This window comes from Sorex araneus, chromosome 4, assembly GCF_027595985.1.
Source record: "Sorex araneus isolate mSorAra2 chromosome 4, mSorAra2.pri, whole genome shotgun sequence".
NCBI classification, from domain to species: Eukaryota; Metazoa; Chordata; class Mammalia; order Eulipotyphla; family Soricidae; genus Sorex; species Sorex araneus.
Window position 1 is genome coordinate 160346657 of NC_073305.1, and position 72089 is coordinate 160418745.

At 48.7% G+C, this 72089-nt stretch overlaps 2 pseudogenes; both read right to left on the minus strand.

The window, feature by feature from the left end:
* Nucleotides 1–16420: 16420 nt before the first annotated feature.
* LOC129404373 (aldehyde dehydrogenase, dimeric NADP-preferring-like) lies at nt 16421–23377 on the minus strand (annotated as a pseudogene).
* Nucleotides 23378–32964: 9587 nt separating this feature from the next.
* Nucleotides 32965–37394, minus strand: LOC101549638 (aldehyde dehydrogenase, dimeric NADP-preferring-like; annotated as a pseudogene).
* Nucleotides 37395–72089: the final 34695 nt, after the last annotated feature.

Consider the following 72089-nt stretch of genomic DNA (forward strand, 5'->3'; position numbering starts at 1 on the left):
CAGGAGATGACTCAGTGGCAGTGGCTAAAGTACTTGCTTTGCGAGCACGAAGTCAAGAGTTTGCTCCTTGAGTCCACTGCCTGCATGAAGCACAGTGCTAGCCGCTCTACTCTGTAGTCCTGAGTACCACATATGATTTTTCAACTACCCTGCTGCTCTTCAGAACTAAAGAGTGGGATGCCCTGGTGAGCACCACAAATAAAAAATTATGTGAGCTATATGACCAGGAGTGAATCCCCCAGAAAACACTGTGTGACTAAACCCCTAGCAAATCCCTAGTGAGAACTACAACCAAAATGTGTACAAGCACCATAACATACAGGAGTGCAACCCTAATGATCACTTTTGCTCATCAATGATCACATTTTGATCATCCACAAAAATGGAGTGATGCTCTCACACACACACACACACACATACACACACACACACACACACACACACACTCACTCCCGTAGTGCCAGAGCCCCAGCAACCACACCCACATCCTATAGCTGTGCCATGTAAACAATGACCAGGTCCACAGATTCATAACTAATCTCAGGAGAGATGCCAAGTGAAGCTGATAAAACTCACAGGTACACCAGTGTTCAGGCTGAAAACTCTGAGGGTCCCTCCAGAGTGGGGTAGGCTGAGAAACATCCTGGTTTATAGATCCTGGAACTTCTGGAGTGTGCTGCTGCGATATTTCCAAATGGCACAATACTGACAACCCAGTAGGAGCACAGTGAATTAGGTGGGAAAATATCATAGGAGAAGTCAGCTGAGCTAAATAAACAAAAACAGTAACACAGATGCATAGCTAGCAGCAAATAGCTCAGGAAATTCTGACAATGACTTTAATAAGTGTGTGATATCACCCAATGTGTGATCCATTTTCACAAGTTTTCTTTTACTGAACTATGTTTTTTATAATTGCATTAGACATTTTGTTGTAACAAGCGATATAAAATGAATATTTTGTGCCTGACAAGGAGGCAGGCTTAGGGGTGGGGGAGGAAACGGGGACAATAGTGGAGGGAATGTCACACTAGTGCTGGGATTGGTATTGGAACATCAAATGCCCAAAACAACTGTATCATGAACAACTTTGTAAGCAACTATGTTTAAATAAAGTTTTGAAAAGTGAAAACTAGGACGTTCTGCTTGCTTCTTCACCATCCCAGTTGAGGCTTACCTCCAGCTGATATCACAGGGCCTAGTCTGAATGGAGGCAGAGCTCCAGTGGGAGGCAGAACCTCTCTCTCCCGGGGCGGGGTGGGGGGGGGGGGGTTCCAGAAGCCTTCATGCCCAGCCTCAGATATATATTAAGGGCCTACACCACAGCTCCTTCCTGACCTTCTGCTTGCCGCTCCACCATCCCAGGCAGAGAAGACAGAGAGCAACTTTTTTCCCCTAGCACAGCAAGAACACAAAAAACCAATGGGAAAAACACATAGAAACCCATCAAACTTAATAAGGAAAACAACAACAGTAAATCTTCAGACAGTGTCTTTAATGATGCTATAAAGAGGGTGGCACAGAAGAGCCTGGTAAGCTCCTCGTGGCATTTTCAATATGCCAAATACAGTAACAATAACAGGTCTCATTTCCTCACCCTGAAAAGAGCCTCCAAACGTTGGGAAAAATGAGTAAGGAGAGGCTGCTAAAATCTCAGGGCTGGGACAAATGGAGACGTTACTGGCACCTGCTCAAATAAATCAATGAACAATGGGATGACAGTGATACAGTGATGAGGATGTTCAATGAGTTCAAAGAAATGATACACAGGTAGCCAACAAAACACAGAAAGCATGAGAATCAAAATGAAAACACTAGTCAGAAATGAAGAATATGGTAAGTGATGTAAAAAGTCAACAGAAGCTCTGAACGGCAGAATAACAAAAGCTAGCAAAAGATCAAAGAGCTCCAAGGTAAGAAGGAGGAAACCACTAGGAAACAGCAGAAAGTAGGGAAAAAGTCTAAGAAAAATGAACAGCATGCCAGAGAACTATGGAATGATTTGAGAAGAACAATAGTAGTGTCATCGGAGTCCCTGAAGAACAGGATGGCAAATGTGATGAAGAAACAATAGTTAAATCATCTATAAGAATTTCCAGGAGTCGACCCTCTGCGCCTAAAGACTCTGAGGACCCTCTGCGCCTAAAGACTTTGATTCTAGAGACCTAACACTTTCGGGCATCCAGCGCAGCTTCTAATAACAATGCACTGGGACTGCGAACTGGGCTTCAACTCTGTGCTGCCCGGGGGGTGGATTTTTTTCCTCCCCACCCTGTCTTCCTGCACAGAAAACGGGGGCGGCGGCAACCGCATGGCAGGCGCCATCCTGAAGAATCGTAACCCAGAGGTACTCAATTTCTACACTTGGGGCTCCCAGGGACTCACGGGAAGGGGGTGTAACCGGCATGCCCCCGGCCCAGATAAATTAGGAGCTGCTGAGTGGGAAGCAAGCGGACCCTCTGCGCCTAAAGACTTTGATTCCAGAGACCTAACACTTCCGGGCATCCAGCGCAGCTTCTAATAACAATGCACTGGGACAGCAAACTGGGCTATGCAATTTCTGGTAGAATTTTCCCTGGACTTTATACAGAAATCCAAAACCGCGAGGACGCTGCCGAGTGCGCGCGACTTAACATCTATTATTGTCAGCTATGTGAAACGGTTCCTTTTGAACAGGTCTGACTTGGGGGGGAAACTCCAAATAATAACAGTAAGTTTTTGTTGAAATATTGAAGGTTATTAATGTAGCAGCCACCTCTCTGGACTGTGAACTAAGCAAAAGCCCCACGCCGGCCGTTGCGGTGTGGTGTACACCATACTATGAGGCGCGGGATGGGGGGTGAGGATGGAAAAAAAAAGGGAAAAGGAAAAAGAAAAAAAAAAGAATTATGTACTTGTAGCAGTGGGGCTCCATATCTCTTCATTCCCAGCAATGGAAAACTAATTATCAAATGCTTCCTTGGTAGTAGATCTGTCTCTCTTGGGTGGAAACTCCAACAACTATAGTGAGTTGTGTGTTGAAATATGGAATGTAATCAAGGTAAAGAGAAAATGAAGTGAAATTCGTTAGTTATACAGTAGAGGGTAGGGGGTGGGGGTGGGGGGTATACTGGGGTTTTTGGTGGTGGAATATGGGCACTGGTGAAGGGATGGGTGTTTGAATATTGTATAACTGAGACATAAACCTGAGAACTTTGTAACTTTCCACATGGTGATTTAATAAAAAGTTTAAAAAAAAAAAGAATTTCCCGGAGTTGAGAATTATAGGCACTGAGATCAAGAAACCCAAAGGGTCCCAGTAAAAATGTACCAAATTAGGAAAAGTTTAGAAAAGTATACTCTAAGAAATAATGTACTCAAAATGACTAAATTCAAAGATAAGACAGAATACTGAAAGCAGCAAGATCCAAAGAAAGGAACTTATGTACAACTGAAAGTCCATATAGCAGATCTATCAAATGAAACTCTACGTGCCAGGAGAACATGGATGGACATAGTACAAAAAGCTCAATGAAAACATCTTACCAATAATATTGTATACAGCTAGATTATTATTATTCACATTTGAAGGATCGATATAGAGCTTTATGGACAGGCAACAGCTTAGGGAATTCATAACCTTGAAACCAACTTTTTTTAAGTTTTTGTATTGAATCACTGTGAGACAGACCATTACAAGGCTATTCATGATTGGGCTTTAGTCATACAGTGTTCCAGCACCCATCCCTCCACCATGAACAGCCCATGAACAGCATACCAGAGAACTATGGGATGAGTTGAGAAGAACAATATTAGTGTGCTCAGAGTCCCTTTAAGAACAGGAAGCCAAGGAACTGGAGCGATAGCACAGCGGGTAGGGCGTTTGCCTTGCACGCGGCCGACAAGAGTTCGAATCCCAGCATCCCATATGGTCCCCTGAGCACCGAGAGTAGTAATTCCTGAGTGAAGAGCCAGGAGTAACCTCTGTGCATCGCTGGGTGTGACCCAAAAAGCAAAAACTAAAAAAAAAAGAGAACAGGAAGCCAAAAGTGATGAAGAAACAATAGACATTTGCCAGTACCAGTGTCCCCAGTTTCCTTCCCACCAACTCCACCTGCCTGTATGGCAGGCACTTTCTCTACCTCCTCACCTCTCTCTCGCCCTCCCCTCTCTCCTTTTGGGCATTGTGGTTTGCAGTACAGATACTGAAAGGTTATCATGTATATCCCTTTTTCTACTTTCAACACTCAGCTTTTGTCCAGCATGGTCATTTCCCACTATTATTATTGGAAATGCTCTTGTAAGACGCATTTAAAAACCTCCTTTAAAGGACAGGAGAAACTTCCCATCATGTGAAATTGGGTATGGCACTCACTAATGAGTGCATATGGTTGTCCTCTACTAGATTAAGAAAGGTCAAAACATGTATTTTTAACAATGATATGATATGAGATAAATGTTTTATATGCCTACCAAGAGGGCAGGTTAGGGGGTGAGAGAAAACTTGGGGATATTTGTAGAGAGAAGGGGACATTGGTGGTGGGATTGTTGTTGGAATGTTACATACTTGAAACAATTCTATTATAAACAACTTTGTAAGTCATGGCATTTAAGTAAACATTCCTGGGAGAACAACAAATTAAAGTGCAAGCCCTGTTTGTTTTAATTTGCCTTTCTTTAATCATAAGTGAACAAAATATCTCTCATGTGCCTATAGATTATGCATTTTGTCAGTTAAGATGAAATATACCTCTGAGAAGCTGAGATAGAAAATTAATTTTTTTTGCTTAAAAATGAAACTGTTTTTTATTAAATTCCATATTTATAGCTATAACTTTATTATAATAAAATATTTATCCAGCATTCCTACTTAAGATTGTAATTTTTATCAAGATTAAAACAAAAAATGAATTCTTTGTTGAATCCTGTTTCAAAAGAACACATCCTATTAGAGAAAATATTGTCTCATGTTACCTTATGTAATAAAAATTCATTGCTACTAATCTCTGCCCTTTGGGGGCGTGGGTGAGTTTGGGACAGGACCTAGCGCCCAACAGCCCCCTACCGAGGTCAGGGCACACCCACCCAGTGAATTCAGCAGGGGTCATGGGTTCCTGCTCACTGTGGGCGCACCCACCAGACACAAGTACCTTGAGTGCTGGAATGCACAGGGTCCCCGGGGCACCAGGCCTGCTTAGAGAGGCCCAGGGGGGTTGGCAGGGCTGACCCCCAGTCCCGGTGCCTGGGGAAAGGCCTGAGCCAGCTCCTCCCCCCAGGGAACAGTGGCATGGGCTCCTACCAGGGCAAGAAGAGCTTCGAGATCTTCTCCCACCGCCGCTCCTGCCTGGTGAGGCCCCTGAAGGACGACGAGGCCATTAGGGCCAGATACCCACCCAGGGCCACCAAGGTGAGAAGGGGGAGCAGGGCTGTGGGGGCTAGGCTCGGGGGCACCCGCGGCCTCACTATCTGGGACCAACCTGCAGAAGACTCGCCACTGAAATGTTCTGGCCGCCTCAGCTCACCACGTCTCCCCAAGAGCTGTGCCTGCTTCTCCTGGTCCACCCCGCAGGCGCCCCATCCCACACCAGCCGCCCGCCCCACGCAGAGCCAATAAAGGTTCCAATGTTGTTTTCAACCCTGCTGTGCAAATATGTGTGTGTTTGTGTTTCTGTCGTGGCTAAGCCCCTTCAGCTTGGTTAGGGCCCCATTGCCCCTCCTGACCAGCGGGAATGGCCCCCGAAGCCTTTCCGAGTTGGAGCCCCACTATGAGGGGGGGGCGGTGCCAGGGGCAGTGTACTTTCACTGGGGCTTGTGGTTCCATTTGGAAGTAGACAGAAGACCCAGGCTGTGGCTTTGGCTGTATTTCCGCAAGCTTCAGAATAATACAAGAAAATCTGTGTTATTCCAACAAAACTTATATCCAAATCTGAAGATGAACAGGAAGAGAGCACAGTGGGCTGAGCATGTGCTCTGACAGGTGCCAGGTTCTAGTCCATCTCCACATGGTCCACCAAGCATCACCAGGAACCAGGAACCATCCTCAGGAGCAAGTTAGGAGAGGCACCCAAGGATCATATCAAATGAACACACCACTCAAATGAACCAGGCACTTCAAGTTTAGCTTTTTAAAGGCACACACACACAAAATGGGATGTTTCTTATCGATCAAAAGAAACCACCTCTAGCCAGCAAACCTAAAATTCTCCTCAATTCCTTTTTCTTCCACATATCCCCATCAATTCGTTTTTTGGTGCCACTGTTGAACCCAGGTGACATGCATGTAAGGCACTTGAAGATACTACCTACATTGGGAGACAGCCAAGGGGGTGGAGGCCATTCTTCATGGGACCTCCAGGTCAGAATAGTCAGGGGGAGGCGGTGGTAGGACTGACAAATACACAGTGTGTTGTGTGGGGTAGGGGGGGTGGGGGGAGAAGCCTCTGTGAGCATCTTTCTGCGCTGGGGCCCAGGTGGGACATGTCAAGATTGAGTTACCAGAGAGTATCTTGAATTTGAGGTTCTGTGGATAATTTGAGGGTCTGTAGTGTTTGAGGCCTGTGTGAGTGTGTGTGTGTGTGGGGGGGTATCTGCACATGTGAGCATGTATGTTGTACACATCTGTATGACTGACAGTGTGTGTGAGCATATATGTGTGTACATGTGTATGCGCATGCATGTGGGTGTGCACATGTGTGTAATAGAAGGTTGTGTGCGTGTGTGTGCAAGTGTGTGCATGCGTGTGGCAGGGTTGGGGGTACTGTCGGGAACACCAATTATAGAATAAAATGAGACTGAGCCCATGATGGACCCCTAAGGCCCCCTGAAGAAGTGGGTAGAGAGGAGAAGAGGAGCGAATGCAGACCCTCAGCGCAGGGGGGACAGAACAGGGGGGGATGGGGAGGGGGGAGTGCAGAGCACAGGCATGACAGAGCTGCTGGTGGGCTCAGAGAAGCCAGCTGGAAGCCTTGAGACAACAGAGAGGGCTTTTCCCTGGTCTGTGTTTTGATTGAAGGTGAGCAAACACAAGGGGAGATGGCTCAAAGCACTGGAGTGCGTGATTTGCACCTGGAGCCCCGGGTTTATCTCTGGCATCACAGCCTCACATGGTCCCCTGAGCACTGGCACGTGGGATCCCCCCAAACTGAAAAGAAAAATTTAAAGAGCAGTCCCAAGAGACATTAAACAAAAAAAAAAACAGCAAAGGATGGCAAAGGATGGCTTCCACTGCCGCTCTGCTCACCCCCAGGGCAGCAAGGGTCAGGGACAGGGCCAGAGGACATGGGGAGGTAAGAAGGGAGGGAGAAGCTGGTTTTGCTTAGGGCCAGGAACAGACAGTGGGGGATAGGAAACCTGCAGAGTCCCAACCGGGCTCACTGTGCCCCACCCACAGAGGAGAAACCAGGACCCCTGACATTCGGGGTGTCGGGGGCACGGATAGTTGAGCAGTGCGGAGAGAGCGGGGAAGAAAGGCAGACTGGAGAAGGGGGCTCAGCCCTTGCTGCTCACGGTTCCCCACGCTGGCGGCCCGGCGGGGCTTCCCGTTCTGTGCCATGGGGAAGGGGAACGGGCGCCACAGACGGGAGGCGAGCACACAGCCACTGCTCTGTCCCCTCGCGTTCCTCGCACGGACGCGAACCCGCGGGGCACCTTGTTCAGGTCCACGCGCAGAGCGTCCTCAATGTCCTTCTCCCACTCCCTGATCATGCGCGCCAGCGCCTCCAGCGGCTGGATGCGGAACTGTAGGGGGCGTGTCTTGCCCAAGTTGAAGGCGTCCCAGACAAAAGCTCTACCGGCTATACTATGGCTCCGTAGCCAACCTTTCCTTCTATCTCCTGAGTCCTAATAATGGATCCTCTTCCAAACAATTCCAGTCTTCTCATTCAAACTCAGAGAAAATACTAACCACTGAATGTTTTCTGCAAGTACTAACTGGAACATGAAATTATTGTAGTTGGTATATGTGTATGTCTTTACATTCTTTGCACCAAGCTGTGCTACCAAGCAACTTCTGAATGTCAGTTTTAGTTCAGGGCCTCATGTAGATGTGTGTGACATAAATGTTTGCTTTATATCCAATGAGTTAGGACAGAAGCAGGCATAAGAATCTAGTCATCTTTATCAAAGTATTCTCTTACCAAATAAATGATTTAGACTCCAGTATGCTCAATCACAAGACTCTGATAAGTGCTCCTACTGAAATAAATTCAGTCTAGCGTAATATTTCGTTCTTCTACCATCAAATTCCACAAGTCTGTTCCTCAGGATATTCTTTGGGTCTAGCTTACAGGATTGTCAAGGAAAGGTGGGAAGTGGCTCAGGGCACAGCAGGACCCCTGCTGCCCCACACTTCCCATTGTTGGGGTGTGGGGTTTGATGGGCATGGTATTGTGGTGTTGTGTGCATGGGAAGGATGATCTGCTGCATTGTACCTCTGGTAACTCAATAAACATGGTGACAATAAAGAGAGAATGAAGAGGGATATTTTGGTCAAGATTAATTATCTTTGTTTGGCTACAAAGATCTCAAGTGGCAGAAAACACAGTGAGCGCATGCAGGCCTGAGTGTGATCCCAGGAACGGCTGACCGTCAGACACCCTGTGTGTGGCCTCCAAGCCCTCACACCCAAGCACCTCTGGATATGAAGAGGACCTGGGTCCTGGTTTAGGGAGCAGCCATCCCTAGTCATCAAAATTCGAAAGCAAACTTTGGAAAAATGGGAGGAAGTCTTTTGTTTTGGAACTGGAGCTGATGTATTTGCTAAAGAAACTCTCTCTCTCACTCACTCTCTCCTTCCGTGTGTGTGTGTGTGTGTGTGTGTGTGTGTGTGTGTGTGTGTGTGTATCTGGTAGAGTGTGACCTGAAAGTTTGAGTTTTAAGCATCAGTCCATTTGAGAAAAGAGAGCAACTGATATCCTCCAAGGCAAGGAGAAGCTTACTTACATTTATTTTCTATGTTAAATTTGAAAATACTAAGTAATGCTTTGGCCATTCATTTGACAGCACTAGTGCTTGAAGGTGGACTGAAACCAAAATCTAAAATGGTCTTTGCCATTCACACACCTAAGTGTAGAACACCAGGTGTGACTTGGCTTCATGTCAGCCAAAATGCATTCCGGAGGAAACAAGAATGTGAAGTAAAACACAGTTGGAGTGTCAAGTCCAACATTTCTGGTGGAGAGAATCTCAACAGTCAAGATCCAGAGACTCACTGTCCTTCTCTCTCCAAAGAGAGCATAAAACAGCTTGCCATAGCCGTGCTGCGGGAACCCCGTGCCAGGCTGTTTCATTCGCAGCACCTGGAGGGGGCAGGGGAGGCCCCTCCCTGCCCCAAGGGACCCAGGCCCAGCAGCCAAAAACCTCCAGAACTCAACCACCACCATGCTCAGGGCTGCTCTCCCCACACTCGGGCCAAACCCCACCAACGCGTGAGCCTACCCCTGGACCTCACCATACCTCACACCACTCGTACTCCAAGAGTCCCGCACCAGGGGGCTTAATGAAGAAGGCAAGCCACCTTAGAGGGAAATATATTTTTATGGATATCTAGAAAAGCGCACAAGTCTCCACCCTTAACAACATTATTGTAATCTCTTTGAGAAGGGCTTAATGGCAGGCTCCTGGATGAACTAAAACAATCTTCGACACTCTCCTCTAGGAAAGGTTTTTGGAGCATTTTCAGCGGTTTATTCATAACAAATAATACCAAATAAGTTATTATGGTTCTGCTTTGGGGAGCGGTTGGGGTGCAGGATGGAAACATCCAAAATAAGGTGGTGCGGAGGTGTAATTGTGGTGGATTTGGTCTCCGAATATTCTATGTAATCAAATATTGTGAAGTACTTCGTAAAAACTTAAAAAATATTTTGATATTGTTAAAATGAAATAAATTAGCTAGATTTGAAAAAAGAAATCTGTGGTAGGATTTCAGATGAGAAATGAGTTGTCAAGAGCAAAGTCAAGGTTATTCCCAGAGAGTCAAGATGACCCAGTGAAGAGCAGGGTTCCAGAGAGAACAAGCAGGACCCTTCCTGGGAATAAAGCACATGGTGGGATGAAGGCGGGGCTGGGGGTTGGAAAATAGGAAGGCATTCAGAGAGAGGGACCCAGAGAAAGGGTCGAGGAAGGGTAGGCCAAGTGGGTAGGAAGGGTGGGGGAGGGTATGGTGGACACATAGGGCTTCGCACCCCTCTGGAACCCTATTGGACTCTTCCCCCTTTGTGATGCAGGCGACACTATATAAGGCAGAGCCGTGCTCTCACGCTCAGTTGCCATAGGCAGCTTTTGGTCAGGATGATCAAGTCCAGTATATGGATTATGATCGTTCTGATGATCGTTCTGGTGACAACCCGGTATGAGTCTTTATTGCGCTTAGGCTCCAAGCTGACGAGTAGTGATCCCACAACCGTCTTCCTGGCGTTGCTTGAGGTGCTCTTCTTTTTTGCTGTTTGCTTCACAATACCGACTCTCATGGTCTTCTGTAAGAGAAAGATTGACCAAAAGGTAGGAGCCGGGGCCATTGCGTGAACAATTTGGTGTGTGGTGGTGATTTCTCTTTCTGCTCACACATTGAAACATGAATTTGTTTGGTTTAGAGAATCAGCAGATTCGGTCATCTAGGAGAGCATAGGGCCTCAGTTGTCAAGGAGGACTGACTGGGTGGGAAAGGGGTTCATGGACGAGAGAATTCCCTGAACTTCACAGACTATGTGGGTGGGGTGGCAGGTTCCCATCACAAAATCCCAACTAGTGCAGTCACACTAGAATCTACTTCCACTGGAGGGGTTAAGGTCCCTTCAAACAGAAAAGTCCCACCAAGAATTCCCTCTCTGGGCGGGAGACATCAAGCCATCCTCCTGGTCAGTCCTTCAGGAGAGTGGAGTGGGTTGGGGCCCCGCCCCAGGGAGCACTCTGCGGGGGAGCCTGATGTCAACACTGAGATCCTTGTGTCGTTCAGAGGAGAAAACTGGGAACGCAAAATCAATACACAAACCCAAACATTTCACAACATCTTAGTTGGACTCGAGGCAGAAACTCACCTCTCTGTCCCTGTGGGACTCTTACGGGTCTAGTGTGTGGACATCAGAGCTCCTGAGAGGGGAGTGCAAAGCGGATCCCAAATGATCACCGATTCTTTCTCTCCTCAGAGGCAGAACAGAACTAGGAAAGGAACGAGGGCCTCAATCCTGAGAGGTGAGTGCTGCCTTTAGCAGCTGAGCTCTCACCGAGTGACCACTCCCTCCTTTACTGCAGTCCTGGGCCCACGGTCCCTCCTGGGTGACCGGGTGACCGAGGCTTCGGCAGAGCCTCCCTGGAAGCAGGTCCCTCAGAGGAGCCGCTGAGAAGGCTGCCACAGTTGAGACATTGTCCTCTCTTGCTCTGCCAGGCTTGGCAATGAAGCAGGGAGGGGTCAGACAACGGGCACTTGCACTTCTCACTGTGGGAGACAGTGAGAGACAGGGCTGGTGGGGATCAGAATCCCCGGGGAGGGAACTGCGGCCTTGGAGCCTCCAGGCCGACGATGGCTCTGAAAGGATCTGAAGGAAGCAACAGGCCTCAGAGCATCTTTGGCCGTTTGCTGCTCCTTGTTGGCTGCTGAGGGTCCCAGAGAAGAGCATGCCCAGCTGCCCTCCATGGGCCCTGTGTCCGTGCCAGTGTGTGACCTTCACTCATAGAAGCTGCTCTCCCGGGTCCCTAGGTGCGAGGTACCACTACAGCTTGGCGGACCTGCAGCAAATACAAACTATCCGGGATTTGCAAAGGTATGTGTGTGACATCCTTGGAGACCCGGTGTCACAGGGCGGCTTCAGGGCTGTCTGGGGAGGGGAGCCAGAGGAACAGGGGTGAGAGGAAGGCCTTGAGAGGGGTGTAGAGAGAGCTGGGAGCCATGGGAGTGAAACCAGGGTAGGGACAGGCTACAGAGCCTTCCCCAGGTTACTGACTCCAGACCTTCCTCTGCCCGCTCCTGGCCCTCTCTTCCCTTCCCTGCCCTCAGCAACCCCTTGGATGCATACAAGAATGACCCGCTTCGGGACCACCTGCTGTGCATCAGCCCATCCTGCAGGGTCTGCAGGAAGAAGGCCATCCCATCTCCTCCGGACCATGCTGCTCCTTCTGGTTCTCCCCCACCGTCCACGTTCCCGATGACCCGTCCAGGCACTGTTGCCCTTGCGGCCCATCCAGGCAAGCCAGCGTGTGCTCCCCTGCAGTGCACTGTCCCCTCTGCTCGCTCCGGGAGGCCAGCGGTGACCCCACATAGTGCTGGAGTGGACACGCTGAAGGAGCCCGGTGTCTCACAGGGACGGAGGCAGCAGGGCAGGGGCGGGGAGCCAGGCAAGTCCATGGCCATGGCTGCAGAGACCTCCCAGACCAAGGCCCCTCCCTTGGGTGCCCTCCGCGCTCCATGTCTGCCCTCTCCCTGCCACTCAGAGGCCAGGCCCATCAACTGCAAGCCGCATCTGAAGCCTCAGACCCTCAGCCAGTCTCCCAAAGCAGTGGACACCCAGCACACTCAGTCTGGCCCCCGCCGCCGCCGCCTTTTCCTAAACTTCCGTTGGAAGATCAGGAGGCCCTGGTGCTTAGTCCAAAGGGGACAGGTGCCCAAAGGGCGCCCAGGCTGTCTCCTGAGAGCCCTGAGCTGCTGTGTGCCCTGCCTACGTGGAGAGAACGACTCGTGAAAAGGGGCTGACAGTGAATGCTTCCAAGGACAAGCCCCCTGCCTCCAGGGGAGCCACCCCTCCCCCTCCACCATCCTCATGGGGAGCCAGGGTCCTCCCAGACACCGCCTGCTGACATCAGCTCCTCCCCACTCGAGGCATGAAGGCAGACCCTCAGCCCCACACTTCCCTGACTCTCACCATTAAATTCTTTGGAATCCCAAAGTGATGTCTGTCTGCTGTGTTGGAGCTTGAGCTGAGGGGCTGAAGGGGTTTGTTCAGCTCTGAGCAAGGTGCCCTGGAGCTTGTGGGAACAGGAGGAACCACGTGCCACGTGCCCAGGTGTTCGCTGAGAGCAGCTGCAGGCCTTAGTGTTCCCGAGAATCAGAGCAGCCGACTCTCCCTCTCTGGAGGCTCGCTGGCCTTTCCAGGTATGGGGCTGAGGTCCCTGAAAGAATCGAGGACTAAGGGCTCTCCTAAAAGCAACCGCAAGAAGGAGAGTCATCCTCAGTACTTAGAGACCAGTGATTAGGGGGTCCCACCCGGGTGAAGCCTAAATGCAAGAGTGGGAACATCTGGCACCTTCCTGGGACCCTCACCTTGTTGGGGAAGGGACCATGATGTGTTTGGGTCGGGGACCCAGACCTGCTTTGTAGGGACCCTCACATGGTTCGGGAGGGAACCTGACCCGGTTTGGAGGGACCCTGACTTGGCTTGGAGGACCCTGACCTGGTTGGGGACGGACCCTGACCTGTTGTGGAGGACTGTGACCTGGTATGGATGACCCTGACCTGGAGGAACCCTGACCTGGGGAGACCTCGCCGGCTTCTCATTGCGGACCCTCACCTAGCTGGAGCAGAGCCAAGCATCAGCTGAGCTGCCACCTCGACACTCGCAACGTCCTTTAAACTTGACCCTGAGATCGCCCCACTGGAAATGCCCCTAGCAATTGGTTTTCTTCTACATATCTGGTTCCCAGGTTTCTTGGGGGTTGGTTATTTTCAGGACAGAAGCATTTAGCTGAGCAGTAGGAGAGGTGACAGGGCAGCCGCCTCTCCTGGGGTGAGATCAGCTGGGAGAAAGGGCATGCTTCCAGGGGTGCATGGGACAGTGAGAAAACTGGGCAGGGGGAAAGAAGGGCCTTGTGGTGGGACAGAAGTTTTTAGAAACACGGAGGGTAGGCCCGGAGCGTCAGCCTAGCAGTCTCTTATACAAGGACTTCATGGCTCCATGGTGAGATCAACCTTCACTAACTTTCTTCTCCGGAAACATTCTGGGATCAATCTATTACAAGTGCTCAATAACAAAGTATTAAGTTATTGTGTGCCTATGAGCAGGGCAAGCTTAGGGGATTGTTGGGAAAATTGGGAAGGTGAGAAGGTTGTGGGATTGGTGTTGGAATACTGGATGTGTAACAAATCATCCTGAACTACTTTGTAAACCACGGTGTTTATACAAAATGAAGGGGAGATTAAGATCAATGAAAATGATTTTTATAAAGGAAAAGGTTTCTACCTGCTCCCTCCCCCTCCCGTGGTGCCTACAGGCCCACCAGTCGCTGCCACGCTGAGGCTCAAGGGAGCTCTGCACAGCCCCTGCTGTCCTGGGTCTGAGGGGGTGTGAGCACGAAGCCAGAACTGCGGGGATGCTGTTAGGCTCGGCCTTCGCCTCTGTGCAATTTATCTAGGTCCTTTCTCTGAGTCCACACCTGCTGCACAACATTCTTTCTCTTTTGTTCGTATTTTTGAAAATTGTTTTCTATGTACTTCCTATATTTCGTGGGGGATAGTTGATGTACTTATGTGTGTACACATACGTGTTGATCTTTCAGTTTCTCTCTTTGGGCAAAAGATTTTATGAGTGGGTAATGAGGAATGAGCTAAGCATTTTATTTTTCATTAATTTAAAAAAAAATTGTATGCCTCACCTGGCTGTCCCTATGACATGCTTGGTTCTGTGCTAAAAACGACTCCTCTGGACCATAAGTGGTGCCAAGACAGAACCCGGGCTCACCATGTGCTGCCCTAGGCCCTTTATCTGAATTATTTCTCAGGTCCCTAGTACTTTCTAGTTTTCAGCGGGGCTAAGGGACACAAAAAAAGAATCTTGAACCTGAGCAGCTTGCTGCAGAGATTCTCCAGACGCTAATTATCTAAAATTTTAGAATTCCAGGAGCACTGAGAGTGAGTGTGGCCACACAACATCTTATGCTATTCATAACAAGCAGTACAAAATAAATTGTTTAGCATTGCCTTTGCCTTTTCAGCAGGCTTGAGTGGTGGCAGGAAAATTTGAAATAATGATGGTGGGACTGGTGTCAAAATACTGAATGTAACCAAAGTAGAGAGTATTGTGGAAATTGTCTGCCATACAGGCAAAGATAGTGTTGGTATGCGGGGGGGGGGGGGGGGGGGGCGGGGGGTTAGGGGGGTTGGGGTGGTGAGGGGGAGGTGGGGCGGGGATACTGGGGACATTGGTGGTGGAGAATGTGCACCGGTGAAGAGGTGGGTGTTTGATCATTGTATGACCGAAACTCAAACATGAAAGCTTTGTTTGTAACTATCTCATGGTGAATCAGTTAAAAAAAAAAAAAAAGCTGTACTAACAGATATTGAGGTGAACCTGACTTTATGATAAAAACCGTTTTTCACGTTATTTCAAAACCTTTCTGCTAGGCACTACCCACAGGCCTGAGAATCCACCATGGCCATCACAGGGGTTCCTGCCAGCGACAGAAAAGACAATTGAGAAAATTCAAAATGAGGGAAGTCTGAAGGAGAATCCTCAATACTGGATTTCCAGTCTCTCAACATTCCACTGACTGATGCTCATTTCTGAGACCCTTAGAAGTGTGTGCCCAAATAGATTCCACAGGTTAGAAGATGATTACAGCGTTTCCTAGGCTCTTTCGTCAACAGGTGTCTTGAAAAGAATGTGCTGTCTCCCAATGTAGGTAGTACCTTCAAGTGCCTTACATGCATGTCACCTGGGTTCAGCAGTGGCACCAGAAAATTAATTGATGGGGATATGTGGAAGAAAAAGGAATTGAGGAGAATTTTAGGTTTGCTGGCAAGAGGTGGTTTCTTTTGATCGATAAGAAACATCCCATTTGGTTTGTGTGTGTGTGCCTTTAAAAAGCTAAACTTGAAGTGCCTGGTTCATTTGAGTGGTGTGGGCTAGACGTGATCCTTGGGTGCCTCTCCTAACTTGCTGCTGAGGATGGTTCCTTTTTCCTGGTGATGCTTGGTGGACCATGTGGTGATGGACTAGAACCTGGCACCTGTCAGAGCACATGCTCAGCCCACTGTGCTCTGTTCTTATTCATCTTCATATTTGGATATAAGTTTTGTTGGAATAGCACAGATTTTCTTGTATTATTCTGAAGCTTGCGAAAATACAGCCAAAGCCACAGCCTGGGTCTTCTGTCTACTTCCGGAGGCTCAGTCACCAAGGACACCCCAAATGGAGCCACCAGCCCTAGGGAAAGCACACTGCCCCTGGCACCGCCCCCCCCCTCACAGTGGGGCTCCAACTCGGAAAGGCTTCGGGGGCCATTCCCGCTGGTCAGGAGGGGCAATGTGGCCCTAAGCCAAGCTGAAGGGGCTTAGCCACGACATAACCACAAACACACACATATTTGCACAGCAGGGTGGAAAACACCATTGGAACCTTTATTGGCCCTGGGTGGGGCGGGCGGCTGGTGTGGGAGTGGGGCGCCTGCGGGGTGGACCAGGAGAAGCAGGCACAGCTCTTGGGGAGACGTGGTGAGCTGAGGCAGACAGAACATTTCAGTGGCGAGTCTTCTGCAGGGAGGTCACAGATAGTGAGGCCACGGTTGCCCCCGAGCGAGCCCCCACAGCCCTGCTCCCCTTTGTCACCTTGGTGGCCCTGGGTGGGTATCTGGCCCTAATGGCCTCATCATCCTTCAGGGGCCTCACCAGGCAGGAGCAGTGGTGGGAGAAGGTCTCGAAGCTCTTCTTGCCGTGGTAGGAGCCCATGCCACTGTTCCCTGTGGGGAGGAGCCGGCTCAGGCCCGTCCCCAGGCCCCGGGACTGAGGGTCAGCCCTGCCAACCCCCCTGGGCCTCTCTAAGCAGGCCTGGTGCCGTGGGGACCCTGTGCATTCCAGCACTCAAGGGACTTGTGTCTGGTGGGTGTGCCCACAGTGATTGGGAACACATGACCCCTGCTGAATTCACTGAGTGGGTGTGCCCTGACCTCGGTAGGGGGCTGTTGAGCGCTAGGTCCTGCCCCAAACTAACCCACGCCCCCAAAGGGCACAGAGTGCACAGTCATGTGGACGATGACATCATCGGCTGTTGTTGGATATCATTGGTTTGTCCTTTCCCCCTTGCCACTAGGAGCTTAGGTTTATCAGTCACACCCATCAAAGTGCTCTGGAGTCGCTCCCATTCCTTTGTTTATCTGTAACCACTTCTACCAGCTTATTTGCTCTTCCTCTAATCAAACTCTGTTAATTGGTAAGGTCAGAACTTCCTAAGACACTGAATTGCTTTTCTCTCCTCTTTATGCCTTTTGAATAATTTACTTTAAAGCTATGTCTTTTTTATATAGACACAAGAAGACAATATTAGGTTTTTATAACTTAAGACTTAATTGGCCTCGAATATTATTCCCTCCCAGGCATATGCTTTCTCCACTTAAGCCTCAGTTGCCCTCAGTTCCTAGCACCCCAAAAGCAGGGTCCCGATGAGGGACAGGAAGGATCCAGTGCAAGCGCAGAGTTATATGCTACCCTGGCATCGAGATGGGCCTGGCCAAAGTGCCTAATTCTTAACTATAAGTTAAGAGCTTGATCATAGACAAATGCTGTCATGATCCAAAAGTAATGATGAGACTAGGATCCTGCCAGGGATACGAAAGACTCTTCTGGCCTGAGCACTGTAGTCTGAGATTGAGATGGCCCCAGGAGAGCAATTCTATAAGCTTTAATGCATCTCTTATTGTGTCCATACAAAATGATTAATATTATGAATTCTTATATGTTTGCTGGCTGAGGAGAAGAAAAACACATTCATGGGACTCTGCCCTTGGGTGGATCCTCCTGCTGAAAGAGAATTAAGTCCTAGGAGAAGCATCCCCAGAGGGAAAAGAACTTTACCCTATTGCTGACCACACCTATGTGTATGCCCCAACCCCCTCATGCTGTGGAGATTTAACTAGGCTGTAAGAGTGGGTTGGGGGGCCAGATCCACAGGGGCCAGATCCACGGGGTCAGATCCACGGGGGCCAGATCCACGGGGTCCAGATCCACAGATTGAGAGAGAGACCGAGAGCCGGGAGAGAAGCAGAGAGAGAGAGAATGAAGTAGGATGGGGGAGGAAGAAGAGGAGGAGAATCGAAGGAGAATGGAGATGGACATGAAATAAACCGATCGAGCAACCATCTTGGCTCCGTCCCTCCCTTCGCCCGCCACATCACAGACATCAACCTCCCCGGGGTGGGGAAGTAGCCGGAGACTACCGAACTCGAACTCGGGTGGCAGGAGAGACAGTGCTGCTGCCCTAGGCCCTGTGCCTGGCTCAGTGGGGTGAGGCGTTCTTTCCGTCGCCCGCGCCTTTCTTTTTATTTTTGTGTTTTACACAGGCTGTCATCCACCACTTGAAGTTTCTGCAATCATCTTCTAAATCACCTGCAATAGCAAACCAGCCCCAGCCTCAGCCCAGTCCCGGGCACAGGGAGGCGCCTGCAGAGACGCAGAGAAAGGGGCTCAGGAAAATGAAGTGACCTGGCCAGGTCGCCTGGCGTGCCGGAATCCTTGCATGCAGCCCCGGGCTCAGCTCTGCGCTTGCGCTGCGCTACCTGGTCCTTGTTGGAGAAAACGTGGAGTGCAAGGGGCTTCTCGAGCTGCTTGATGAACTGGATGACTTTGTCCAGGCTGCGCACGTGCACGATGGGCAGCAGGGGCCCGAAGATTTCCTCCTGCATCACCGGGGACTGCGGGTCCACGTTGGAGAGGATGGTGGGCGCCGAGGCAGGAAACAGTCAGAGCCCATGGGCACGGGAGCCCTGCCCGCCAGGCCCCTCCAGCTCTTTCATAGGTGCTTTGGGGACCGTCAGCCTACTGGGGGCTGTGGGGAGCCCAGGAGCCTTATCAATTTTTATTTCATTTTTTTGTTTTGATTTGGGGTCACTCCAGGCAATGCTCAGGGCTTCCTCTTAGCTCTGCACTTAGGAATCACTCCTGGCGCTGCTCTGGGGACCACATGGGATGCCTGGGATGAAACCCAATTCGGTCGTGTGCAAGGCCAGCATCCTACCCGATGTGCTATGGCTTCAGCCAGGGATCCTTATCTTGGGGATAGACACTCCCCTGAGGGCCACCAGAGCAACTGCCAGCGTGCCTCATTCACATCAGTACTTCGAGGCCCCGTGGGGTGCGGGGAGTGATCCTCAGGCCTGACACTGAGCCACACCTTCTGCTCTCACAGCTGGACTGTGCCACTGTGCAGAGGAGGTGGGTTTGATTTGGCTTGTGTTTGGGGAGACTGTGGAGGTCGGGGTCATTCCTTGGTAGCACTGACTGGGTGGGGAGATGCTGCTGGTCTCTCTGCTTTGAGGAGGGGTCTGCTTAGGGGTTGGCAGGGCACTTAACTGAGTTCAGCCCCGCCCACAGGTAGCCCCAGAAGAAGATTTCTCCCTGTCACCATGCCTGCTGGCCACCACTCTGGGAGTGGGCGAGACCTGCTGAAGGGCGCTGCACGTACCTATGTACCGGGTGGCCGGGTCGCCAGTGCTCCTGTGGACGACCTTCTGGCCCTGCAGCAACCCCATCACCCTCTGGAAGTGCCGGGAACTGACGATTTGTCCGTAGTCACGGGACTTCTGGGGTCTTCCCTGTAGAACTCCTGCGGGAGAGGAGTGGCCTCAGGAGCGCTTGCAGGTCCGGCGGTGGCCCCAGCGTAGGGCCCAGTGCAGGAAGCTTGGCGCCACGGGGACCTGACGACTTGGCCTGTGGGCTGTGGTGCGAGGGGGCACTTTTGTGTGGCCGAAACATCAGGTTCAAACGTCCGGTTCACAATGGACTCAGTTTTGCAGAAATGGGAGGGAGATGGCGGTGTGTTAGCTGAGCCTTTCTTGGGGGTGGGAGTCCCCAGGTCTCTGCTCTTGGTTTTTGAATCCTTCTGCAGAGCCCTACAACAGACTTGCATTCCTTCTCTGATCAGAAACATGAGCCAACGTTTGCTGAAGTCCCGAGCTCTGCATAAAGCCACCCTGCTTCCTCTCTGCAGCCCCTCTCTTCCCACCGGGGACCCACGTGCACCTTCAGGAACTTTTTGATCTTCTCCACAATCTGGCTCTCGATGGAAGGGTCACAGAGGATGTAGTCAGGGGCCACGCAGGTCTGGCCTCTGTTCATGTACTTCCCCCAGGCAATGCGTCTGAGAAGAGCCCAGTGTGGATTTTTACCTGGCAGACCCCCAGGGCCGCGTGCTGCAGGGGGCGCCTGGGAAGTGGAAGACAGCAGCTGGGCACTCTCTGACAGCAGCTCCCCAGATGTTCCATTCAGATCCATACCAGATCCAGGCCCCAAACGTGTGATCAGGGGAGGGGTCAGCGGGCCTATTGCCCCAACTTCATCCATGACTTTGGGGATTTGGGGAGACTGAAGGGGTTGCCTGGCTTGACCAGTTTCTGGCCTCTCTGTTCAAGCCCTTGACTTTGAAGGCTCAGCACCGCCTCGGTGGGGAAGGCGAGTACTTGGTAGGGGGGAGGCAGGGGGGGAGATCTATGAGATGCTGCTCTGGGGGCAGAGAGGTGATAGTGGGTAGGGCACTTGGCTTGCAAGGTGCTGAGCCAGGTTTGAGCCCCAGCACCCCGAATGGCCCCCTGAGCACTCCAGCCGTGATCCCTGAGTGCAGAACCAGGAGTACACCCTGAGCACAGCCGGGCGTCGCCCCAAAATAAAACCAAGAAGAAATGCTCTGAGCTGCCTGGACCTCGACTATGAACACGGCCGCACTCTCCGAGCACAGCCGCCGCCCTCTGACCTGCAGGCCACATCCAGGTCGCAGTCCTTGTCCACGTAGCAGGGACTCTTGGCCCCCAGCTCCAGCGCGACAAGGGTCAGGTGCTTCGCCGCAGTGGTCATGACGATCTTCCACACACCGGTGCTCCCCGTGTAGAAAATGTGGTGGAATCTCTCCTTGAGAATCTCCGTGGTCTCATGGCGCCGCCGTTGAGCACTGGGTACAGATCCTTCCCAGCCAAGGAGGAAGTGGGACTCAGAGAAGCGTGCAGCCCCCTGAGACCCCTGTCTGGGCAGCCCAGCTCAAGTCTAAGCCTGGGCTCTCTGGCAGGACAGAGCCACTGTCCCCACCGCAGCGCTGCTGGCCCTGGCTGGAAGAATCCCTGTTGTGCAGCCCTCCCCTCCCGGGGCTCAGAGACTCACCTTGTCCAGGTACTGAGGAATGATGGTGGCTATCAGCTGTGCCATGTTCTCACTCAGCTCTGAGGGCTTGAGGACCACCGCATTCCCTGCAGAGCACACAGACTCGGGTGACACCAGGGCAGTGGACACAGAAGGCATAAAGAGCCGTGTGCACACTAGTCCAGAGGTGGGGGAAGAGGGGAGGAAATATAGGGAAGACCACGGGCCTGGCTGGGGGCGGAACTCGGCCCAGCTGCTAAGGAAGCAGGATCCCTCTTAGCCCAATGCAGCCCAGTCCCAAGGGCAGAGGGCTCAGGGGCCTCAGTCACGGCTCTGACGCACAAGCTCCCTGAGCCTCCTGCACCAGGAGACCTGGCTGTGCAGATTGGATATGAGGCTGCTGCAGAGATGGGCTCCGTGCCCCTTTCCTTGCAGGCCGAGCCCCACGGCTCTCCTCCACCGAGGGCCACGGAGCCTGTTACCTGCAGCAAGGGCGCCCACCATGGGCTTGAGGAGGAGGTTGAAGGGGTAGTTCCAGGTGCCAATGATGAGAGCCATGCCCAGGGGCTCTGAGTGGATGTAGGATTCATCCTTCTGAGTCTGGGGGGTCTTCTCCACAGGTTCCTCAGCCGCCCACTCAGGGAGCTTCTTGATCATGTACTCGGTCTCCTCCAGCACGTACAGCACCTCCTCATACTAGGCCGTCCACTCATTCTGGGCGGGAGAGCAGGTGAGGGGGTCCCTTCTCCAGCCCTGACCCCAACTGGGCTGCTCGCCTCTCCTAGCCTCGCCCTCCCATCTACAAAATGAGAGCCTGGCCCTTGGCTCACAGGGCTGCTCTGTGGTTGAGAGGGACAAAACCCAACATGCTCGCCAAGGGAGTGGAGGCCATTCTTCATGGGACCTCCAGGTCAGAGGAGGCAGGGGGAGGCGCTGGTAGGACTGACAAATATACAGTGTGTTGGGTGGGGGTGGGGGTGTGGGGAGAAGCCTCTGAGAGCGCCTTTGTGTGCTGGGGGCCCAGGTGGGACATGTCAGTTTGAGTTACCAGAGAGTATCTTGAATTTGAGGGTCTGTGAATAATTTGAGGGTGTGTAGTGTTTGAGGCCTTTGTGAGTGTGTGTGTGGGGGAGGGTGTCTGCACATGTGAGCATCTATGTTGTACACATGTGTATGACTGAGAGTGTGTGTGAGCATATATGTCTGTACATGTGTGTGCGCATGCATGTGGGTGAGTGTGCACATGTGTGTAATAGAAGGTTGTGTGCGTGTGTGTGCATGTGTGTACATAGGTGTGGCAATTTGGGGGTAAAGTCAGGAACACCAATTATAGAATAAAATGAGACTGAGCCCATGATGGACCCCTAAGGCCCCCTGAAGAAGTGGGTAGAGAGGAGAAGAGGAGCGAATGCAGACCCTCAGCCCAGGGGGGAGAGAACGGGGAGGGCTGGGGAGGGGGGAGTGCAGAGCGCAGGTACGAAAGAGCTGCTGGTGGGCTCAGAGAAGCCAGCTGGAAGCCTTGAGACAACAGAGAGGGCTTTTACCTGGTCTGTATTTTGATTGAAGGTGAGCAAACACAAGGGGAGATGGCTCAAAGCGCTGGAGTGCGAGATTTGCACCTGGAGCCCCGGGTTTATCTCTGGCATCACAGCCTCACATGGTCCCCTGAGCACTGCCACGTGGGATCCCCCCAAACTGAAAAGAAAAATTTAAAGAGCAGTCCAAAGAGACATTTAAAAAAAAAAAAACAGCAAAGGATGGCAAAGGATGGCTTCCACTGCCCCTCTGCTCACCCCCAGGGCAGCAAGGGTCGGGGACAGGGCCAGAGGACATGGGGAGGTAAGAAGGGAGGGAGAAGCTGGTTTTGCTTAGGGCCAGGGAAGGGACAGACAGTGGGGGATAGGAAACCTGCAGAGTCCCAACCGGGCTCACTGTGCCCCACCCACAGAGGAGAAACAAGGACCCCTGACATTTGGGGTTTCGGGGGCACGGATAGTTGAGCAGTGCGGAGAGAGCGGGGAAGAAAGGCAGACTGGAGAAGGGGGCTCAGCCCTTGCTGCTCACGGTTCCCCACGCTGGCGGCCCGGCGGGGCTTCCCGCTCTGTGCCATGGGGAAGGGGAACGGGCGCCGCAGACGGGAGGCGAACACACAGCCCCTGCTCTGTCCCCTCGCGTTCCTCGCACGGACGCGAACCCGCGGGGCACCTTGTTCAGGTCCACGTGCAGCGCGTCCACCATGTCCTTCTCCTGCTCCCTGATCATGCGCGCCAGCGCCTCCAGCTGCTGGGTGCGGAACTGCAGGGGGCGTGTCTTGACCGAGTTGAAGGCGGCCCAGGGCCCGCTGCACCACTGCATTGCTGATGCTGGTCAAGGTTCCTGGGGAGAGAGGGGAGCACCTGGGAGCCAGGGGCGCGGGCACGGGGACACATCCTCAGTGCTCTGGGCCACTCATCGCATCGAGAGAGGAAGGTCTGGGAGCTCTAGGAGATCTAGGAAATGCGACTTTGTTTTGTTTCTCATGTTTTGAACAGAGGCGTCCTTACTCCTCTGGCAGTCTATATGCCCAACGAGCAGATGACGATCAGGTTTGCAGAGAGGACCAGGAAGTGGCCCTGTCTGTCATCTGAAGAAGAATCACTGCAGTGTGTTTAAGGAAAGCTAGAAAGAGCCCCTCATGGACCACTCCTGGCAGCGCTAAGGGACCATGTGAGATGCCGAGTGCAAGGCAAACGCCCAACCCGCTATACTATGGCTCCATAGCCAGCCTTTCCTTGTATCTCCGGAGTCCTAATAATGGATCCTCTTCCAAACAATTCCAGTCTGCTCATTCAAACTCAGAGAAAATACTAACCACTGAAAGTTTTCTGCAAGAACTAACTGGAACATGAAATTATTGTAGTTGGTATATGTGAATGTCTTTACATTCTTTGCACCAAGCTGTGCTACCAAGCAACTTCTAAATGTCAGTTTTAGTTCAGGGCCTCATGTAGATGTGTGTGACATAAATGTTTGCTTTATATCCAATGAGTTAGGACAGAAGCAGGCATAAGAATCTAGTCATCTTTATCAAAGTATTCTCTTACCAAATAAATGATTTAGACTCCAGTATGCTCAATCACAAGACTCTGGTAAGTGCTCCTACTGAAATAAATTCAGTCTAGCGTAATATTTCGTTCTTCTACCATCAAATTCCACAAGTCTGTTCCTCAGGATATTCTTTGGGTCTAGCTTACAGGATTGTCAAGGAAAGGTGGGAAGTGGCTCAGGGCACAGCAGGACCCCTGCTGCCCCACACTTCCCATTGTTGGGGTGTGGGGTTTGATGGGCATGGTATTGTGGTGTTGTGTGCATGGAAAGGATGATCTGCTGCATTGTACCTCTGGTAACTGAATACACACGGTGACAATAAAGAGAGAATGAAGAGGGATATTTTGGTAAAGATGATCTTTGTTGGGCTACAAAGAAACTCAAGTGGCAGAAAACACAGTTAGCGCATGCAGGCCTGAGTGTGATCCCAGGAACGGCTGACCGTCAGACACCCTGTGTGTGGCCTCCAAGCCCTCACACCCCACACCACTCGTACTCCAAGAGTCGCGCACCAGGGGGCTTAATGAAGAAGGCAAGCCAACTTAGAGGTAAATATATTTTTATGGATATCTAGAAAAGCGCACAAGTCTCCACCCTTAACAACATAATTGTAATCTCTTTGAGAAGGGCTTAATGGCAGGCTCCTGGATGAACTACAACAATCTTCGACACTCTCCTCTAGGAAAGGTTTTTGGAGCATTTTCAGCGGTTTATTCATAACAAATAATACCAAATAAGTTATTCTGGTTCTGCATGGGGAGGGGTTGGGGTGCAGGATGGAAACATGCAAAATGAGGTGGTGCGGAGGTGTCATGGTGGTGGGATTGGTGTCCGAATATTCTATGTAATCAAATATTGTGAAGTACTTCGTAAAAACTTAGAAAGTATTTTGATATTGTTAAAACGAAATAAATTAGCTAGATTTGAAAAAAGAAATCTATGGTAGGATTTCAGATGAGAAATGAGTTGTCAAGAGCAAAATCAAGGTTATTCCCAGAGAGTCAAGAGGACCCAGGGAAGAGCAAGGTTCCGGGCAGAAAAAGCAGGACCCTTCCTGGGGATACAGCACATGGTGGGATGAAGGCGGGGCTGGGGGTTGGAAAATACGAAGGCGTTCAGAGCAGAGGGCCCCATAGAAAGGGTCCAGGAAGGGTAGGCCAAGTGGGTAGGAAGGGTGGGGGAGGGTATGGTGGACACACAGGGCTTCGCACACCTCTGGAACCCTATTGGACTCTTCCCCCTTTGTGATGCAGGCGGCCCTATATAAGGCAGAGCCGCGCTCTCACGCTCAGTTGCCATAGGCAGCTTGTGGTCAGGATGATCAAGTCCAGTATATGGATTATGATCGTTCCGATGATCGTTCTGGTGACACCCCGGTATGAGTCTTTATTGCGCTTAGGCTCCAAGCTGACGAGTAGTGATCCCACAACCGTCTTCCTGGCGTTGCTTGAGGTGCTCTTCTTTTTTGCTGTTTGCTTCACAATACCGACTCTCATGGTCTTCTGTAAGAGAAAGATTGACCAAAAGGTAAGAGCCGGGGCCATTGCGGGAACATTTGGTGGGTGGTGGTGGTTTCTCTTTCTGCTCACACATTGAAACATGAATTTGTTTGGTTTAGAGAATCAGCAGATTCGGTCATCTAGGAGAGCATAGGACCTCAGTTGTCAAGGAGGACTGACTGGGTGGGAAAGGGGTTCATGGACGAGAGAATTCCCTGAACTTCACAGACTATGTGGGTGGGGTGGCAGGTTCCCATCACAAAATCCCAACTAGTGCCGTCACACTAGAGTCTGCTTCCACTGGAGGGGTTAAGGTCCCTTCAAACAGAAAAGTCCCACCACGACTTCCCTGGCTGGGCGGGAGACATCAAACCATCCTCCGGGTCAGCCCTTTAGGAGAGTGGAGTGGGGTTGGGGCCCCGCCCCAGGGAGCACATCCCTGCCTGGTGTCCCAGAACGGGCGCCTGATGTCAACACCGAGATCCTTGTGTCGTTCAGAGGAGAAAACTGGGAACGCAAAATCAAAACCCAAACCCAAACATTTCACAACATTAGGTGGACTCGAGGCAGAAACTCACCTCTCTGTCCCTGTGGGACTCTTATGGGTCTCGTGTGTGGACGTCAGAGCTTCTGAGAGGGGAGTGCAAAGCGGATCCCAAATGATCACCGATTCTTTCTCTCCTCAGAGGCAGAACAGAGCTGGGAAAGGAACGAGGGCCTCAATCCTGAGAGGTGAGTGCTGCCTTTAGCAGCTGAGCTCTCCCTGAGTGACCACTCCCTCCTTTCCCTGCATCCTGGGCCCACGGTCCCTCCGGGGGGGCGGGGGACCGAGGCTTCGGCAGAGCCTCCCTGGAAGCAGGTCCCTCAGAGGAGCCCCCGAGAAGGCTGCCACAGTTGAGACATTGTCCTCTCTTGCTCTGCCAGGCTTGGCAATGAAGCAGGGAGGGGTCAGACAACGGGCGCTTGCACTTCTCACTGTGGGAGACAGTGAGAGACAGGGCTGTTGGGGATCAGAATCCCCGGGGAGGGAACTGGGGCCTTGGAGCCTCCTGGGAGATGATGGCTCTGAAAGGCTCTGAAGGAAGCAACAGGCCTCAGAGCGTCTTTGGCCGTTTGCTGCTCCTTGTTGGCTGCTGAGGGTCCCAGATAAGAGCATGCCCAGCTGCCCTCCATGGGCCCTGTGTCCGTGCCAGTGTGTGACCTTCACTCATAAAAGCTGCTCTTCCGGGTCCCTAGGTGAGAGGTACCAGTACAGCTTGGCGGACCTGCAGCAAATACAAACTATCCAGGATTTGCAAAGGTACGTGTGCGCCCTACTTGGAGACCCGGTGTCACAGGGCGGCTTCAGGGCTGTCTGGGGAGGGGAGCCAGAGGAACAGGGGTGAGAGGAAGGCCTTGAGGGGGGTGTAGAGAGAGCTGGGAGCCATGGGAGTGAAACCAGTGTAGGGACTGGCTACAGAGCCTTCCCCAGGATACTGACTCCAGACCCTCCTCTGCCCGCTCCTGGCCCTCTCTTCCCTTCCCTGCCCTCAGCAACCCCTTGGATGCATACAAGAATGACCCGCTTCGGGACCACCTGCTGTGCATCAGCCCATCCTGCAGGGTCTGCAGGAAGAAGGCCATCCTGTCTCCTCTGGACCGTGCTGCTCCCTCCGGTTCTCCCCCACCATCCACGTTCCCAACGACCCGTCCAGGCACTGTCGCCCGTGCGGCCCATCCAGGCAAGCCAGCGTGTGCTCCCCTGCAGTGCACTGTCCCCTCCGCTCGGCCCGGGAGGCCAGCGGTGGCCCCACACATTGCTGGAGTGGACACGGAGAAGGAGCCCGGTGTCTCACAGGGACGGAGGCAGCAGGGCAGGGGCGGGGAGCCGGGCAAGTCCATGGCCATGGCTGCAGAGACCTCCCAGACCAAGGCCCCTCCCTTGGGTGCCCTCCGCGCTCCATGTCTGCCCTCTCCCTGCCACTCAGAGGCCAGGCCCATCAACTGCAAGCCTGATCTGAAGCCTCAGACCCTCAGCCAGTCTCCCAAAGCAGTGGACACCCAGCACACTCAGTCTGGCCCCCGCCGCCGCCGCCTTTTCCTAAACTTCCGTTGGAAGATCAGGAGGCCCCGGTGCTTAGTCCAAAGGGGACAGGCGCCAAGAGGGCGCCCAGGCTGTCTCCTGAGAGCCCTGAGCTGCTGTGTGCCCTGCCTACGTGGAGAGAACGACTCGTGAAAAGGGGCTGACAGTGAATGCTTCCAAGGACAAGCCCCCTGCCTCCAGGGGAGCCACCCCTCCCCCTCCACCATCCTCATGGGAAGCCAGGGTCCCCCCAGACACCACCCGCTGACACCAGCTCCTCCCCACTCGAGGCATGAAGGCAGACCCTCAGCCCACACTTCCCTGACTCTCACCATTAAATTCTTTGGAATCCCAAAGTGATGTCTGTCTGCTGTGTTGGAGCTTGAGCTGAGGGGCTGAGGGGGTTTGTTCAGCTCTGAGCAAGGTGCCCCGGAGCATGTGGGAACAGGAAGAACCACGTGCCACGTGCCCAGGTGTTCGCTGAGAGCAGCTGCAGGTCTTAGTGTTCCCGAGAATCAGAGCAGCCGACTCTCCCTCCATGGAGGCTCGCTGGCCTTTCCAGGTATGGGGCTGAGGTCCCTGAAAGAATCGAGGACCCAACGGCTTTCCTAAAAGCAACCGAAAGAAGGAGAATGGTCCTCGGTACTTAGAGACCAGTGATTAGGGGGTCCCACCAGGGTGAAACCTAAATGCAAGAGTGGGAACATCTGGCACCTTCCTGGGACACTCACCTGGTTGGTGAAGGGACCATGACGTGTTTGGGTCGGGGACCCAGACCTGCTTTGGAGGGACCCTGACCTGGGTTGCAGGGACCCTGACCCAGTTTGGAGGGACCCTGACTTGGCTTGGAGGACCCTGACCTGGTTGGGGAGGGATCCTGACCTGTTGTGGAGGACTATGACCTGGTCTGGATGACCCTGACCTGGAGGGACCCTGACCTGGGGAGACCTCGCCGGCTTCTCATTGCGGACCCTCACCTTGCTGGAGCAGAGCAAGCATCAGCTGAGCTGCCACCTCGACACTGGCAATGTCCTTTCAACTTGACCCTGAGATCGCCCCACTGGAAATGCCCCTAGCAATTGGTTTCCTTCTCCACATCTGGTTCCCAGGTTTCTTGGGGGTTGGTTATTTTCAGGACAGAAGCATTTAGCTAAGCAGTAGGAGAGGTAACCGGGCAGCCACCTCTCCTGGGGTGAGATCAGCTGGGAGAAAGGGCATGCTTACAGGGGTGCATGGGACAGTGAGAAAATTGGGCAGGGGGAAAGAAGGGCCTTGTGGTGGGACAGAAGTTTCTAGAAACACGGAGGGTTTGGCCCGGAGTGTCAGCCTAGAAGTCTCTTATACAAGGACTTCATGGCTCCATGGTGAGATGCAACCTTCACTAACTTTCTTCTCCGGAAATATTCTGGGATCAATCTATTAGCAAGGGTTCAATAACAAACTATTAAGTTATTGTGGGCCTACGAGGGGGGCAAGCTTAGGGGATTGTTGGGAAAACTGGGAAGGTGTGATGGTTGTGGGATTGGTGTTGGGATATTGGATGTGTAACAAATCATCCTGAACTACTTTGTAAACCACGGTGTTTATACAAAGTGAAGGGGAGATTAAGATCAATGAAAATGGAAAATGATTTTTATAAAAGGAAAAGGTTTCTACCTGCTCCTGCCCCTCCCGTGGTGCCCACAGGCCCACCAGGCGCTGCCACGCTGAGGCTCAAGGGAGCTCTGCACACCCCCTGCTGTCCTAGGTCTGAGGGTGTGAGCAGGAAGCCAGAACTGCGGGGATGCTGTCAGGCTCGGCTTTTGCGTCTCTGTGCAATTTTTCTAGGTCCTTTCTCTGAGTCCACACCTGCTGCACAGCATTCTTTCTCTTTTTTTTTTTTTTTTTTTTTTTTTTTGCTTTTTGGGTCACACCCGGCGATGCACCGGGGTCACTCCTGGCTCATGCACTCAGGAAACACCCCTGGCGGTGTTCAGGGGACCATATGGGATGCTGGGATTCGAACCCGGGTCGGCCGCGTGCAAGGCAAATGCCCTACCCGCTGTGATATCACTCCAGCCCCCATTCTTTCTCTTTTGTTCGTATTTTTGAAAATTGTTTTCTATGTACTTCCTATATTTCGTGGGGGATAATTGTTGTACTTATGTGTGTACACATACCTGTTGATCTTTCAGTTTCTCTACTTTTTTAAAAATTTTTTTATTGAGTCACCATGTGGAAAGATACAAAGTTTTCAGGTTTAAATCTCAGTTATACAATGCTCGAATAAGCATCCCTTCACCAGTGCACATATTCCACCACCAAGAATCCCAGTATAGCTCCACCCCAACCCCCACACCACTAACTCCCCCACGCCCCTAGCCCCCCCATCCTCAGTCCCCCCGCCTGTGTAACTAATACATTTCACTTTACTTTCACTTTGATTGCATTCAATATTTCGACAAAACTCACTATTATTTTTGGAGAGTCTCTCCTCTAAAGTCAGACCTGCTGAAATGGAAGCATTAGATAATTTGTTTTCCATTGCTGAGGATGAAGAGGTATGAGGTCGAGTGACCACACTTAGCGGCCTCTAGGCTTTGGGTTTCTGTATTTTATTATTTTAGTAACTAAGTCCAGAGAGATATCTGCCAGAAGTTGCATCGTTGCCAACTTGTACTTCTCAGTTACATTATATTCCACATATGAGTGCAATCTTTCTATGTCTGCCTCTTTCTTTCTGACTCATTTCACGCAACATGATACTTTCCATGTTGGTCCATTCATATGCAAATTTCATGACTTCCTGTTTTCTGACGGCTACATAGTATTCCATTATGTAGATGTACCAGAGTTTCTTTAACCAGTCATCTGTTTTGGGGCACTCTGTTTTTTTCCAGATTCTGGCTATTGTAAACAATGCTGCAATGAACACAGAAATACATATGCCATCTCTACTATACCGTTTTGCCACTCCGGGATATATTTCCAGGAGTGGTATTGCTGGGTCAAATGGAAGCTCAATTTCTAATTTTTGTTTCCTTTTTTTTTTTCAATTTCTAATTTTTTGAGAATCGTCCATATTGTTTTCCAAAAGGGCTGATCCAATTGGCATTCCCACCAGCAGTGAAGAAGAGTCCCTTTGTCCCCGCATCCGCGCCATCACCGGTTGCTTTTGTTTTTTGGGATGTGGGCCAGTCTCTGTGGTGTGAGATGATATTAAGGGCATTCAGGTAGGAAAGGAAGAAATCAAGCTCTCACTATTTGCTGATGATATGATATTATATTTAGAAAACCCTAAAACCTCTACCAAGAAACTCCTAGAAACAATAGACTTGTATAGTAAAGTTGCAGGCTATAAAATCAATACCCAAAAGTCCACGGCTTTCTTATATGCAAATAGTGAGAGAGAAAAAAGCGACATGATAAAAGCTATCCCATTCACAATTGTGCCTCAAAAAATCAAATACCTCGGAATCAGCTTAACTAAGGAGGTAAAGGACTTGTATAATGAAAACTACAAAACGCTCCTTCAGGAAATAAAAGAAGACATGAGGAAATGGAAAAATATCCCCTGCTCATGGATTGGAAGAATTAATATTGTCAAAATGGCAATTCTCCCCAAAGCATTGTACAAATTCAATGCGATCCCTATAGGGATACCCTTGTCATTCTTCAAAGAAATGGAGCAAGTGCTCCTGACATTCATATGGAACAATAAGCCCCCACGAATAGCTAAAGCAATTCTTGGGAAAAAGAAAACGGGAGGAATCAATCTCCCCAAATTCCAACTCTACTACAAAGCGGTAGTCATTAAAACAGCTTGGTACTGGAACAAAGGCAGAGCGGCAGACCAATGGAACAGGGTTGAATACTCTGACACATCCCCCCAAATATATGACCATCTAATCTTTGATAAGGGAGCAAAAAAGGCAAAGTGGAGCAAGGAAAGCATGTTTAACAAATTGTGCTGGCAAAACTGGACAGCTACGTGCAAAAAAAAATGGGCTTAGACCTCCACCTATCACCATGTACAAAAGTCAGATCAAAATGGATTAAGGACCTCAACATCAGACCAGAATCCCTAAGGTACATTGAAGACAAGGTCGGCAAAACCCTCCACGACATAGAAGCCAAAGATATCTTCAAAGCTGACACGCCACTGGCCATGCAAGTGAAAACAGAGATAAATAAATGGACTATCTCAAAGTAAGAAGCTTCTGCACCTCAAGAGAAACAGTGACCAAAGTACAAAGACAATCTACAGAATGGGAAAGGATATTTATGCAGTACCCATCCGATAAAGGGTTGATAACAAGGATATACAATGCACTGGTTGAACTCCACAAGAAGAAAACTGCCAACCCGATCAAAAAATGGGGTGATGAAATGAACAGAAGCTTTCCTAAAGAAGAAATCCGAATGGCTCAGAGGCACATGAGAAAATGTTCCACATCACTAATCATCAGGGAAATGCAGATCAAAACAACCATCAGTTTCTCTCTTTTGGCAAAAGATTTTATGAGTGGGTAATGAGGAATGAGCTAAGCATTTTATTTTTCATTAATTTAAAAAAAATTGTATGCCTCACCTGGCTGTCCTCATGACATGCTTGGTTCTGTGCTAACAATGACTCCTCGGGACCATAAGTGGTGCCAAGACTGAACCCGGGCTCACCATGTGCTGCCCTAGGCCCTTTTTCTGCGTGATTTCTCAGGTGCCTAGTACTTTCTAGTTTGAAGCGGGGCTAAGGGACACAAAGAAAGAATCTCGAACCTGAGCAGCTTGCTGCAGAGACTCTCCAGACGCTAATTATCTAAAATTTTAGAATTCCAGGAGCACTGAGAGTGAGTGTGGCCACACAACATTTTATGCTATTCATAACAAGCAGTACAAAATAAATTGTTTAGCATTGCCTTTGCCTTTTCAGCAGGCTTGAGTGGTGGCGGGAAAATTCCAAATAATGATGGTGGGACTGGTGTCGAAATACTGAATGTAACCAAAGTAGAGAGTATTGTGGAAATTGTCTGCCACACAGGCAAAGAAAGTGTTGGTATGCGGCGTGGGGGGGGGGGAGTGGCAAGGGGGACGTGGGGCCGGGATACTGGATCATTGGTGGTGGAGAATGTGCACTGGTGAAGAGGTGGGTGTTTGATCACTGTATGACCAAAACTCAAACATGAAAGCTTTGTTTGTAACTATCTCATGGTGAATCAATTAAAAAAAAAAAAGAGCTGTACTAACAGGTATTGAGGTGCACCTGACTTTATGATAAAAACCATTTATCTCATATTTCAAAACCTTTGTGCTAGGCACTACCCACAGGCCTGAGAATCCACCATGGCCATCACAGGGGCTCCTGCCAGAGGACTGAAAAGACAATTGAGAAAATTCAAAATGAGGGAAGTCTGAAGGAGAATCCTCAATACTGGATTTCCAGTCTCTCAACATTCCACTGACTGATGCTCGTGTCTGTGACCCTTAGAAGTGTGTGCCCAAATAGATTCCACAGGTTAGAAGATGATTACCGCATTTCCTAGGCTGTGTCGTAAACAGGTCTCTTGAAAAGAATGTGCTGTCTCCCAATGTAGGTAGTACCTTCAAGTGCCTTACGTGCATGTCACCTGGGTTCAACAGTGGCACCAAAAAACGAATTGATGGGGATATGTGGAAGAAAAAGGAATTGAGGAGAATTTTAGTTTTGCTGGCTAGAGGTGGTTTCTTTTGATCGATAAGAAACATCCCATTTTGTGTGTGTGTGTGTGTGTGTGTGTGTGTGTGTGTGTGTGTGTGCCTTTAAAAAGCTAAACTTGAAGTGCCTGGTTCATTTGAGTGGTGTGGGCTAGACGTGATCCTTGGGTGCTTCTCCAAACTTGCTGCTGAGGTTGGTTCCTGGTTCCTGGTGATGCTTGGTGGACCATGTGGTGATGGACTAGAACCTGGCACCTGTCAGAGCACATGCTCAGCCCACTGTGCTCTCTTCCTGTTCATCTTCATATTTGGATATAAGCTTTGTTGGAACAACACAGATTTTCTTGTATTATTCTGAAGCTTCCGGGTATACAGCCAAAGCCACAGCCTGGGTCTTCTGTCTACTTCCGGAGGCTCAGTCACCAAGGACACCCCAAATGGAGCCACCAGCCCCAGGGAAAGCACACTGCCCCTGGCACCCCCCCCTCACAGTGGGGCTCCAACTCGGAAAGGCTTCGGGGGCCATTCCCGCTGGTCAGGAGGGGCAATGGGGCCCTAAGCCAAGCTGAAGGGGCTTAGCCACGACAAAAACACAAACACACACATATTTGCACAACAGGGTGGAAAACACCATTGGAACCTTTATTGGCCCTGGGTGGGGCGGGCGGCTGGTGTGGGATGGGGCGCCTGCGGGGTGGACCAGGAGAAGCAGGCACAGCTCTTGGGGAGACATGGTGAGCTGAGGCAGCCAGAACATTTCAGTGGCGAGTCTTCTGCAGGGAGGTCACAGATAGTGAGGCTGCGGGTGCCCCCGAGCCTAGCCCCCACAGCCCTGCTCCTCCTTCTCAACTTGGTGGCGCTGGGTGGGTATGTGGCCCTAATGGCCTCGTCGTCCTTCAGGGGTATCACCAGGCAGGAGCGGTGGTGGGAGAAGATCTCAAAGCTCTTCTTGCCCTGGTAGGAGCCCATGCCACTGTTCCCTGGGGGGAGGAGCCGGCTCAGGCCCGTCCCCAGGTGCCGGGAGTGGGGGTCTGCCCTGCCAACCCCCCTGGGCCTCTCTAAGCAGGCCTGGTGCCCCGGGGACCCTGTGCATTCCAGCACTCTAGGGACTTGTGTCTGGTGGGTGTGCCCACAGTGAGTGGGAACCCATGACCCCTGCTGAATTCACTGGGTGGGTGTGCCCTGACCTCGGTACGGGGCTGTTGGGCCATAGATCCTGCCCCAAACTCACCCACGGCCCCAAAAAGGCAGAGAGTGCACAGGCATGGGGACGATGATGACGTCATTGGCTGTCACCCCACCACTTGAAGTTTCTGCAATCATCTTCTTAATCACCTGCAACAGCAAACCAGCCCCAGCCTCAGCCCAGCTCAGGGATCCTCCAGCCTCCCCCCTCCCCAGGCGCCTCCTTCAGCCACCAGAACCCCCACTCTCCCCACAGGGCACATATTGGCAGGAACCCATAAGAGCAAAGCTATCTCGGCTGACCCTGATCCCAGTATCACCGGTCCCCTGCTCAGGGAGGCGCCTGCAGAGACGCAGAGAAAGGGGCTCAGGAAAATGAAGTGACCTGGCCAGGTCGCCTGGCCTGCCGGAATCCCTGCATGCAGCCCCGGGCTCAGCTCTCCGCGTGCATGCGCTACCTGGTGCTTGTTGGAGAACACGTGGAGTGCCAGGGGCTTCTTGCGCTGCTTGATGAACTGGATGGCTTCGTCCAGGCTGTGCACGTGCACGATGGGCAGCAGGGGTCCAAAGATTTCATCCTGCATCACCGGGGACTTCGGGTCCACGTTGGAGAGGATGGTGGGCGCCGAGGCAGGAAACAGTCAGAGCCCATGGGCACGGGAGCCCTGCTGCCAGGCCCCTCCAGCTCCTTCACAGGTGCTTTGGGGACCGTCAGCCTACTGGGGACTGCGGGGAGCCCAGGAGCTTTATCCATTTTTTATTTCACATTTTTGTTTTGATTTGGGGTCACTCCAGCTGATGCTCAGGGCTTCCTCCTAGCTCTGCACTTAGGAATCACTCCAGGCGGTGCTCTGGGGACCACATGGGATGCCTGGGATGGAACCCCATTCGGTCGTGTGCAAGGCCAGCATCCTACCCGCTGTGCTATGGCTTCACCCCGGGATCCTTATCTTGGGGATAGACACTCCCCTGAGGGCCACCTGAGCCCCCGCCAGCGTGCCTCATTCACATCAGTACTTCGAGGCCCCGTGGGGTGCGGGGAGTGATCCTCAGGCCTGACACTGAGCCACACTTTCTGCTCTCACAGCTGGACTATGCCACTGTGCAGAGGAGGTGGGTTTGATTTGGCTTCTGTTTGGGGAGACTGTGGAGGTCAGGAGTCATTCCTTGGTAGCACTGACTGGGTGGGGAGATGCTGCTGGTCTCTCTGCTTTGAGGAGGGGTCTGCTTAGGGGTTGGCAGGGCACTTAGCTGAGTTCAGCCCTGCCCACAGGTAGCCCCAGAAGAAGATTTCTCCCTGTCACCATGCCCGCTGGCCACCACTCTGGGAGTGGGCGAGACCTGCTGAAGGGCGTGGCACGTACCTATGTACCGGGTGGCCGAGTCGCCAGTGCCCCCCTAGACGACCTTCTGGCCCTGCAGCAACCCCATCACCCTCTGGAAGTGCCGGGAACTGACGATTTGTCCGTAGTCACGGGACTTCTGGGGTCTTCCCTGTAGAACTCCTGCGGGAGAGGAGTGGCCTCAGGAGCGCTTGCAGGTCCGGCGGTGGCCCCAGCGTAGGGCCCAGTGCAGGAAGCTTGGCGCCACGGGGACCTGACGACTTGGCCTGTGGGCTGTGGTGCGAGGGGGCACTTTTGTGTGGCCGAAACATCAGGTTCAAACGTCCGGTTCACAATGGACTCAGTTTTGCAGAAATGGGAGGGAGATGGCGGTGTGTTAGCTGAGCCTTTCTTGGGGGTGGGAGTCCCCAGGTCTCTGCTTTTGGTTTTTGAATCCTTCTGCAGAGCCCTACAACAGACTTGCATTCCTTCTCTGATCAGAAACATGAACCAATATTTGCTGAAGTCCCGAGCTCAGCATAAAGCCACCCTGCTTCCTCTCTGCAGCCCCTCTCTTCTCACCAGGGACCCATGTGGGCCTTCAGGGACTTTTTGATCTTCTCCACAATTTGGCTCTCGATGGAAGGGTCACAGAGGATGTAGTCAGGGGCCACGCAAGTCTGGCCGCTGTTCATGTACTTCCCCCAGGCAATGTGTCTGAGAAGAGCCCAGGGTGGATATTTACCTGGCAGACCCCCGGGGCCGCGTGCTGCAGGGGGCGCCGGGGAAGTGGAAGACAGCAGCTGGGCACTTTCTGACAGCAGCTCCCTAGATGTTCCATTCAGATCCAGACCAGATTCATGCCCCGAAGGTGTGATCGGGGGAGGGGTCAGCGGGCCCAGTGCCCCTATTTCATCCATGACTGGGGGGATTTGGTGGGACTGAAGGGGTTGCCTGGCGTGAGCAGTCTCTGGCCTCTCTGTTCAAGCCCTTGACTCTGCAGGCCCAGCACCGCCTCGGTGGGGAAGGCGGCCCTGCCCCTCAGGCATGTACTTGGTAGGGGGGACGCAGGGGGGAGATCTATGAGATGCTGCTCTGGGGGCAGAGAGGTGATAGTGGGTAGGGCACTTGGCTTGCTGGGGCTGACCCAGGTTTGAGCCCCAGCACCCCGTATGGCCCCCTGAGCACTCCAGCCATGATCCCTGAGTGCAGAACCAGGAGTACGCCCTGAGCACAGCCGGGTGTCGCCCCAAAATAAAACCAAGAAGAAATGCTCTGAGCTGCCTGGACCTCGACTATGAACACGGCCGCACTCTCCGAGCAAAGCCCCCGCCCGCTCACCTGCAGGCCACGTCCAGGTCGCAGTCCTTGTCCACGTAGCAGGGACTCTTACCCCCCATCTCCAGTGAGACGGGGGTCAGGTGCTTAGCCGCAGCGGTCATGACGATCTTCCCCACACCCGTGCTCCCCGTGTAGAAAATGTGGTGGAATCTCTCCTTAAGAACCTCCATGGTCTCGGGGACGCCGCCGTTGAGAACTGGGTACAGATCTTTCCCGGCCAAGGAGGAAGTGGGACTCAGAGAAGCGTGCAGCCCCCTGAGACCCCTGTCTGGGCAGCCCAGGTCAAGTCTAAGCCTGGCAGGACAGAGCCACTGTCCCCACCCCAGCGCTGCTGGCCCTGGCTGGATGTGGGTGAGTGTGCACATGTGTGTAATAGAAGGTTGTGTGCGTGTGTGTGCACAAGTGTCCATGCCTGTGGCAGGGTTGGGGGTACTGTCGAGAACACCAATTAGAGACTAATATGAGACTGAGCCCATGATGGGCCCCTAAGACCCCTGAAGAAGTGGGTAGAGTGGAGAAGAGGAGCAAATGCAGACCCTCAGCCCAGGGGGGACAGAGCAGGTGGGGCTTGGGAGGGTGGAGTGTAGAGCGCAGGCCCAACAGAGCTGCTGGTGGGCTCAGAGAAGCCAGCTGGAAGCCGTGAGACAACAGAGAGGGCTTTTTCCTGGTCTGTGTTTTGATTGAAGGTGAGCAAACACAAGGGGAGATGGCTCAAAGCGCTGGAGTGCGAGATTTGTACCTGGAGCCCCGGGTTTATCTCTGGCATCACAGCCTCACATGGTCCCCTCAGCAGTGGCACGTGAGATCCCCCAAACTAAAAAGAAAAATTTAAAGAGCAGTCCTGAGAGACATTAAAAAAAAAAAAACAGCAAAGGATGGCAAAGGATGGCTTCCACTGCCGCTCTGCTCACCCCCAGGGCAGCAAGGGTCGGGGACAGGGCCGGAGAACTTGGGGAGGTAAGAAGGGAGGGAGAAGCTGGTTTTGCTTAGGGCCAGGAACAGACAGAGGGGGATAGGAAACCTGCAGAGTCCCAACCGTGCTCACTGTGCCCCACCCACAGAGGAGAAACCAGGACCACTGACATTTGGGTGTCGGGGCACGGATAGTTGAGCAGTGCGGAGAGAGCGGGGAAGAAAGGCAGACTGGAGAAGGGGGCTCAGCCCTTGCTGCTCACGGTTCCCCACGCTGGCGGCCCGGCGGGGCTTCCCGCTCTGTGCCATGGGGAAGGGGAACGGGCGCCGCAGCCGGGAGGCGAGCACACAGCCCCTGCTCTGTCCCCTCGCGTTCCTCGCACGGACGCGAACCCGCGGGGCACCTTGTTGAGGTCCGCGTGCAGCGCGTCCACCATGTCCTTCTCCTGCTCCCTGAACATGCGCGCCAGCGCCTCCAGCGGCTGGGTGCGGAACTGCAGGGGGCGTGTGTTACCAGAGTTGAAGGTGACCTGGGCCCTCTGCACCATGTCCCTGATGCTGGTCATGATGCCTGGGGAGAGAGGGGGGCACCTAGGAGCCAGGGGCGCGGGCACGGGGACACATCCTCAGTGCTCTGGGCCACTCATCGCATCGAGAGAGGAAGGTCTGGGAGCTCTAGGAGCTCTAGGAAATGCGACTTTGTTTTGTTTCTCAGGTCTTGAACCGAGGCGTCCTTACTCCTCTGGCAGTCTCCATGCCCAAGGATCAGATGAGGATCAGGTTTGCAGAGAGGACCAGGAAGTGGCCCTGTCTGTCATCTGAAGAAGAATCACTGCGGTGTGTTTAAGCAAAGCTAGAAAGAGCCCCTCAGGGCCCACTCCTGGCAGTGCTCAGGGACCATGTGAGATGTCAAGTGCAAGGCAAACGCCCTACCTGCTATACTATGGCTCCGTAGCCAGCCTTCCCTTGTATCTCCTGGGTCCTAATAATGGATCCTCTTCCAAACAATTCCAGTCTGCTCATTCAAACTCAGACAAAATACTAACCACTGAATGTTTTCTGCAAGTACTAACTGGAACATGAAATTATTGTAGTTGGTATATGTGAATGTCTTTACATTCTTTGCACCAAGCTGTGCTACCAAGCAACTTCTGAATGTCAGTTTTAGTTCAGGGCCTCATGTAGATGTGTGTGACATAAATGTTTGCTTTATATCCAATGAGTTAGGACAGAAGCAGGCATAAGAATCTAGTCATCTTTATCAAAGTATTCTCTTACCAAATAAATGATTTAGACTCCAGTATGCTCAATCACAAGACTCTGAAAAGTGCTCCTACTGAAATAAATTCAGTCTAGCGTAATATTTCGTTCTTCTACCATCAAATTCCACAAGTCTGTTCCTCAGGATATTCTTTGGGTCTAGCTTACGGGATTGTCAAGGAAAGGTGGGAAGTGGCTCAGGGCACAGCAGGACCCCTGCTGCCCCACACTTCCCATTGTTGGGGTGTGGGGTTTGATGGGCATGGTATTGTGGTGTTGTGTGCATGGGAAGGATGATCTGCTGCATTGTACATCTGGTAACTCAATACACATGGTGAAAATAAAGAGAGAATGAAGAGGGATATTTTGGTCAAGATGATCTTTGTTGGGCTACAAAGAAACTTAAGTGGCAGAAAACACAGTGAGCGCATGCAGGCCTGAGTGTGATCCCAGGAACGGCTGACCGTCAGACACTCTGTGTGTGGCCTCCAAGCCCTCACACCCAAGCACCTCTGGATATGAAGAGGACTTGGGTCCTGGTTTAGGGAGCAGCCATCCCTAGTCATCAAAATTTGAAAGCGAACTTTGGAAAAATGGGAGGAAGTCTTTTGTTTTGAAACTGGAGCTGATGTATTTGCTAAAGAAACTCTCTCTCTCACTCACTCTCTCCTTCCGTGTGTGTGTGTGTGTGTGTGTGTGTGTGTGTGTGTGTGTGTGTATCTGGGTAGTGTGACCTGAAAGTTTGAGTTTTAAGCATCAGTGAATTTGAGAAAAGAGAGCAACTGATATCCTCCAACGCAAAGAGAAGCTTACTTACATTTATTTTCCATGTTAAATTTGAAAATACTAAGTAATGCTTTGGCCATTTGACAGCACTAGTGCTTGAAAGTGGACTGAAACCAAAATCTAAAATGGTCTTTGCCATTCACACACCTAAGTGAAGAACACCAAGTGAGACTTGGCTTCATGTCAGCCAAAAAGCATTCCGGAAGAAACAAGAATGTGAAGTAACACACAGTTGGACTGTCAAATCCAACATTTCTGGTGTAGAGAATCTCAACAGCCATGATCCAGAGACTCACTGTCCTTCTCTCTCCAAAGAGAGCATAAAACAGCTCGCCATAGCCGTGCTGCTGGAACCCCGTGCCAGGCTGTTTCATTCACAGCACCTGGAGGGGGCAGGGGAGGCCCCTCCCTGCCCCAAGGGACCCAGCCCCAGCAGACAAAAACCTCCAGAACTCAACCACCACCATGCTCACTGCTGCTCTCTCCACACTCGGGCCAAACCCCACCCACGAGTGAGCCTATCCCTGGACCTCACCATACCCCTTCCACTGGTACTCCAAGAGTCGCGCACCAGGGGGCTTAATGAAGAAGGCAAGTCATCTTAGAGGGAAATATATTTTTATGGATATCTAGAAAAGCGCACAAGTCTCAACCCTTAACAACATAATTGTAATCTCTTTGAGAAGGGCTTAATGGCAGGCTCCTGGATGAACTACAACAATCTTCGACACTCTCCTCTAGGAAAGGTTTTTAGAGCATTTTCAGCGGTTTATTCATAACAAATAATACCAAATAAGTTATTCTGGTTCTGCTTTGGGGAGGGGTTGGGGTGCAGGATGGAAACATCCAAAATAAGGTGGTGCGGAGGTGTAATGGTGGTGGGATTGGTGTCCGAATATTCTATGTAATCAAATATTGTGAAGTAGTTTGTAAAAACTTAAAAAATATTTTGATATTGTTAAAACGAAATAAATTAGCTAGATTTGAAAAAAGAAATCAATGGTAGGATTTCAGATGAGAAATGAGTTGTCAAGAGCAAAGTCAAGGTTATTCCCAGAGAGTCAAGAGGACCCAGGGAAGAGCAGGGTTCCAGGCAGAAAAAACAGGACCCTTCCTGGGGATAAAGCACATGGTGGGATGAAGGCGGGGCTGGGGGTTGGAAAATAGGAAGGCGTTCAGAGCAGAGGGACCCAGAGAAAGGGGCCAGGAAGCGTAGGCCAAGTGGGTAGGAAGGGTGGGGGAGGGTATGGTGGACACACAGGGCTTCGCACCCCTCTGGAACCCTATTGGACTCTTCCCCCTTTGTGATGCAGGCGGCCCTATATAAGCCAGAGCCGCGCACTCACTCTCAGTTGCCATAGGCAGCTTGTGGTCAGGATGATCAAGTCCAGTATATGGATTATGATCGTTCTGATGATCGTTCTGGTGACATCCCGGTATGAGTCTTTATTGCGCTTAGGCTCCAAGCTGACGAGTAGTGATCCCACGACCGTCTTCCTGGCGTTGCTTGAGGTGCTCTTCTTTTTTGCTCTTTGCTTCGCAATACCGACTCTCATGGTCTTCTGTAAGAGAAAGATTGACCAAAAGGTAAGAGCCGGGGCCATTGCGGGAACATTTGGTGGGTGGTGGTGGTTTCTCTTTCTGCTCACACATTGAAACATGAATTTGTTTGGTTTAGAGAATCAGCAGATTCGGTCATCTAGGAGAGCATAGGGCCTCAGTTGTCAAGGAGGACTGACTGGAAGGGAGAGGGGTTCACGGAAGAGAGAATTCCCTGAACTTCACAGACTATGTGGGTGGGGTGGCAGGTTCCCATCACAAAATCCCAACTAGTGCCGTCACACTAGAGTCTACTTCCACTGGAGGGGTTAAGGTCCCTTCAAACAGAAAAGTCCCACCAAGACTTCCCTGGCTGGTCGGGAGACATCAAACCATCCTCTGGGTCAGCCCTTCAGGAGAGTGGAGTGGGGTTGGGGCCCCGCCCCAGGGAGCACATCCCTGCCTGGCGTCCCTGAACGTGGGCCTGCTGTCAACACCGAGATCCTTGTGTCTTTCAGAGGAGAAAACTGGGAACGCAAAATCAAAACCCAAACCCAAACATTTCACAACATCTTAGGTGGACTCGAGGCAGAAACTCACCTCTCTGTCCCTGTGGGACTCTTATGGGTCTCGTGTGTGGACGTCAGAGCTTCTGAGAGGGGAGTGCAAAGCGGATCCCAAATGATCACCGATTCTTTCTCTCCTCAGAGGCAGAACAGAGCTGGGAAAGGAACGAGGGCCTCAATCCTGAGAGGTGAGTGCTGCCTTTGGCAGCTGAGCTCTCCCCGTGTGACCACTCCCTCCTTTCCCTGCAGTCCTCGGCCCATGGTCCCTCCGGGAGACCGGGGGACCTTGGCTTCCGCAGAGCCTCCCTGGAAGCAGGTCCCTCAGAGGAGCCCCCGAGAAGGCTGCCACAGTTGAGACATTGTCCTCTCTGGCTCTGCCAGGCTTGGCAATGAAGCAGGGAGGGGTCAGACAATGGGCGCTTGCATTTCTCACTGTGGGAGACAGTGAGAGACAGGGCTGGTGGGGATCAGAATCCCCGGGGAGGGAACTGCGGCCTTGGAGCCTCCTGGGAGATGATGGCTCTGAAAGGCTCTGAAGGAAGCAACAGGCCTCAGAGCGTCTTTGGCCGTTTGCTGCTCCTTGTTGGCTGCTGAGGGTCCCAGAGAAGAGCATGCCCAGCTACCTTCCATGGGCCCTGTGTCCGTGCCAGTGTATGACCTTCACTCATAGAAGCTGCTCTCCCGGGTCCCTAGGTGCGAGGTACCACTACAGCTTGGCGGACCTGCAGCAAATACAAACTATCCAGGATTTGCAAAGGTACGTGTGCAACCTACTTGGAGACCCGGTGTCACAGGGCGGCTTCAGGGCTGTCTGGGGAGGGGAGCCAGAGGAACAGGGGTGAGAGGAAGGCCTTGAGGGGGGTGTAGAGAGAGCTGGGAGCCATGGGAGTGAAACCAGGGTAGGGACTGGCTACAGAGCCTTCCCCAGGTTACTGACTCCAGACGCTCCTCTGTCCGCTCCTGGCCCTCTCTTCCCTTCCCTGCCCTCAGCAACCCCTTGGATGCATACAAGAATGACCCGCTTCGGGACCACCTGCTGTGCATCAGCCCATCCTGCAGGGTCTGCAGGAAGAAGGCCATCCTGTCTCCTCAGGACCGGGCTGCTCCCTCCAGTTCTCCCCCACCGTCCACGTTCCCGACGACCCGTCCAGGCACTGTCGCCCCTGTGCCCCGTCCAGGCAAGCCAGCGTGTGCCCCCCTGCAGTGCACTGTCCCCTCTGCTCGCTCCGGGAGGTCAGCGGTGGCCCCACACAGTGCTGGAGTGGACACGGAGAAGGAGCCCGGTGTCTCACAGGGACGGAGGCAGCAGGGCAGGGGCGGGGAGCCAGGCAAGTCCATGGCCATGGCTGCAGAGACCTCCCAGACCATGGCCCCTCCCGTGGGTGCCCTCCCCGCTCCATGTCTGTCCTCTCCCTGCAAATCAGAGGCCAGGCCCATCAACTGCAAGCCGCATCTGAAGCCTCAGACCCTCAGCCACTCTCCCCAAGCAGTGGACACCCAGCACACTCAGGCTGGCCCTCGCCGCTGCCGCCTTTTCCTAAACTTCCGTTGGAAGATCAGGAGGCCCCGGTGCTTAGTCCAAAGGGGACTGGCGCCCAAAGGGCGCCCAGGCTGTCTCCTGAGAGCCCTGAGCTGCTGTGTGCCCTGCCTACGTGGAGAGAACGACTCCTGAAAAGGGGCTGACAGTGAATGCTTCCAAGGACAAGCCCCCTGCCTCCAGGGGAGCCACCCCTCCCCCTCCACCATCCTCATGGGGAGCCAGGGTCCCCCCAGACACCACCCGCTGACATCAGCTCCTCCCCACTCGAGGCATGAAGGCAGACCCTCAGCCCCACACTTCCCTGACTCTCACCATTAAATTCTTTGGAATCCCCAAGTGATGTCTGTCTGCTGTGTTGGATCTTGAGCTGAGGGGTTGAGGGGGTTTGTTCAGCTCTGAGCAAGGTGCCCCGGAGCATGTGGGAACAGGAAGAACCACGTGCCACGTGCCCAGGTGTTCGCTGAGAGCAGCTGCAGGCCTTAGTGTTCCCGAGAATCAGAGTAGCCGACTCTCCCTCTCTGGAGGCTCGCTGGCCTTTCCAGGTATGGGGCTGAGGTCCCTGAAAGAATCGAGGACTAAGGGCTCTCCTAAAAGCAACCGGGAGAAGGAGAGTCATCCTCGGTACTTAGAGACCAGTGATTAGGGGGTCCCACCCGGGTGAAGCCTAAATGCAAGAGTGGGAACATCTGGCACCTTCCTGGGACCCTGACCTGGTTGGGGAAGGGACCATGATGTGTTTGGGGCGGAGACCCAGACCTGCTTTTGAGGGACCCTCACATGATTGGGGAGGGACCCTGACCTGGTTTGGAGGGACCCTGACCCGGTTTGGAGGGACCCTGACTTGGCTTGGAGGACCCTGACCTGGTTGGGGAGGGACCCTGACCTGTTGTGGAGGACTGACCTCGTCTGGATGACCCTGACCTGGAGGGACCCTGACCTGGGGAGACCTCGCCGGCTTCCGATTGCGGACCCTCACCTTGCTGGAGCAGAGCCAAGCATCAGCTGAGCTGCCACCTCGACACTGGCAACGTCCTTTCAACTTGACCCTGAGATCGCCCCACTGGAAATGCCCCTAGCAATTGGTTTTCTTCTCCACATCTGGTTCCTAGGTTTCTCGGGGGTTGGTTATTTTCAGGACAGAAGCATTTAGCTGAGCAGTAGGAGAGGTGACCGGGCAGCCACCTCTCCTGGGGTGAGATCAGCTGGGAGAAAGGGCATGCTTCCAGGGGTGCATGGGACAGTGAGAAAATTGGGCAGGGGGAAAGAAGGGCCTTGTGGTGGGACAGAAGTTTCTAGAAACACGGAGGGTTTGGCCTGGAGCATCAGCCTAGCAGTCTCTTATACAAGGACTTCATGGCTCCATGGTGAGATGCAACCTTCACTAACTTTCTTCTCCGGAAACATTCTGGGATCAATCTATTAGCAAGGGTTCAATAACAAACTATTAAGTTATTGTGTGCCTATGAGGGGGGCAAGCTTAGGGGATTGTTGGGAAAATTGGGAAGGTGTGATGGTTGTGGGATTGGTGTTGGAATACTGGATGTGTAACAAATCATCCTGAACTACTTTGTAAACCACGGTGTTTATACAAAGTGAAGGGGAGATCAAGATCAATGAAAATGATTTTTATAAAGGAAAAGGTTTCTACCTGTTCCTTCCCCGTCCCGTGGTGCCCACAGGCCCACCAGGCACCGCCATGCTGAGGCTCATGGTAGCTCTGCACTGCCCCTGCTGTCCTAGGTCTGAGGGGGTGTGAGTACTAAGCCAGAACTGCGGGGATGCTGTCAGGCTCGGCCTTCGCCTCTGTGCAATTTATCTAGGTCCTTTCTCTGAGTCCACACCTGCTGCACAGCATTCTTTCTCTTTTGTTCGTATTTTTGAAATTTGTTTTCTATGTACTTCCTATATTTCGTGGGGGATAATTGATGTACTCATGTGTGTACACATACGTGTTGATCTTTCAGTTTCTCTCTTTGGGCAAAAGATTTTATGAGTGGGTAATGAGGAATGTGCTAAGCATTTTATTTTTCATTAATTTAAAAAAAATTGTATGCCTCACCTGGCTGTCCTCATGACATGCTTGGTTCTGTGCTAACAATGACTCCTCGGGACCATAAGTGGTGCCAAGACTGAACCCGGGCTCACCATGTGCTGCCCTAGGCCCTTTATCTGCATTATTTCTCAGGTCCCTAGTACTTTCTAGTTTTCAGCGGGGCTAAGGGACACAAAAAAAGAATCTCGAACATGAGCAGCTTGCTGCAGAGACTCTCCTGACGCTAATTATCTAAAATTTTAGAATTCCAGGAGCACTGAGAGTGAGTGTGGCCACACAACATCTTATGCTATTCATAACAAGCAGTACAAAATAAATTGTTTAGCATTGCCTTTGCCTTTTCAGCAGGCTTGAGTGGTGGCGGGAAAATTCCAAATAATAATGGTGGGACTGGTGTCAAAATACTGAATGTAAGCAAAGTAGAGAGTATTGTGGAAATTGTCTGCCACACAGGTAAAGATAGTGTTGGGATTCGGGGAGGGGGGGGTGGCGAGGGGGAAGTGGGGTGGGGATAGTGGATCATTGGTGGTGGAGAATGTGCACTGGTGAAGAGGTGGGTGTTTGATCACTGTATGACCAAAACTCAAACATGAAAGCTTTGTTTGTAACTATCTCATGGTGAATCAATTAAAAAAAAAGAGCTGTACTAACAGGAATTTAGGTGCACCTTACTTTATGATAAAAACCGTTTTTCATGTATTTCAAAACCTTTCTGCTAGGCACTACCCACAGGCCTGAGAATCCACCGTGGCCATCACAGGGGCTCCTGCCAGCAGACACAAAAAATTGAGAAAATTCAAAATGAGGGAAGTCTGAAGGAGAATCCTCAATACTGGATTTCCAGTCTCTCAACATTCCACTGACTGATGCTCGTGTCTGTGACCCTTAGAAGTGTGTGCCCAAATAGAATTCACAGGTTAGAAGATGATTACAGCGTTTCCTAGGCTCTTTCGTCAACAGGTGTCTTGAAAAGAATGTGCTGTCTCCCAATGTAGGTAGTACCTTCAAGTGCCTTACATGCATGTCACCTGGGTTCAACAGTGGCACCAAAAAACGAATTGATGGGGATATGTGGAAGAAAAAGGAATTGAGGAGAATTTTAGGTTTGCTGGCTAGAGGTGGTTTCTTTTGATCGATAAGAAACATCCCATTTTGTGTGTGTATGTGCCTTTAAAAAGCTAAACTTGAAGTGCCTGGTTCATTTGAGTGGTGTGGGCTAGACGTGATCCTTGGGTGCCTCTCCAAACTTGCTGCTGAGGTTGGTTCCTGGTTCCTGGTGATGCTTGGTGGACCACGTGGTGATGGACTAGAACCTGCACCTGTCAGAGCACATGCTCAGCCCACCGTGCTCTCTTCCTGTTCTTCTTCATATTGGATATAAGTTTTTTGGAATAACACAGATTTTCTTGTATTATTCTCAAAACTGTTCCAGGAGGCCTGGTCAGTGGTTGAAATCTGCCAGAGATGTGGGGGGAGGGGGGTAGAGAGTAGGTAAAATATAGAAGAGACCAGTATGACAGTAATAGTTGGTAACGATCACTTTGGACAAGAAGTGAGTGTTAAAAGTAGGCAAAGGGACATAAACGACAACCTTTCAGTATCTCTATTGCAAATCACAGTGCCAAAAGGATGAGAGAGAGAGAGATGAGGGAGGAGAGAGAGAGAGAGAGAGAGAGAGAGAGAGAGAGAGAGAGAATTTCCTGATATAGAGGCAGCTGGGGATGGGGTGGGGGGTGACAGGAGGGAACCTGGGGACATTGGTGCTGGCAAATGTACACTGGTTGGAGGGATAGCTGTTGGAACACTCTATGACTGAAACCTAATCATGAACAGATTTGTAAGGATCTATCTCACAGAAATTCAATTAATGTATATTAATTGAAAGGTTAGGGCTGGAGCGATAGCACAGCGGTTGGGCTTTTGCCTTTCACTCGGCCGACCCGAGTTCAATTCCTCCGCCCCTCTCAGAGAGCCCGGCAAGCTACTGAGAGTATGGAGCCCGCCGCACGGCAGAGCCTGGCAAGCTACCCGTGCATATTGGATGTGCCAAAAATAGTAACAATAAGTCTCTCAATGAGAGATGTTACTGGTGCCCACTCGAACAAATTGATGAGCAACGGGATGACAATGACAGTGACTAATGGAAAGGTCACTTTAAAGAAGACCGGACTCTATCTATCTATCTATCTATCTATCTATCTATCTATCTATCTATCTATCTATCTATCTGCACACACATACTGCGCGGAGAGCCTGGCAAGCTTCCGAGAGTATCCCGCCCGCACGGGCAGAGCCTGGCAAGCTACCCATGGCGTATTCAATATGCCCAAAACAGTAACGATAGGTCTCATTCCCCTAACCCTGAAAGAGCCTCCAATCACTGGGAAAGATGAGTAAGGAGAAGCTGCTAAAATCTCAGGGCTGGGAGGAATAGAGACGTTACTGGTGCCCGCTCAAGTAAATTGACGAACAACGGGATGGCAGTTATACAGTGACAGTGATATTAAAAGAAAGGTTCATTACTTTGTTCTCTTCTGTCTATATTGGCAGTTTTTCATAAAAATATATTTCATAAAACTGCCAATATCTACAAGACCTATCGTTACTATAAGGTTTAGAAAGAAGATGGCAGGGGCTGGAGCAATAGCACAGCAGGTAGGGTGTTTGCCTTGCCGACCCGGGTTCTAATCCCAGCATCCCATATGGTCCCCTGAGCACCGCCAGGGGTAATTCCTGAGTGAAGAGCCGGGGGTAACCCCTGTGCATCACCGGGTGTGACCCAAAAACCAAAAAAAAAAAAAAATAGAAAGAAGATGGCAAAGGAATGTCCAGAGTGCAGGTTCCAGATCAGGGGGAAACAGTATCTGCCCCATGTGGCCACGCTGTGCTCATACTCAGGCACACTGTTCCGAGCAGGGCTCTGTGGTAGAGCGCTAGACCATCGCACTTCTGAGGAGAATCCACAGACAGGGATGTGCGTGTGCAATGACAAGGTTTCACTCTCCAGGGACATACCTGGACTGGAAAGCAGAGTCCTCAGGCATACCAAGAACACAGAGAATGGGGAGAGAGAAGCTGGGACTCGTCTAGGAAAACAAGGGTGGGCGAGCCAGGGTCAGGGCATGCTTAGGCGGGAGAGACACAGGCCAGAGCTCTGCACATGGCACAGGCAGGCATGGGCCAGCCCTGGTCACTCAGGAGAGACAGGCAGAACCACATCACCTGGACCTGACCCTATGAAGCACAGTAGCCCCTGCTTAGCCTCCTCGGTTCCCTGTCTGGGGAAGGGCCCGCACTCCGGACACGCCTTGAGGAAGGGCGGGAGCCAGGAGTGGCCAGCCAGCCAGCCATGCTCTGTCTCCCTGATGTCCGGATTCTGGAGAACCCAGGGAGTGCCACGTGGACTCTTGCTGCTAGTCATACAGGCATTCGCCTAAGTGTTCTGGAAACTTCCCCCAGAGTGACTCTGAAGAGTAAGCTGAGGGCTCCCCCTCCCGGACCGGACCATGGTTCCTTTAGATCCTCTCCTGGAAGCTACCCTTGAGGGGAACTTCTCTCACCCAGGCATCCCCAGCACTGCCTACACTGACTTTCCTCTCAAAACTTCTCCTACTCGGGTGTCCTTTCCTTATGGATACTGCAACACATGCCTCAGAGCTCTCCTTTCCTCTCTGTCAGAGACCTCACCAACTGCCTGCTCTAATGCTCTAGTGCTGCTCTAACCATGCCTACCTTTCTACTCTACCCCCACCACGTGTCCACCTGCCTCTTAAACATTTCACCTGAACATTCCATATCACTGTATGTTCTGTGTTAAACATGCATGTGCATGTTTTTGCCCTGAATTCAGCCGCACACACAGCAAAAATAGGAGGATATAGCAAGTGCTTTGCATGACACTGTGCAAATTTATGAGACATTCTACATTTTGTTAAAGACGCTCTTTACCATCCCATCTTCTTCCTTACCTTCCCGGGATCTGTCAGGGAATCTATACACCAACCTCCGATCCCTCTCTCTTCCCATCAAACACACTTCCAATAGCCACCATCCAAACTAATCCCCAATATAGCACTATCAGAGCCCCAATTGGTGTCTCTGTAAAAACATACCAGCTGGTAGTGTCATTCACATGGACGGGCTGGGATTGTGGCTCAGTGATGTAGCACTTCCCTCTCATGTATGAGACCGTACTTTCAGTTCTCCTTACTGCATGGCCTTCCAAGAAACACAAAGGGTGAAGAGAAATCTGGCAATGAGCCAAAAGATACTAAAATGGAACAGAGAGAAAAAGTTAAAGATATGCACCTGGCCGGGGGTGGGGGGTGGACGGGAGGTTTAATCTATAGTTTCATGGTCAATATAGGCTCTCTTTTCTAAAGTAAACGAGGTAATACATTTTGCCCTTAAGTGGAGATCTCACCTTAGAATTTCTAAGACAGAACAAACCAGATCTGTGTTTATTACAATGGGACCTTGAAATAGAAGAATTCTAGCAAATGATTCCTACCTTATGAGGCACCCAGGTCATTGCGAGGAAAAAGGTACAGAACCTAGATTAAGTCAGTCATAACTATCCTCTTGCAAAATTCTCAATTAAACACCCATTGAAATCCATGACCACACAAGCACTCCCACCGAAGTCTGACCTCCCCCTAGAGGATGATCATTCCCTGGAGCCCCAATAACAAATCAATCTTCCAAGTCTCGGGAAGTAACCGGTGATGATGGTAGTTAATCCAAGACTCGAAAACTGTTACTGAGATGGTTGTGCTTTTCCCAGTAGTGCTAAACCTGAAGGCTCTTCCATCACCAGACATAAACTGGTTCCCAGTGCTCGACCCCTTGTCAGCCTCCTTCAGCGCGCTGTGCATCCCACCCTGTAGATGCCCGCAGCCGCATCCAATCTGCCTTCTCTTGGATTGATGAACAATATATCTAGACAGCCACACCTCAGTACAGTAATTCACGTAGACTCCTTCATATTCCTCTTGAGTGTTGAAATATTCCCCTGTAACCTAATAAATGGACCTTTCTCAGTCATCAAAGAAGTTTCCATACAAGGTTCCATGTATCTGTTGCCACAGTGAGTTGACAGAAGTACCTACGGAGGAGTTCAGTTATATTTAGAACTACTGATTACTTAGATAACGAGTGCAAGGCAGGCAGGTAGAGAGGGAAGGGCCCCACCCTTGGCAATGAATTCCTGGAAAGTAATAAAATCAACACCCACCTTGTGGACACAGGATAAGACCTTTACCTGGTGCCAGCACAGAAGCAGAGAAGGTTGGACGCCCCTCTGAGAGAAGCTCCAACCGGGAAGAAGGCCATGAAAGGAATATTAAAGACCATCCACTACTCCCAGCTCTACCCCTTTGGCAACAGCCCTAGTAAAGGACCCTTACCTAGCTAGGAGCCCCAAGTGAGGCAGCTTGGGAGAAACCCAATAAAAGCCACTTGAATAAAGGAAGTGGGCACATAAGCTGCCCGAGCCCATGTGCTTTCTGTGCCCATGTGTTGCTACTGCGTGCATATGGTGCCCAAGCACATTGTTGCCTGTATCTCCCCCTTACGGTGTTTACTGTCATACTTTCATAGCTAATATCGGGATGTGTACTAGGGCTCTCTCCACTGTGAGAGAAGCTCGCTTCTCTCTTGAGGGCATTGGTTTCTCTTTCTCTCCCTCCCCTCAAAACCTCCAAGTAAAATAAATTTCTTTCTGAGAGGAAGGCAAAACACCCAAAAGGCTTGGGTAAGGTCTAGGACTTTCTTTCTTTTCTTAAAAAGAGCAACTCCTTGCTCCAGCCTGAGTCCAATGATCCCAAGAAATTGGTGAGGATTAACTCTTTTTCTTTTTTTTTTTTAATTTTATTGAATCACTGTGGCATAGCTACAAGCTTTCATGTTTGGGTTATAATCACCCAATGATCAAACACCCATCCTTCCACCAGTGCACATTCCCCACCACCAATATCCCCGGTATACCCCCTTTTCCCACCCTCTCCCTGCCTCCATGGCAGACAATATTCCCATACTCTGTCTCTACTTTTGGGCATTATGGCTTGCAACCCAGACACTGAGAGGTCATCATGTTTGGTCCGTTATCTACTTTCGGCATGCATCTCCCACCCCGACTGATTCCTCCAGCCATCTTTTTCTTAGTGATCCCTTCTCTATTCCATCTGCCTTCTCCCCTCCTCTCAGGAAGCAGGCTTCCGGCTACGGGGCAATCCCCCTGGCCTTGTATCTACTGTCCTTGGGAGTCAGCCGCATGTAGAGGATTAGCTCGTAAGGCCATGGTTGGCCACAGACAAGGCAAACACCTTAATCCCTGCACTAGAAAAGCCAGTGGAAGTCAGTTTCACTGGACAGCTGCCTGGTAGGGCTGGCTGGACTGAGGCCTTGCTGTGTTCGGGCTCATCTCAAACTTTATCAGTCCTGGATTTCCTAGTCGTTTCAGGGGTGGCAGAAGTGGATCGAGAGGAAGCAGCATATCCCTTCCCAAGGCTGCCATCTCTCTCCTCTCCACATCACATGTCACCAATGAACCCCACAGACATCAAGTGCATCATTAGGGATGTACTTTTCCGAGTTAATTTAAAGAATTTCAATGATAAACCGTCCAATTTATTACATGCACCCTTCACCCTGGCTGGATATTTATAGACCATGGATTGCCGTTTTTCTTTCCATTTTTTTCATTGACCCTTCTGGGAGATTACTAAAAATTGAATCCTAAAATCCTTAATGGGAAAGAAAAATTCGAGCAGATCAAAAAATAAAAATTATTTTTTGAAGCAAAACAGGTTTTATTTGGAGGGTTTTAAGGTGTGAAGGGGTTGTGGGGAGAGAGAGAGAGAGAGAGAGAGAGAGAGAGAGAGAGAGACAGACAGAGACAGAGACAGAGACAGAGAGAGAGAGTAATGTGCTCAAGACAGAACACGCTTCTCCAAGGACAGAGAGAGCCCCTACACACATCCCAGCATTGGACACAAAAGCATGAAGGTACACATCTCATCTCAAGAGGGGAGATGCGGGAGACACGTGTTCCCTGAGAGCAGCTTAGTGTTCCTGAGAATCAGAGCAGCCCGACTCTCTCCCTCTCTGGAGGCTCTCTGGCCCTTCCAGATAAAAGGGTGAGGTCCCCGGAAAGAATCAAGTGCCCAATAGCTCTCCCAAAAGTAACCATGAGAATGAGAGTCCTCCTTGGTATTTAGAGACCAATGATTAGGGGGTCCCAACTGGGTGAAGCCTAAATGCAGGGGATGGGAACATCTGGCACCTTCCTGAGACCCTGACCTGGTTGGGGAAGGGACCATGATGTGTTTGGGGCGGGGACCCAGACCTGCTTTGGAGGGACCCTAACCTGGCTTGTTTGGGCACTGCATGTGCTCGGCCACTTGGGCACAAGCAGCACACGGGCTCAGGCAGCATATGCGCGCCCTTCCTTTGTCAAGGTGTCTTTTATAGGGTTTCTTCAACCGCCCCCCACGTAGGGTTTCTTTTCAGGCAAAAGTCCGTTGCTAAAGAGGTGACCAGTGAGGGTGGGAGTGGTGATGACCTTCTTTGGGCTGAATTAATCAGATTAAGGAAGAGGTCAGAGAGTTTGAGGAACTTCATGGGGATGTGTCCAACCTCCTCAGGGTCTGCTGAAGGTCATATCAGGTCTGTTTTCTGTAGCCACAGGGCAGATTAGTTTTAGGATTTTCCCCCAGAAGTCCTATTGACCTAACTTTCATTGCCGAGGGCCTTTCCCTATCTACCAGCCTACATCATATTCCCCCCCTAGAGATGTCACCACCTTAAATCTTGAAGGGAGAATGGTTGAAGGTCCAGTCTTATGGAGCTACTTCATACTGACAAAGGGGTGGTGACCCTGCCTGCACCAGGGGTGAAATCTCATGCTACCTTAGCTGTAGTGGGCCCCAGGCAATGAATTGGTTGGGTCCCTGAAGTTATCTGAAAGAAAAGATCAGATCAATTGGACTGAGGGATGGCACTTTGAAGTGATTAGACCCTGGAGGTATGGAAGGTCCGTTCTGACCTAGTAAGGACAGCATAGTTTGCTGTCTTAGAAAACATAAGAGTTAGTCTCTCTCTTTCTGACTCATTTCACTTAGCATGAAACTTTTCATGACGATCCACTTAAATAAAAAATTTGTGACCTCCTTTTTTCTAACAGCTGCATAGTATTCCATTGTATAGATGTACCAACGTTTCCTCAACCAGTCATCCGTTCTAGGGCATTCGGGTTTTTTCCAGATTCTGGCTATTGAAAACAGTGCTGCGATGAACATACATGTGCAGATGCCATTTCGATTATACTTTTTTGCCTCTCTGGGATATATTCCCAGCAGTGGTATTGCTGGGTCAAATGGGAGCTCAATTTCTAATTTTTTGAGAATCATCCATATTGTTTTCCAGAAGGGCTGAACCAGTCGGCATTCCCACCAGCAGTGTAGAAGGGTCCCTTTCTCCCCACATCCTCTCCAACAGTGGTTGCTTTTGTTCTTTTGGATGTGCGCTAGTCTCTGTGGTGTGAGGTGGTATCTTGTGGTTGTTTTGATCTGCATCTCTCTGATGATTAGTGATGTAGAGCACTTTTTCATGTTCCTTTTGGCCATTTGTATTTCTTCTTTGGTAAAGTTTCTGTTCATTTCTTCGCCCCATTTTTTGATGGGGTTGGATGTTTTCTTCTTGTAGAGTTCAACCAGTGCTTTATATACCATTGATATCAACCCCTTATCTGATGGGTATTGTGTAAATATCCTTTCCCATTCTGTGGATAGTCTTTGGATTCTGATCACTGTATCTTTTGCAGTGCAGAAGCTTTTTAGTTTAATGTAGTCCCATTTGTTGATCTCTGTTTTTACTAGATTGCTTAGTTCTGTGTCACCTTTGAAGATACCTTTATCTTCAATATCGTGGAGGGTTTTGCCGACCTTGTCTTCAATGTACCTTATGGTTTGTGGTCAATGTTGAGGTCTTTAATCCATTTTGATCTGACTTTTGTGCATGGCGTCAGGTCAAGGTCTACATAGAAAGATTGCACTCATCTATGACATATAGAGTAACAGAGTGGGAGACTAACACCCAAGAATTGTAGAAACAACTACCAGGAGGTTAACTCCATGGCTAGGAGGCTGGCCTCACATTCTGGGGAAAGGGCAACTCAGAGAAGGGATCACCAACTAACACCAACTATAATGTAGTCGAAGGCCATGTGGGAGAAGGGAATTGCGGGCTGAATGAGGGCTAGAGACTGAGCACAGTGGCCACTCAACACCTTTATTGCAAACCACAACAGCTAATTAGAGGGAGAGAACAGAAGGGAATGCCCTGCCACAGTGACAGGGTGGGGTGGGGGGAGATGGGATTGGGGAGGATGGGAGGGATGCTGGGTTTACTGGTGGTGGAGTATGGGCACTGGTGAAGGGATGGGTTCCCGAACTTTGTATGGGGGAAGCATAAGCACAGATGTGTATAAATCCGTAACTGTACCCTCATGGTGATTCATTAATTAAAAATAAATAAATTTATTATTAAAAAAAAGAAAACATAAGAGTTAAAGCAACAGAAACCAATGCAACATAATGCCATACCCATTTCTATCATAAAAGCAATGGAAAGGAAAAACTGCTTCCCCCGTGGTTGATAGAAAATGACTTCCTGTGTCCAGATTTTTCTAGTGGCATAGAAGCACCAAGTCACTTCTCAGATTGGAAAAGCTACCCATCCACTGAAGCTATCAATTGGAACCAGTAGATATGTATACCTTGAATATGAACGTTGAATCATTTGCATGTCAAGCTGCCAATCCTCTCCTTGGTGAGTTCCTTGATGCTGAACAAGCGTTAGGAAAGGAGGCCCAGGATTTCCACTGGGTTCATTCCTGGCACAGAAAGCAAAGTTCTGAGTTCTTTCCCATGAAAGATGAATCCCAATAAGACCATGTTCATGAAAAACGAACGATCATCTCCGAATGCAGCAGCTATGCGTACCTGGGTTGAGAAATCATTTTCTCTCCTTATCTAACATAATATCTAGAATGATGACAGTAAATTTTATATCTCACTATCTCACTGGTTAAGTTCTAATATATGAAACAGAATCGTGAATATCACAGAAAAGTTTTACATTCTCTTTGCGGGAAACAAGATGCATGTGGGAATATGACTATGATGGCCTATTGAAAGGTTAAGTATGGTTTGTGGAGGTGCGTATGAGTGCTAAGTTGACAAACGGAAGACTAAAATTGCCTTTTCAGCATGTCCATTTGACTCGATTATATGATCAGCTTTTGGTTTTTAGATTGTTTTTACTGAGGTAAGTCTCTTGCCCACTCGCCTGGCTGTCTTCCCCAGGGCCCCTCGGAGGGGATGGGCTCCAGCTTCCCTCCCCACCCCAAGCAGAGCTCCTGGTGGCCGAAGACCACCGGAACCTAGCCACAGCCATGCTCAAGGCCCCTCTCCACATGTTCGGACAAGCCTCATGCATGAAGGTACCGGCAGAGGAACCCAGGTGTGTGTAATTCCATCAACAGCTAACATCCAGATACTTAAAAGCAAGCTCCCAGAAGTGATATCTTAGAACCTACTTCTCCCTCTGGAGAAAATAGCAAGTTACTGAGAGTTTCTCAGGGATAGGACAAATAGAGAAGTTACTGAGCCCGCTCGAGAAATCGACGAACAACGGGATTTCGTGATCGTGATGATCGTGAACATTGATTTGCAACTCTGCAAGTTTCAAGTGCATAGTTTTACAGTTTTACATCTCAACATCTTTCTGCGCTACAGCACACCTATCAGAGGTCCAGTTTTTCCATGCCACCACCGCATCACCACCCTACCCACAGTACCCACCTTACATCCTCCTTCTTCACTAGTAACCACCATTCTGTTCTAAGACTCTAAAGGGAGTGATATGTTTTGTTTGTTCATTTGCTCTGGTTCTTTATCTTCCACCTAGGAGTGAACTATTATGGTGTTTCAAAGTTCGTTATCAATTAAAGTTGTCTTTAAGTAAAGATGGTTAACCTAGATAAATTTGTATGAACCACATTCAATCAATTAAATGATCTTAAAGACAGAGCTGAAGTTTCCTTGAAAAAATAGAAACTCCACCTTGTGCATAATAATTTCTATGATCCCAAAATTTCAGTTGTCCTTCCAGAAGGCCTGCCCTATATATTTCAGATTTGCCTAGCCAGCCCCCACAAATCACATAAGCCAATGTCATGCAATAAACCTCATATAAATATATATAGGTCATATATATCCTACTGTTCTGCTTCTCTGGTTCAGCCAGATTGATATACATGCCAAACAAGAATTAAGACTGCAGCTAGTCAGTCTCTAGCGCACCAATCGGCTGTAAACCACTTGAGATAGACGGATCATCCTGGATTATTCAGGTGAGCAAGAAACAACCATTAAGATAGTTAAATGGAAAGAAGGGAGGCAGGAGTCTATACCTCAGCGAAGCAGCACGAGATAGACAATCATTGCTGCTTTGAATGATATAGAGGTACCACAAGCCAAATACTGACAACTCTTTTGAAGTTGGCAAAGGCAGGAAATGAATTCTTCCCTAGGGCTGCCAGAGGAGTTCAATCCTATTTAAAACCTTGATTTTAGCTAAGTGGTGGAATGAATTCAAACTTCTGACGTAATAGATTATAAGACAATAAATACATGGGTTTTAAAAATATAGACCACATCCAGAGGTGCTGGGTATAGAGTGAGACAGGGATTGAGCCACTTCCAATAATTCACTCTTTTGAACCATAACCCCAAACTTATAAACATAAGTCTCCTGTTTGTGGTAATTTTGTATAGTAGTACTTATACAAACTTTCTTTAAAAAAATAGAGCTTTCTTGGGGCTGGAGAGATAGCACAGCGGGTAGGGCGTTTGCCTTGCACGCGGTCGACCCGGGTTCAAATCCCAGCATCCCATATGGTCCCCTGAGCACAGCCAGGGGTAATTCCTGAGTGCAGAGCCAGGAGTAACCCCTGTGCATCGCCAGGTGTGACCCAAAAAGAAAAAAAAAATAGAGCTTTCTTAAAATTTTTCCTAGAATAAGATTCTTAAATATTTATGTAAATTGTTTTTATAAATACTTTGTATGCATAAATATGTCTAGCTCATGAAATAGATATAAATGCATATACATAAATTTTGATACCAACATGATACCATCAATTCAATCATTTCTTTATAAAAGAAAGTCATAAAAGAGGATTATCATTGTGATTATCTTGGGCAAGAGAATGTTCACATTGAAATTGCAACTGAGGTATAATAGTTTCATGTCAAAGCCCGTTATAAAAAATTTATTATGAAAATGTTTCATAATTAGTTTGACAACACCCTAAAACTCTTAGTCTAACCAAGAATATAGATAAAGCAAGGAAGCGGCGTAGCTGCCTCCAGACCCCAAGCTAGGCTGAGTCTCATCTGGGCCACCCTGGGGTGGGGACGGGGATGGGTGAGCCTACCACCCGTCCAGATAGAGCTTAGGCAGCTAAAAACCTCCATAACCCAATTGCCGCCACATGCACAGGATTCCACAGGATTGGGACAAACCTCATCCAGGAATGAATCTGATGAAAAACTCAGGTATGCGGGGTTTGTGCCCGAAATCTCCAGACTCACAAAGTCAGGGATGGGCGGCCTCCCCTTTCCCCTGTTGCTCTGGGATCCTGACAGTCCTACCCAAGAACTGCTCTGGCACCATATAAGCACATGAACACTACACCACTGATAAACCAGGAGTAGCACACCACATTGGGTGGAATGCAAAGTAGAAGGCAACCAATACCAATTCAGAAAGATAGTACAGAAGGTTCAACCTGTAACAACATGTTAGTGATCTCATATAAGGGCTTAATGGCTTGCTTATCTAAGGATGAGATGCAACAATCTTCACACACTTTCTTCTTTTTTTTTTTTTTTTTTGCTTTTTGGGTCACACCTGGCGATGCACAGGGGTTACTCCTGGCTCTTTACTCAGGAATTACCCCCTGGCAGTGCTCAGGGGACCATATGGGATGCTGGGATTCGAACCCGGGTCGGCCACATGCAAGGCAAACACCCTACCCGCTGTGCTATCGCTCCAGCCCCTCACACACTTTCTTCTAAGGAAATCTTTTTTTGATCATTTTTAGTGAATTATTCATTAAAAAAGTACAAAAACTTATTTATGGCCTACTATTGGAGCAGAGTTGGGTGTTGGGTGGGAAAATTGGAAATAATGGTGATGGGAAGGTGTAGTGGTGGTGAGACTGGTGTTGGAATGTTGAATGTAATAAATCATCATGAACAATTAAAATAAAAAGAGACAGCAAGGTATATAGAAAAAGGAGTTTTTTAGTGCAGAGGATGTCTTTGTAAAAATATATTATGTGTGGTATTGGGCTAAGCTATGTCATATCCTACCTAAAACCCAAGGATACAAGGAAGAATCTTTCATCTTCTTCGGGTGGGAGAGTTTCCCCAAGTTTACTCAGCGGGTTTTAGGTGTCATTATTCTGCAGTAGTGGCTATAAGAAATGTTGGCTTTCCTCCTTGGCGCTTGCTTCCAGATCACAGAGATTAATGTCCTCAATGGCAGAGCCAAAATGCAGTACTCGTACCCACAGAGCCTTAGCTTGTCCCCGACAAGAGACAGAGAGAAGACATGACATTACTATGGTCCCAGTCCCATAAGACTCCACAGAGAGAGAGAGAAGAACCCAAGTATATCAGGTGGTCACCTAAAGAAGAAAGCATCTGTCAGAGACAAGGACCTGTGCCCACAAAGGCTGACTCTATATATGTGCCAGGCTCAGAACACTTATGCCTGAGCAAACACCAAAGTCCAATTGACACCTCTTTGTCCATAAATCCTTTCCCAATCATCTCAGTTTAAAGACGGTAGTAGAGCATAAGGTAGATTCTAGAATGCAGCAAACTGTCTAGTTAAATAATCTAAAATAAGAAAAAACATTTAAGAGGTTCGTTAATATTAATCCAATCATGTATGTCTGATCTATGGATTAATGCACAAAAGGTGCAGAGCCCCTGGAATTCTGAAATGTTAGATAATTAGGGTATGGAGAAATCTCTGCAGCAAGCTTCCTTTGTGTGTCTTTTTTTTTTTTCAGAGATTCCTTTGTGTGTCTCTGGATCATGGCCATTAAGGAGCTTACGTAGCAGCTGGAGGCAGTTTGTGGGAGTGACCTCCAGGGTCCCATGGGGGTGGGGGGGGGCAAGAGAGGAACCAGCCTATCCCCTATCCCTCGAGGCCTGGAGTTTGTTGTCACTGAACCCAAGTGTACCTGCACTTCTCATTGGGTTCTGGAAGTTGGCAATCACTAGGGTTTTTAGGGGACAGGTGGAGGAATGATGCCTGTCGCTGCTTAAGTTCAGAGGCATCTCTACAGTGAGCTGATCGGTTCGGAGATTCTTTTGTGTGTCTCTAGATCATGCCTTTGTTTCCATCTGTTTCAGAGAAATAAACTATTGGCATACGCCCTGCAGGGCACACCCACTCACCTGCATTTTGCTGCGCCACCAGCCCTAACTGGCATTTGATCTCTTTTGAGATCTGTGGGTCTTTGAAATAAGGCGAACAAACTCAGCTTGTATAGCTGAGCTGGAGGTGATTTGTGCGTGTGTCTTCCACATACCTAACTTGTGTCCATTTAATTGCTTTGTAAACTTGGCCCCAAGTTGTGGGGGTCCGGCCAAAAACGTAGCGGCAATTTGGGGGTATATGGAAGTCTGAAAGCACCATCAGGCTGCTGATGCACTTGCCCCAAAGGCACAGGTTGACACCATTGATGGTGGCATCATACCCCCTTAGTTTTGTTTTCATGGAAAACAAAACGAAGGACCCATGCATACATCATATTGTAATTTGAACAAGGAAATTTTAAGAAATTATTCACTATGGCAAGGAGGGAGAAACTCCCATGCTGAGGAAGCTTACCCGGGGAGAGGTCTAAGTTGAAGGTGAGGCCCCTGCCCAAGGCTAGGATTCAGGCATTATCAGAGAAGCCCACTGGGCAGAGAGGTCCCTATGTTTTTCTGTGTCAATAGTGGTCCATAGAACAGGCTGGCAAGCTGGGACTAGCATCTAAGAAATGTTCATAAGTAGAAGCTGGCAAAATGGGAGTGTGATTAGAACTCAAACTGGGGATTTGCCCTCTGAGAATTCTGCAGAGGGGAGTCATCCTAAAGAGGTGCCAAACCTTGGAAAAACCAGCAGAAGAGATGCTGGGTAAAGCCCTTCCTTCTTACAGGAGTTGTTAAGTTCTTTTAGCTGTCGGATGCTCCAGCTATACCATATGTGCTGCAGTAGCGAAGTCCACTAGACAGAGCACATTTGGAGAATCAGAGAAACGCTTTCTCTCACAGCGTCCCTCCTGTGCCCTCTACTGCCCGAGCCAAACATCTCATCAGCTGCAAAAGAGACACTACAATCCATCCCCAGAAGGAACTGTGGATTTGGAGCCGAGCAAGCAATCAAGGGTAGATTTGGCAGCAAGGCAACGCATTGATACATGGAACATTCTGGAGACAACTGCCAGTGATTTTGTTCTATCCATCAGACGAAATGGATGTGTAAAGCAGCTTTCCAAGGGTCTAAATTCCAAGGTCTCTTTTGATACTGACAATCACAATCCCTCTAGAAGAATTTCAAGGGAACAAAATAAATTACAGAGAGCTGCGCTAATATAGATGCTTTATGTACATTATCTCCCAGACACCAGATGAGAGAATAGATGCTTTTTTACATACTAAGCATTATATGAGTATACGTCACTGTTCTCTAATATGTGAAGCTCAAAGGGCTGGAGTGATCGGTGTGTTTTGCATGCAGGTGTGAGCTCACCCAGGTGTGAGCCCCACCACCGTATTATAATCCCCCTAGTTCTGCAGATTTTGTGCCACAAAAAAAGTGAACATAGGTAGAATGAGATCCATCTAAAAATTTTCAACCTGAAAGTTTCTCACTAGAAAATCGATGCTTTGTCTACCAACTCAGCCTGCATTTTTCACAGACTATATTTTTTAGGCTCCTCAAGTATAGCATAGTGGATAGGGTGCTTGCCAACCTGGGTTCGATTCCTCCACCCCTCTCTGAGCCCGGCAAGCTACCAAGAGTATCTAGCCCACATGGCAGAGCCTGGCAAGCTCCCTGTAGCATATTCGATATGCCAAAAACCAGTAACAACAAATTTCACAATGGAGATGTTACTGCTGCCCGCTCGAGCAAATTGATGAGTAATGGGATGACAGTGACAGTGACAGTATTTTTTAGAGTGGTGCTAAAAAATTTCAGGTTCTAAGCACTATGCATATCTTTCCCTATAAAATTCTTACATAATCCGATGGATATGTGTTATTAGTCCATTTTCCAGACAAAGAAACTAAAGTCTATAAAGATTGAATCACTTGGCCTAAGCTATCACCGAAGTCAGAGTTTCTCATTTTTTTCTCATCTTGGTCCCTTTCCGACCTGTCCTTCCCATGACCCTGGTCCTATCAATTGCCTCCCTAGTCTTGTGCCCTGGAACCCCATTTCTATGACTCTCCCTTTGTATGTCTCGGGTGTCTGCAGGTTACCACTTGACCCTAGTTGATTAAGAAGATATTACAAGAATTTAGATATAAATAGATCATATTCCAAAGTTCAGGTTCATGATCAAGTCCTGAGGCCAAGGCCTATTTGGTTACCATCTATTGTACAATTTATTTCAGTTTTATTTTTTTCAATCTATAAATGCATGATGAAGAAAATAAAATTTTTCAGTTGCTTTCAATTAATGGATATTGATTCTTTGAGGTTATTGAACTCTTCTAAGTATATTGCCTTGGGGGTCCATGTACTGCCCGAGCACACGTGTTGCTGCCAAGTGCATGTGGGTACCCAAGCACACGTGTCACCTGCACCTCTCCTCTTGAGATGCAAACTTTCACATCTTCATACTTTATCGTGAGGTGTGTCCTGGAGCTCTTTCTCACTCTAAAGAAGCCCACATCTTCTCTTGAGCATATTATTGTCTCTTCTCTCCTTCCTTTCCCTTCCTCAAAAATTCTAAATAAAAATCTGCACTGGGGAAGAGAGCACAGAACTATATGCCATAGCCATGCCTCTAGACCCCAAACCAGCGGAGCCAGCCCCGGCAGTTGAAGACCTCCAGAACTCAACCACCACCATGCTCATGGTTGCTCTCCACACACTTGAACAAGCCTCACCTGTGAGTTAATCTATTGCTGGGTATCTCATACTTTACACCACCAATATACCAAGAGTAGCATGTCACATTTTATTTGGTTTAATGTAGAGGCAACCAATCTTAGGGGTAAATATATTTATACATATATATGTACATATATATATATATTTACACACAAGGCTCAACCTTTAACATGTTACTAATCTCATAGGAGGGCTTAATGGCTCCTGGGTGAAATATAACAATCTTCACACGATTTTCCCTAAGAAATTTTTTGGATCATTTTTAGCAGATTATCCATAACAAGCAATACAAAATAAATTATTTTGGTTCTGTTTTGGGGGCAGGATTTGGGGTTCGGGACAGAAGTATGGTGGTAGGAAGGTGCACTGGTGGTGGGATTGGTGTTTGAATATTAAATGTAATCAAACATTGTGAACAACTTTATAAAAATAAATTAAACTTAAAAAAACTGTTTTAACTCCCCCCCCCAAAAAAATATCATTGCCTTGGGGCCAGAGAGCTGTTCCAGGTGTTTAGACCTTACTGAACCAAGTTCTAACTCCAGCACTGCCTGGTCCCCAAGTGTCACTGGGCACAGCCCTGGGGGCCTCTGAGCACCACAGGAGTGGTCCAGGAAATCCTCAGCATGCAGTGCTCAAACAGCACTGCCTCCTGAGTGCTTGCATTGAACTACTGGCCCAATTGGTTGAGAATTTTGAGCACCACATAGAAAACCTTCCCCAAAGACATTGTCTTAAGGCTGAGCAGATGACCCAGCTGGTAGAACATATGCTTAGTATATATGAGGTCTTGAATTTGATCCCCAACCCTATCTATATGGCCCATTCCTCTAGCAACGGCAGATTAGCACCAGTGGATATGATCCCTAGAAGAGAAAAAGAAATAGGAAAAAAAGTGATTTTTTTTTACAGAGATCCAATAGTCATATTTATAACACTCTTATTTTATTGAGGGAAGAGTTATGAGTAGGGCATGGCCAATTCTCATTAATTTCAAGTGAAGAACGGCTGGGAACTTTGGGTACTAGATATGAGTGGTTTGCAACTATTTGGGATGAAGACAGGAACTGAGACAGTAAGTCTTTCTGGCATGTTTTTCACTATGTTGTTTCTTACCATGTCTGCTTGCTAGCTACTATTAGAGCCCAACACTGGCCTCTATTCAATGCCAGTAATCCTATTGATCCATCACTTGACCTAGACAGAAATAGTCCACATACCTGTGACACTCAAACCAATTTAGAATCTAACTACTAAAAGCAAATCTATTTTCTTTTTTAAAAAAATTATTTATTTTTTAATTAGTGAATCACTGTGAGGGTACAGTTACAGATTTATACTTTTTGTGCTCATGTTTCCCTCATACAAAGTTCGAGAACCCATCCCTTCACCAGTGCCCATTCTCCACCACAAATAAACCCAGCATCCCTCCCAACCCCCCAATCCCATCTCCCCCCACCCCACCCTGCCACTGTGGCAGGGTATTCCCTTTTGTTCTCTCTCTCTAGTTAGGTGTTGTTGTTTACAATAAAGATATTGAGTGGCCATTGTGTTCAATCTTTAGTCTACATTCAGCATGCATCACCCTTCCCCTGCATGGCCTCCAACCACATTTTACTTGGTGTTCCCTATCTGAGCTGCCCTCTCCCCAGAATGTAGGCCAGCTTCCAAGCCATGGAGTCAACCTCCTGGTACTTATTTCTACTATTCTTAGGTGTTAGTCTCCTACTCTATTATTCTATATTCCACAGATGAGTGCAATCTTTCTATGTCTGTCTCTCTCTTTCTGACTCATTTCACTTAGCATGATACTTTCCATGCTGATCCACTTATATGCAAAGTTCATGACCTCATTTTTTTAACAGCTGCCTAGTATTCCATTGTATAGATGTACCAAAGTTTCTTCAACCAGTCATCTGTTCTAGGTTTTTTCCAGATTCTGGCTATTGTAAATAGTGCTGCGATGAACATATAAGTGCAGACGTCATTTCAACTAAAAGCAAATCTATTTTCAAATGTACATGGAAAGGCTTACTTCACCTATGCCTCCAGTGAATTCTATTACATTTAAACTCTTCCACTGTTAAAACGAATATGCTCTGCATACTAGAAGTGTCTGACTATGAAAATATAAAAAAAGAAGAATTTTTGCATGTTAATAGCCTATAATTTATTCTTTTCATCTACATCCTTTTCCCTCTTACTCCCTTTGCAGTTTTGCTGTCATTGCCCCAAAGGCACTGCTCACGCTTACATTGCTGTAGTGTGTGCTAGAGCTCCACTGCACTTGGCACTTAGGGTAAGCAGAGGATAAAATCTGAGACATTAGCCCTGCCGAGCAGCAACCCCACAACTGAGCTCTCCTTGGGCACTTGGGTTCATTTTCATAAAATAAGACTGTCTTTACATATCTCCTCTCAAATTCTTTTTTTTTTTTTTATTTCCTTTCCAGTGTTGTTACTGGTCCACCTCTTGTGGTAGCACCCATTTTAGCTAAGGTGCTTACTGGAAATTCCACTGTGTGGCGCTAGCGAGACTGGTGGCAGAGATTTCAGTATTGCAACTGGCTTGTGGGCTAGTGCCAGGGATCCAACTCAGGAATTCATGTCCACAGGGCAGCACTCTGCCACGGAGCTATGCCCTCACTCTCGAGTTGTTTCAATGTCCGTTTTTGTTGTTGTTAACGGGTAGGGCATTTGCCTTGCACGCGGCCAACCTGGGTTCGATTCCTCTGTCCATCTCGGAGAGCTGGGCAAGCAACCAGAAAGTATCTCGCCTGCACGGGAGAGCCTGAAAAGCTACTCGTGGGGTATTTGACATGCCAAAAACAGTAACAACAAGTCTCAGGATGGAGACGTTACTGGTTCCTGCTCCAGCAAATTGATGAGCAACGGGATGACATTGATGATGATGATGATGATGATGATGATGATGATGATGATGATGATGATGATGATGATACAGTTCTTGGACCATAGCTGGTGATTCTTAGGGCTTATTCCTGGCTCTACACTCAGGGATTACTCCTGGCAGTGCTTGGGGGACCACATTGGATTCTGAGAATTAAATTTGGGTTGGTCACAGGCAAGGCAAATACCTTATCCCCTGTATTATCGTTTCAGACTTTCAAAGTTATTTTTAAGAGTATGAGTCAGGGGCTGGAGCGATAGAACAGCGGGTAGGTCATTTGCCTTGCACGCGACCGACCCAGGATCAAATCCCAGCATCCATATGGTCCCCTGAGCACCTCCAGGAGTGATTCCTGAGTGCATGAGCCAGGAGTGACCCCTGTGCGTCGCCGGGTGTGACCCAAAAAGCAAAAAAAAAAAAAAAAAAAAAAAGAGTATGAGTCAATCCATCAGTTCTAAGTCTAGACAGCTCCACAACTGTGACAGGAGTTCCTGGCATAACTCAAAGAGGGTTTAACATCACTATAATTGTTACTTTTAAGAAGCACAACCGCTTTTGAAAGTTATATACTACTAAAATGAATGGACATTCCCCTTGCATAACCTCCCTGGATTCTTAAATGTTTGCATGTCCCTTCTTTCTGTTCAAGCTTCACACCACTAGATGGCAGCCTTGTTTCTCCTTTCTGGCTTTTCACAGCCGGGATGAGCAGATGTTGCACGAAAGTAGTAGGGAAAAAAGTGTGAATTTTTCTTTGCTTGTTTACAAAACCAAGTTGATCCCCAAAGTACCCTCTCGCTCAAATCTATGACTCTACAGCTGAGTTGATACTGAACCGGAATCTACAGTTATATAATATATATACATACACACACACACACACACACACACACACACACACACATATATATATAACAGAATATACAGAAAATTGTTAGAGGGTAAGGGGAGAACACATAAACCGTTGAACCCGCAAGCTCCTTCCGCAGTTTCAAGTCAGCACACGGACCTTCAGGAACAGGCGGTCCAGCCCTGCTGCAGTGTCTGAAGCAGTGAGAGAGCTTTAGGGGAGGGTGTTCACAGCAGAGTCAAACAGAAGGTCTGAGAACCAGTTTTGCAAACTGCTTTGAGAATTGCAGGATCTCCAAGTCAAAAGGAATTATGTGAGGAAGGTAGATGATGGAGGTTTTAAAAGAGTCATACAAGACTAATTTTAAGGGTTTTATTTCAATACCCTAGAAAATGGACTAAAATCAATCTTTATGTATGAAAATCATCATATCAGAGAAAAGCAGATTGATTTCTAATGGAAACAATTCTAATAGCTCCTGGGAGAGAAAAAATCATCCCAATCCAATCAAAGCATAATTCCAACATACTGTGGGATGGGCAACACCCATCAGTAGTAATATGACTTCTCTAAAAATAACATGAAGTATAGTAACATATATAATAAATGACATGTTATAATATATTATATGCTATATGCAATAACATATTATAAAATATAATAACACGAAAGAAATATAACTCCTCTAAAAATAACATGGGTGAGAGAGATAATAGAGGTTAATGCATGAGCCTTGCTCACAGCCAATTCTGGTCCCATCCCCAGCACCACCAATGGCCTCTTAAATAATACCAGAGTGAGCCGAGTACAGAGCCAAGAGTAAGTCGGAAGCACCACCAGGTATGGCTCAATGCTAACCTCCTCCCCACAATAAATGAGTTTACAAAAAAATGGTGTCTGCATGGTGTCTAAAAAGAGGATAGGAGAGAACTGAAAATGTCCTCTGCCAAGTAGGTATATTCTGATGGAAGGTATGGCATTGGAATATTTGCATCATTAATAATTTTGTAAATCACAGTACCTCAATAAACATTAAATAATTAAAATACCCTCTGCCACATTATTCAAAGAGAAAGTCTTGATCATGTTGCGCATATATGACCCATTCCATGTGTATATTCTTAAATAAGATTTATTATTCTAATTAGGTAGCACTTGATATAAAAATTGCAAATATTTTTTCTTAGAGAAAAATACTGATCACCAGCTATTTATTTCTGCTTATAGATAAGACATCTTACTTTGAATATTTAATTGGAAACGATTTAACAGTATTTCAGAGCACAAGTTTGGAAGCAGCTAAAGGAAGTTTAAATCACAGTCTTGCCACTGGATCAATCTTAACCTTTCCCTTGTCTTTCTAGAGCAATTAAATATGCCTCAAGGGATTGTTTGAGAGTTGCTAATTATAGTCACTACTTTCTTCAATGGAGTTTTATTAGTTTTCATCCCCTTATTTTTACAGCACAAGTTATCACATATTTGGAGCGTGCATTCTCCCACTGATCCATATTTTCAAAGAGATTTTATTGGTTTCTATAGTTTCCCAATGGTGTTATTCTTCAGGAGTGTTTGGTAAGTTCCTCTGTATATCATCTGGTTTTCCAGGTTATCTGGTTTGGAATTCCATTAAATCTATAGACCAATTAAGAAATAAATAACCGCTATAGGTTACTGAATTTTCTTATGAAATTCTTCTATAAGAATGTTATTACTCTGGTACCTTAGAGACAGTACAGAGGACAAGGCACATGCCTTCCAGGTGGTCAACCCAGGTTCAAACCCTGGAACCCCATATGGCCCCCCAAGACTTGCTAGGAGTGATCCCTGAACACAGAGCCAGAGATAAGCCCTGAGGATTACTGGGTGTGGCCCAAAATCTAAAAAAAAGACTTTTATAGCTCTGCATTTATAGAATCTTTTACTATTTAGTATCATAACTTTTACCCTTTGCTTTAGGGATTCTGTGGAAATTGAATATTTTATATTATATTCAACTATTTGTTGCTAGTTGAAAGGATATGGTTGACTACCCCTTTTCACTTCCAGCATTTTCCAGTGTCATGTTGTGTTGACAGTCATTTCCAGCAGAGGCTGGAAAACTAAAATCTACATCCTGCAAATGCTCCCCAAGTTAGCTTTATCTCTGTGAATTTTTTTTTACTAACTTTAGAAATTGATGGGGAATTTGAAAGGCAAATGTAAGTAAGAGGTCATCTTTCTGTTGCTTCAGTGGTTTTGGCTTGTAGGAAAGGTCACGAGAGATGGAATTTTTGTGCAGCAGTGTCCTGTAACTGAGCAATATTTCACAGGAGGTGGATTCAGAGGCAGCTTGAGCATGTGGTTTTCTCATTTCAGATGCTTGAATTGCAGCATCAGTGGCATGTTCTCTGACTTTCATTACATTCAGCTGATTCTTTGATGTTTTATTGTGGTCTTGTTTAAAGCCTCATGTCTACGTGAGTCAGGAAAGCTCGCATCTGCAGTGACTTCATCTGTATCTAATCTCCTTTATTAAATCTCTTTACATTTGAAGTATTTATAGTGGAGTCAATTCCATCTAGTTCCTATTTGTAGAAATTACAGAAAAATGCAACTTTTTTATATTTATGTAGTATTTCGTATGCAGTAATCTTGCCTTTTCAATTATTTTATAATCATGATTTGCCTATAATTTTTTTAAACTTTTCTATGTATGTGAAATCTCATTTGCTAGTAATGACTAATCTGAAATTTAAAAAGATACGCCCATATTAGATCTAAATTTTTGTCACTCTCTCCAGGCTAGTGATCCAATAAAGAATTGTTCAAAACAAAAATGAGATAATTTTGCCTCAGTTTCTTTCTTAAAGGGAAATAAAGTCTTTGGTGTTTCACCATTAAGGTATTTGTAACAAGGTTGTTATCACTTGTAGATTTTTTTTTTGTTAGTATGTGAGGCTTACATCAGAATCCTGACTTCATCAAGGTTGTTTTTTAGCTTTATTCGTATTATGAATCCTATCAAATGCATTTTTTGCTAACAGTGGGGTATTTTTATAGTTTTATTTAAGATATTCATTTAGTGGATCACATTCATTTACTGTCTTTTATAAAAGCAAATTTATGTTCCTGGGATCAACTCCTTTTAAATACGTTGGTTAGTATAGCATAATTATTTTAAAATTCATCAGAGTTGTTATCTCTTGCATTTCCTTTTACTTCTGAGTACTACATTTTATAGGGACATCACCATTTATTTACCGACTCATCCACCTGTGAATGGATGTTTGGGTTGTTTTTTTTGTTCTGATTTATCAGTAAAAACATAGCTACCATGAATATTAGAGTGCAAGTTTTTGCATAAACATATTTCATTTTTAAGAAAAAGAATGATTAAATCATGGAATAATATGTACAGATTTAACTTATTAGCACATTATTAATTTTTAAAAATAGTTTCCATTCCTATCAGCAGTGTGTAAGATATCCTTTTTTTCATATGCTGTTAATTTGCTATCATCATTTTTAAAAATATATAACTATTCCAATAGCTGTGTAACGGTACCTCATAATAGTTTTATTTGTATTTCTCTGACTAAGGGTATTAAACATCTCTTTATGTGCTTATTTGTCATCTGCAGATCTTTTTTTGGTGAAGTTTCTGAATAAATATATTGCTAATTATTTCATTGAGATTTTTTATCATTAGTTTTTAAAACAGTTCACAAGATATAAAATGTTGAGAACATTGTCTACACAATGTGGCTTACCTTTTCATTCTATTCACAATACCTTTTGAATACTAGTAAAGTTTTGCTGAAGTTCAATACATATTAGTTTATTTTCAAGGAGCATACTTTTGATATCAAATATAAAAAAATACTTGCTTGAGCTGAAGAGATAGCACAGGAAGTGAGGCACTTGCCTTCCTTATTTCTAACTCATATTTGATCCTCAGCAATGCATATGTCACCCCAAGTACAACCAGGAGTAACCCCTGAGCAGAGCCAGAAATAAGCTCTGAGCACCACCTGGTACTACCCAAAACTGTCTCAGTTTCACCTACCTCAAATTTGCCTAACCCAAGGCCATAAAGATTTCTCTATTGTCTCCAAGAAGTTTCACAGTTTTAGGGTCTACTTTCAGGTTTGAGCCCTTTTTTTTTCATTTCTTTTTCTTCTTCCTTCTTCCCTTCCTCCCTCTCTTCCTTCCTTCCTTCCTTCCTTCCTTCCTTCCTTCCTTCCTGCCTTCCTTCCTCCCTCCCTTCCTTTTTTCCTTCCTTTTTCCTTCCTTCCTTCCTTCCTTCCTTCCTTCCTTCCTTCCTTCCTTCCTTCCTTCCTTCCTTCCTTCCTTCCTTCCTTCCTTCCTTCCTCCCTCCCTCCTTCCCTCCCTCCCTCCTTCCCTCCCTCTCTCCCTCCCTTCCTTCCTCCCATTCTTCCTCCCTCCCTCCCTCCCTCCCTTCCTTCCTTCCTTCCTTCCTTCCTTCCTCCCTCCCTTCCTTCCTTCCTTCCTTCCTTCCTTCCTTCCTTCCTTCCTTCCTTCCTTCCTTCCTTCCTTCCTTCCTTCCTTCCTTCCTTCCTTCCTTCCTTCCTTCCTTCCTTTTGTATTTGGGCCACAATCAACATTGCTCAGGGATCACTTCTGGACCTGCGCTCAGAGACCACTTCTGGTGGGGCTTGAGGGGTCTTCAATATGAGGCGACAGAGATTGAACCTGGGTCCATGGTGTGCGGGGCAAGTGCCCTATCCATTGTACTATCTTCCAGCACCTGTTTGAGATTTCCTCTTTTTTTCTAAATGCTACAAGTATGGATTCAAGTTTGTTGTTTTGCTTTGAATTTCTATTTCAATAGTTGTTTGGATTGCTTGATTGTTTTCTGGCATTAGGACAGCATGTAATTTCAACACCATTTGTTCAAGAATTGTGTCTAATTGGGACAAGGGGGAGGGAGGGAAGGAGGAAGGGAGGAAGAGAGAGACAGAGAGAGAGAGGAATATAGGAGATAAAATGCTTGCCTTGCTTGCAGGCAACTACAGCCCACACCCCAGCACTGCTTTTTATCCCCCAAGTGTTGCCAGAGGTCACCCCTTGGCACAAAATAGAAAATAGATCCTGAGTATCCCCAGGTGTGGGTCCCACTCCAAAGAATTTTGCCTGATGATTAAAACTGGTAAAAATTCCTCACATCTGTGGGGCTGGAGAGTACAGAGGGTAGAGCACTTCCCTTCCCCACCCTTCCACACACGCTGCGAA